Below are 71,394 nucleotides of genomic sequence, written 5' to 3'. Positions count from 1 at the left end.
CTTCCTCCTACTCTGCCTCTCAGTCTCCTTTTCTCTCCTAATTGTAATACTTTTTAAGGCAAGCCCAAACTAGGAGGGGATTCCTGAAGCAAGGCTGCATTGAAACTGATGGGGGGGCACACACACACACACACACACACACACACACACACACACACACTGATCCTAACACCTACAGACAGCCTGCTCTGTGGTAAGCATCTCTAGCAGTGTTTGTATAAGGTCGCATCGCAGCAGTGTTTGCCAAGGCTGTCCGCGATGTTCCTTAGCAATGTTTAGGATCCTGGCTGGCTGTGTGTATGGGCTTCTCCCTGTCTCCCTGATACTTTCATACTGTCTCCCTCCCTCTCTCTATGGATAGGAGCTTAGTTGTGAGATTAGCAAGAAATACAGACACCACCACTTGTGCCAATATTTTACCCCTTGCATAAATACACAAGCCCTCTGCAACATTTGTCTCATTGTGTACCCACTCCAGACAGCTTAGATGTTCCTACTGTATACGCACACTGGGAGATATATCATTGTGATGTTTAAAACCACAGAACCTGTTTTGAGACGACTCCTCGGTTAAGTCACCCTGGTGTTGATGACACCTAAAAAGTACAAGACCGAAGAGTTGTTTACCTTCCACACCCAAAGCTAAGTCATCCTCACTGCTGGGGTTTCTCCTGAGACGCTCTGTTGGGCATTTACAAACAATTACAGACATATTTAGAGAAAACTGTGTCTAGAAAAAGATAATAGATATTAAGCAAAGAGTTATGAAAGTCCAATAAGAGATGCTCCTGAAAGATACAGTGACGCCTTACCTCAGGAGTGAGTGATTGAGGACTCGAACAATAGCAGGCTTGTTTACTGTGACATAATAGTCGATGATCAAGATCAATAAAGACATTTAATGAAGGTTTAAGTGCCAGTCTCAGAGGGGTAAAGCACAAGTTGTCGTTACCCTAGTTTTCACAGGTCTAATTTGCATGTTGTTTGAATTTATCTGCCTTGCATGGCCACTGGGGAGGTGGTTTGAGGGGTTGTTACACAATCTCCTCACAGAGAAACAACATCCCAGTCAGCAGACAATTGTGGGACAGATCTGGTCTTGTAGTGGCACATATGGCTCAGTGCTGGAAATGGCAAGTAGTATATGAGCTAGACCTGGTCCGAATGTGGGGAGGTCAGCCCAGGATGAGAGTTGGTAATTTGCTATGGGCCAAGGGCCTCATTTATAACCGTCCCGTAAATTTCACACTAAATATGCAATGGGCTCATGGGCCAGCTCTGGGATGTGATGCCTGGCCCTGATACCTTTCCGTTGTTACTGGGACACTTTTGGTCAAAATGTGGGGGACCAGTACTAGGTGACAGTTGGAACTTTGCTCATGGGCCAGCTCTGGTATAAGGAATGTGGCCCTGATACATTCCTGTAGTAACTGGGCCATCTTTGGCCAGAGTGTGGTTGACCAGTACTGGGTAATAGTTAGCATTTTGCTCATGGGCCAGCTCTGAGATGTGATATCTGGCCCTGATACCTTCTTGTCGTTACTGGGCCACAGTTGGTCTATATGTGGGGGACCAGTATTGGGTGACAGTTGCTTATGGACCAGCTCTGGTACTGTACGTGGTGTATGGCTCTAATAAGTTCCCATTGTTATTGTTATTGAGTATTGACAGTTTGCTAGTTGGCAAACTCTAGCTTGAGGTATGTATGCCAAATATGTTAGTGTAGTTGCTTGGTCACTTTGGGGATTCTAGACAGATTTGGTGGAGACATTCTTTCAGTTATGTGCTTGCGTGTGGGAACATAACTTTTTACCACTATCTTACAATTTACATGTGGCTGATACAATGACAGTGTTGTTTAATCTTCTATTGTGAACAGTGATCATTCACAACAGAGAAACATATGTGAGGAGAAAACAGAGATGTATTCTTTGAGGTTTTGGGTTAGGCCTGTGTGTCCTTGGCATACATAGCTTAAGACTTACAGTGAAACTTCCATTAGTTCACAACAGTCTGTTTATTTTGGATGTTTCTTTGAACTATTATATTGGTTATTTTTGTATTTATACTCTATTCTCATTCTTCCTATTTGCCTCAATGTAATATTGTGTGCTAACGGTTCTGCTCAGCATGACATACTCGTGACCAGGTTACGTGACATACTCGTGACCCAGCATATTGTGATTCTTAATACGAGTGTCGAATGAGCGAATCATTATTACTACATTATTACATTATATTATATCTTTTGATATAACATAATGTTAACTTGTGTCAGTAGGTCATGGACAACTATTATGTAGAGTCTGCATTATCATGTCCATAACCGTCTGCAGTTTATTAGGGAATAAAGTTTTCAGTTCTTTATCCCTATCCTGTCTAGTCTTCTTTCTGAAGTCTTCAGGATTTGCTAAGAAATGCCCCCAAAAATTAAGCTTGGCATACTTTGTGCACATTAAAGCCTGGGCCACACACAGTTCACACAGCCAACTTCAGTCAGTTGGCCCAGTTACCACTTGGAATTATGGCCCAGAAATGGTTACCACATCTCAGCCTTAAAGACCATCTAAGTCTTAAGCAACCAACCAAACAGGGCCACATCCACATACCGGCCAAGGTCTGGCCTTTTCATGGCAAAGATCAGGTTCAAGTATTACGGCCAAAGTTAGTCCACTTCTGGGTGGGGCAACAAAGCCGTACCTGGGCCACATCCACATGCCGGCCAATGTCTGGCATTTTCATGGCAAAAATAAGGCTCAGGAATGGCACTTCTGGCTCAGGAAACAAAGTTGGACCTGGGCAACATCCGAATGCCGGTAGAAAACAGACGTGGGCCAGATCTGGGCCGTCATTTCTCCGCTGAATGGGATGCATGCAACTTATACACTTTTTTTCAACTGTTAGGAACATGGCTCCTCGCGTCCTTTCCTCCGTCCTCCACTTGCTTCGTCCTCAAAAAGCATTGGAGGATAGTAAGGGGAGGAACCTAGATCTTCTCCTCCAATGCATTTTCATTAGGACACAACACTTCTCGTGTTATTTTGTATTTTAACCCGGCCATGCTATTAGAAAAAGTCAAATTCAAACTTTATTCCATTCCAGTAATATTTCAAAAGCTCCTGACTCCTGCCATATGGCTACTGTTGAATGTACTCTACATGGACTGTATTGAATCATCACCTAAAAAAATATACCATAGACAATACATTACTGCCAGCATTGATAAAATGATTAACAAATAATGCAAAGACAAAACATTATGAGAGGAGTTTGCTTGGTTTTATACTAAATCAAAGTAAATGACAATTTGTCGTACCTGCAGGTTCTCTGGTTGTCTCTGGTTTTGCATCCAACCTGAGAGGACAAGGTAAGTTTGGGGAGGAAAGATCAGAACTCACACCACAACATACACAAAGATTCCCATGGGTGTAGGAAAAACACAGCAACACAGTCTACAGTAAGTACAGAGTGATCTCTGAAGTAGCATAATATATGAAATGATCAAATTAAAAACATCGAATGATTTTTAAGCTCCCTACTATATGTTGGTGGATGTGTGATAATATGATATTGTCATCAGCATGGCTGACCTGGTACAATAAGGACAATTCCTGATACTCACTCATTAATAGTTGTAAGCCACTCTGTGACACTGTCCTGCATTCCTGTTCAGAAGACAAGGACCTACAGTACATCTCAAGACTCATGTAACACATTATACAAGACAAAGGCAACGATATACTATGGCTGCTAAGATTCTTTACATAAATTGAGTCTACGGATTGTAATGACATACGTAGATGCATATAGGCAACTCGTAGCAAGTTTGCTAGAATACTTGTTTCATGTCACACATATCCCTGGAAATAAGCACCCAGGTTCATGTTTCACAAGAACAATAGCAGTTAAGTCGGTGAGGATCCCAAAACGGACCTGTATCCAACACAACCCAGTAAACAGCTTTATATTTCCCTAGATACAGGTGAATAGGTGCACTCTACACAGGAGTAGAATGAACTGTAGAAGAGGCCTTACCAGCTCTGGCACTGCCCTGAGACTGTGCTGCTGACGTAGGTATATCCATATTACTCCACATGACTTTGGATGCCAACAAGGTGGCCCTCTTCTCTGTTGCACCCTCAGAATCCATCCTGGGCACTGAAGATCTGGGCCACACTGTCATATACCACAGAGTTCAACCTGAAAATCCACCACAACAGCAGACTGAGTAAACACCCCAGAGTAAAGCCATTGGAGCCATCTAGGCTGCACATAAACATGTCAGGGGTGGGATGCAAATTTTGTCTCTCTTTGACAGCTCACATCTAACCCCTGACATGGAAATATTGCTTCCTGCCTTGTTAAAGGCTTTCATATTTTCCTGTCCCAGTGTTTATCAGTTATGAGCAGCTCTTGCCAAAGGGATGTGTTTTATCAGAAACACTGTCTATGTATATCAACCTCCCTCCCCAAAAGAGAGTAAAAAGAAGTCAGTCAGAGGGGCGGTTTAAATTATCTGCATAGCCACTAAACCTGAGTGATAGTTCAGAATAGCCTGCATGTATAGAAAACTGTACACATGTACATGTACTGTATTGTATGTCAATTAAAATAATGTCCAACGTTTGTACAGTTTAATGTTATAATAGCATTTAGGAGAGATATTGCATCTGATCTGCCACTGTATTCTGGGCTAAGCCTTTGAAGACTACATGGACTAATCCGTAACATTAAACAGAGACTAGTGTAGAGCCAGGACACAAACCAGGAGGACACACTGTACTGGGCTCAAGTGTCAGTCAGTTCCATTAGAAAAATGTATAACTCAATGTAGATTATGATGCTGCAATGAACTATCTTAATGCTTAGTTACTTCGGGTAGTTAGATGAACCGAACGTTCAAAACATCACTGCCATTCATAGTCTTCCTGCCTGGGACAGCTAGGATACCTGACAGCCTGATGATGACAGAACTGGTGGCTTTAAACGAGAATACATCTAAAAACCTTAACGTTGAATGGGACAAAAAAAGAACCCACCTCTGAATGATGCGACACTGGCTACTCTGGTCCACGTCTGCTACACTGCTCTCCAATTCAACACCAGAACGTTTCAGGCTTTGTCCTTGCTACTTGCGTGTCCGCTCCTTCCCTTACTGTATGCTATAAAGTACGGTGCTAATACAATTTAGTTTGTCAAATATACTAGGCACACGCAAATAGGCTATGGATTAGCTCGCTCTTATTCCAGGAAAAGTTTTCCGGGTACATTATAGTGCAAGACCTGATGACCCGTGAAAAGAGGAGATTAATGCGCCAAACGCAGAACAATGATGCAGTTTTTGTATGATGTGAGCGGTGTGTGTGCTTGTGTGTTTCAGAGGAATTTCGCAATCTAAAAGTTTATCCGTGTCACTTTAAAATGGTTAGTTGTGTAATTTGCCTGACAAAGTTGTGAAAGGATGTGCACTGTGAATGACCCATTGCAAAGAGCAAAACCACTGTGAAAAGACACATGCATTACAAATAGAAAAGACAGCAATCTTGCTAAAGCAACGATCATTTCGTTTTCCAGTGTCCAGCATGTTTCCAATATCCGCTAATAGAAAAACTGAATTGAGGGGGATGCACTATTATCTTTATACCAGTAGGTGTCAGTGAAAGACTTATGTCACTGAAACATTCAACATTCAATCAGTCATACCATGGGCACACCCTAAAATTAATAGGCCTATGCTGAAGACTAAGATGTCACTGTGTCAATTCATATAATACCCTGTATGGAGGATACAGCACATTAGTAAAGGTTTGTGTCCAATATGTTTTCTAAAGTAGTAAGGATTAAATATGGTATTTTGTCACACTGATGTATGTACTGTAGATGTAGATAAGAAAAGCATAGCCTAATCAGTTTTGATTAAATGGAATATTCATTTAATGGTATCTCTACTAGGCCTACTACATCCTCCACACAACATTAATATCTGGGCAGCCATCTATTGCTAATCTAATCACACAACATCTGCTCAGCTTCTCACCAGCTTATTTAGATATAGTTACTCAACCTAGAGCAGCAGCATAATATGGGAGGGTGTAGGCCTATAGAAATTAAGGTTGTACATGTGCGTATGCAAGAGGGTCTTGTTGACTTTTGTTATAGTAAAGCACTGAAAACCAATTATAGGACTTAAATGCTAAGCAGAGATGACTTCATACAAAGTTATTGTTAGTATTTTGTCTCTTTAGGCCCATATCCATTAGCATTATTATGCCAAATGTTTTCAAAGATGGTGATGAAGGGCCATATGTGGCTAATTGTTAGCCTGGTTGCTGTTACTCATGGTGTTCCAACACTGGTGTGGCACACAGTGTCCGCCTGGGCCTGGCGTGCATAGAAAAGGCCGGGCACAGCCTGTCTGTGGGTGGCATGCACAGACCCCCAAGAGGCTGGAGGGTGGGCAGACTAGGGATGGGGGGCCAGACCATGACTAATACAGACCCCAACCAGGCTGACCAGATGGATCTATCAGATTAGCTGTGAACAGAGGAGAGAAGGCCAGCATTCCAATGAAGGCAACAATAACAAACCCATGTCATGTTACATAACTGGCTTACTCATCTACTTACTTAACATCTACTATCACACGATGGACATGTTTGAACACCTAGCATTCTGAATACAGATAAATACTCTAGAATAATAACAATTAATAAATACTCTTATCAGTGTATTTGATCGTGTTTCTTTCAGTGTAATCATGTTTAGGATGGTAAACCATCAATCATTGTGCTTGATCAGATCCTCAGTTTAGCCACAGCTGTCTATTCAATCAATCTCCACATTGCAGTTCATAGAGTCAAGCCCCAGTCCTTGTCCCAGAGCCCCCTTGGTGCTATTAGTTTAGGTAGAGAGACAGAGGAGTGGACATGTTGCCAGACCCTTCTTTCCCTGTGAAAGCATACAGCACACTGGAGGGAGGGGAGAGAGGCGAATATGAAATTACAGCGTAAGTGGGGACAGCTGCCTGTTGAAACCAAGGACATTTAACCATGCTCCTGAGAGCCTAGTGGCCAGCATGGCTTTCCAGCCCCACTTTAACCAAGTCTCCCAACACTGGTACCAGCAGAGGTGAAATTAGTTACATCAAGCAAGTCATTAGCACAACCAGATGGCATAAACCATAGAGCTCTAAATGAAAAGTGTATTGACTGTGTGAACTAGATTCAAGATTCAAGAGATTCAAGATTTCTTTATTTGTCACGTGCATACAAGTATACAGTGAAATGCAAAAGTGACAGTGCCACAGAGTAGTGCAACAACACAATAAGTTTTAAAATACAATAAAATAAACTAGTGCGAAGGGGTGTGTAGACAGACTTATAATAATATCAGTTTCCGCACAAAGGTTTGGCAGAGACTTTTGGCTATATTTTGTTAATAGCAAAGCATGTCTAATATTGATAATCTGACTCCAATGTAATTATCAGCATGTGCAAAGAATTGTTGAATTTGTGCTGAATTAGTGCAAGAAAGGTCAAATAGAATTAATCAATTCAGCTTTAATAATACTGTATACTTTTGCAACTATTGCAAGGCGAATGCTTCATAGAGAAATGTTACATTCTAATAGAGGGAGAGGAGAGAGAGATAGAGAGATCATATGGTCATTCAAAACAATGCTACTCACAACATGATGAGAACCTCACAACAGGACACAGGAAAGAGAGAGAGCTTTTCCTTGACCTCTGCTTTTTGTATCACCCTAAAAACCACTGTATTTAAATTAGGAGCTGTTGATGAGGAGACCCAACCATCATTGATCTTATTACATCTAAACTGATGACATCACAGCTCTGATACCTCAAGACATTCCACAGAGCTCACGGGGGATGGTAAACTGAAGAAGATTGGGGCAGAATTGAAATTCTCCCACTTCAATAGACTTCTTAAGTAAGTATCATTCCTGCTATATGTTTGCATCTAACAGTGAGGAAGCAAACACTTTGGTTTGGAAAGTGATCTCCAGGCCCATTAGAAAACGTCAATGCATTTTCTCCACAAATGTTACAATTTATTCATTTGTTTACACCTTCCAGCAGGAACTCGTGAAAATGATTTTCATCATCAGAGAAACTAGGCAGAAGTCCAACTTTCAATCCACAGAATAATGACCTTCAACGTGATGTCCTTTCCAATAAACCAGCCTCACATTATGCAGATGTCACGTGGTTCACCATTGAGGACGCTCTGATTGGCAACACAGGCCTTGTCTGCCTTCTCCTTTGAATATTTTCTTCATTTGTCACTTACTTAACCTGTGCCAATGGATACACCATAGGGATAGACTACAATGTAAAATCTCCTGGCCTCATGAATAGTCAAACAGCTTATCTGAGAGGACCACATTCCAGGTTTCACAGCCACCATTGATGCCCACTGCCAGATTGTGATGAGGCAAGATTCCCTCATCTTGACTGGGCATTGACTGCAGGGGGCTCTTCTGGCTGAACAGCTGCCTGGAGCGGGTAGGCAGACAGGGGAAGGTGTTAGTCAGCTTGCCTGCCAAATTCACCTTCACATGCATAGTCTAGTCCCTGTCAGTCAACTACCCCCAGCAACTACCCCCAGAGGTAAGATGTAGGGTGTCCCAGTGATGACCACAGACAAGAGTCCTGCAGGAGCTCAGGTGAACCAACAACCAAAGGGCTAGATAGATCTATTACCCTGTTCTACTATTCTGGCACAGCAAAGATATTAACAACACTCAATTCCACATTCCTGGCACTTACTCTCCTTCTGTTACTCCCCTGCCTCAATCCCAAATTGTCATCCTTGGCTGAATTCTGAGCCGAAATTAAAAACAATTTGACACATCAACACTGCTGGAACTGATCAATATCAGTTGCTTTTGCTGTTACAACAAAGAATGGGCATGACTTTTGGCCAACATGTCCTGGGTGAAGAATGCATCCCAGTCCGAAGATCATAATGTCAAATTGGGTGTAATAATGAAAATAATTTACCTCGATAGATACAAGTTTTAGCAAAACAAATGCATTATCAACAAAGTATTTCATTAAAATGTTGAATTATACATGATCTCATTTGGCATTTTCGGCACAAATACAGTAAATGCACTGAACATTTTTGCAACGGTTCCCATTGTGCAAGAGCCTCCTACAAAGCTAACTAATTAGCATTTTACAAAAAATCATATGAATTATTCACAGCTCCATGTTTCCATTACCACTAACAGGGTAGGTGTCTTGCACCTGGGTACCGTTGTGTGTCAACTTGTTTATTTCTTCAACTAGTTTTAAACTTGAGACAGTAAGTAATGTTAGAGCTAGCCAGCACTCATCATACTCCTCAGCTACCTAACGTCCTAATGACCAACATCAGTGTCCATGACATATGATATCAAAACCCGTGCTCCAACCCACGGCTGCACCGCCGTCTGCCTACCGTTCACTCCCCACTCATGACATAACCCATCATCACTTGACCTAAGGAAATCCCTATGCAGCGGGATGGAGACGCACTCCCCCCTAACCCTCTTACTAGGGCCGACGTGCCTAGAGCAGTGGAGTTGGCCCCCTTCACCAGCAATGACTGGGCTGCCCCTGTATCACGCAGAAGGGTGACCGAGGACTCCTCCTCCCCTCATGAGGCTGCCACCGCCCCACAGGATATGAAACCCTGAGGTACCCCCTGCAGTACCCCCTAGTATGCCCTCTTCCCCTCTGCGGCTGGGCCCGCTGACACCGCCAGGGCCATAGGTTTGTGAGGGCTGGTGCTGGTGTGAGAGATGTGTGGCACGGACTACAGTTGATTGCGGACTATAAACAGAAATCTGACAGCATGTGTAACGATGCTTCGCTACCTGACGAACTTAAAACCTTCTATGCTCAGTTTGACGGCAACAACACTGTGCCCCCCATTAAGGCTCCTGCTGCCCGCGGCATGCACCGACCAGCTCTCAGATGTCTTCACTGACATATTCAACTTATCCCTGTCCCAGTCTGTAATCTCCACCTGTTTCAAGGCGACCACATCATCCCAGTTCTCAAGAAGTCCAAGGTAACCTGCCTCAATGACTACCGCCCCGTTGCACTCATGTCAGTCATCATGAAGTGCTTAGAGAAGCTGGTTAAGTCCAACTCCTCATTAACTGCCACACTGGACCCACATCAGTTTGCATACCGACCCAATAGATCCACAGACAACACCATTGCTTTCACCCTGCATACTGCCCTATCCCACCTGTAAGAAGGACACCTATGTGAGAATGCTGTTCATTGACTACAGCTCAGCATTCAGAATCAGAATCAGAATCAGAATTCTTTTATTTGGCCAAGTATATTTGCACATACAGGAAATTGACTTGGTGAGGTTGGTGCATGGGACATAAAAACAATATATAAGCAAAATATTAACAACACATTTACAAAATAGCAGAATATTAACAAAACAGCAAAAACAAATTTACAAATGTACATTAAAAAATTGCAGTAAAAAATGTACATTCAACACCATAGTCCCCTCCAAGCTTGTCACTAAGCTCAGGGACCTGAGTCTCAACCCCTCCCTATGTAACTGAATCCTGGACTTTCTGATGGGTAAACCACAGGTGGTGAAGGTAGGCAGCATCACCTCCTCCACTTTGACTCTTAACACAGGAGCCCCCCAGGGCTGTGTGCTCAGTCCCCTGCTGTACTCCCTGTTCACCCACGACTGTGTGGCCACGCACAGCAACTCCATCATCAAGTTTGCTGACACCACCGTCGCTGGCCTGATCTCTAAAAACAACGAGTCAGCCTACAGGGATGAGGACAGGGATGAGGTAAGAGTCCTGGTGGACTGGTGCCAGGATAACAACCTCTCTCTGAACATCAGCAAAGCTAATGAGCTGGACATGGACTTCAGGAGAAGCAGGGGTGGCCATGCCCCCATCTACATCAGAGAGGCTGAAGTGGAGAGAGTCAATAGCTTCAAGTTCCTTGGTGTCCATATCACTAAGGACCTATCATGGTCACACCACACTCATTCTGTGATCAAGACGGCACGTCAGCGCCTGTTTTTCCTCAAGCAGCTGAGGAAATTTGGCATGGACCCCCAGATCCTCACAAAGTGTGGAGAGAGTATCTTCCACAGAGAGTATCCTGACCGGCGGTAACCCTAACCCTAACCCCCCCCCCCCCCCCCCCCCCCCCACTCTCCCTCAACTACGCTATTGCCATTGCTATTATTATTGTTTCCTCCTTTTGTTATTATTATCACATTGCACTGCAGATTGTTATCAATATTGTTTGATTGTTGCGTTATTGAGGAGTTGCTTACCCTAAAGTATTTAATTACATTGTATCCTGTATATTGTGTAAATGACCATTCAACTTTGATTTGATTCGATTTGCCCGGCTGGCCCCTGCCCTCTCTGCAGCAGCCCATGTCCTCTCTATATCGGCCCATGTCCTCCCTGTATGGGTCCCTACCCCTCAACGCCCATGTCCTCCCTGTATGGGTCCCTACCCCTCAACGCAAAAGCACACACAGCCCAACCAGAAAACACACCCAAACGCCCGGATGAAAATCCGAAGAGACAAGCTGCCTTATGTTACAAACAGCACTAGCCAGCCACCTGTTAATGCTGATGTACACCCTAATGCACTGTCTAAACTACACTCTATATCCATCTAGCCCTGTTATTCCTAACAGCAAATTTATATTTTCAGAAAAACAAACTCCTCAAGTGAGCTAGAACTGTGTTCTCTCAAATAAATGTAATAAAAACAAAATGTGTTCTGCATGACCTGTTTAATCTTCAAAGTAGCCTAAAGTAACCAAGTTTCCAAAGGACCTCACCTATCATCAACTCTACTTGGCCTTTCTACAATTCTACAATGTGTGTTTGCCATGCCTGTTAGAACACAGAAGTCCCACCAAAGGCACATTTGATGTTGTTATAGTGTGAATGCAGCCCAATGTCTGAACATCAGCTGTTCAGCAGGCTCGCCTTATATGTATCTCCAAATCTTTAAAAGTTGATAATGTGACAATTAAATCACTGGGAGATTATACTGTAATAACCATGCGCTGTAGAAATGTAGTATGTTAATATCTAGTGTTTTTTGTGTTTTATTAGCTATTTTTTTCATTTCACAAAAGTTGACAGCTATAGAATCAGTGGCTTTCTTAAAGCGAGCACATGGGGTATTTTGGAGTGTGTGTACTAAATGTTTTATGTGAAATGGGACATGCTTACTCTCTCTCCTTTCTCCTGCACAATGATTTATTGCCCCAAAAGACCAGAGAACTAATTAACAGAGTAATTAATTAATATACATTTGCATATTTGCATTTGCAATTAGTGCAGTCAAGTGATTAGTCTGAAATGGGAAGTTTGACTCATCAGATGTTGGTGTGTGTATTGGACCAGAAAGAACGTCGCCAGCTGAGGCATCCAGGAGGGGGGTAGGCACCAATGAAGGTGTTTGTGTGTGTGTGTGTATGTGTGTGTGTGTGTGTGTGTGTGTGTGTGTGTGTGTGTGTGTGTGTGTGTGTGTGTGTGTGTGTGTGTGTGTGTGTGTGTACATGGTTTCATAAACATGAGCGTGGACCAATCAAGCATGAATCAAATCATTTGTCATGAAGAATTACACCTACACTAAGGCTATTTTTTTCAAAGTTGTATATATTGAATTAAAAAAATCAACTGCCTAACTATGAGATATTACCAAATGTGAAGGAATATAGAAAATTAATTTAGTGCCATGTTACTACTGCTCAATTATTGCTCAACTCAGTCTCCAAGTTATTACATTCTGGGGGATCGTTTCTGTAGACCAAAGAATGCCAAAAATCTGTGTGGTTGTATTATCTAGCTATACTGGCAGGTAATTACGGATGGCGGAATGTCGCATAAGGAGGTAACTTGTAACCCGAATGTTCCTAGTTCGAATCACGCTGGGTACACTATTTTTGGGGGGTGCTAATTGTTGTTGCTTATGCTAATAATTGCTAATGCCTTCCCCAGACAACGTACCCAAACCTTAACCAAGTTAATGCCTAACCTTAACTAGTCGTAGTTAATCACTAACCTTAACTACTCGAAGTTAATGCCTAATACTGCCTTACCGCCACACAAGTAATTCACGTAACTCCACACAAGTAACTCGCGTATCTTACAACAAAACAGGTGGTCAAATGCTGGTATAGCAAGATAATAAGATCCCCCAGACCGTATTTCCTTGATCTGCAGAAACGATCCCCCAGAACGTAATAAATTGGAGACTACTTTGTTATTGTTATTGCTTCCTATTTGTCCATCATTACTCCCTGTTGTTACTATCATCATCTTGACCAGTCTCTCCGATGGTAGAACACCCAAGCATTTATGTAATCGAATGGCCTGACCATGTTCTCTCATAGGACAGTAGCTGCGGTGGCAAAACATGGCAACAGAGTGCATGATGGTAAAGATGCTTTAAAAACATCTCATTCCAGTTAGCTTACCAGGACCAAATGCACCAATCATTAATGTGATTATTCCCCAAATCACAAGAAAAGGCAGTACCTGTGATAGAAGTATGCATATCAAAATATGCTTAAAGAGCATACATTCAATAAATGTAAACATTCCTGTTACTGAGATGCACGTCTTAGCCTATTGATACAATTAGTATTACTAATGCGGTGCCATGATTTATTTTAGGGGGAATCAACAGTCTAATCCTTTATTTTTGATTGACAAGCTCCCAAAAGTGGAAAATGGAAGTGGCCTTGGTAATCTCTAAACCAGTGCAGGCTCAGCCAATTGGCAAATGTCCTTGACAAGATGACCTAATAGAGAAGAGCCATCAATCATGCCACACTAGCTGTCACTCATTTGTTCTTTGTACAGTTATGGTGATAATGTTTACAATGCATTATTACACAGAATTGATTTTATCCAGTCTGATCGTGTGATGGATTAGAAATTGATTTGAACAGACTTATCACAAACATTTTCCACTTGAATATTTCAACTTATTCTGAATATAATATATGAGGTGTGACTGCTGGATGTAAATGTTCTTCGATGTTGAGGCATACAACATATAATGAAGAATAGTGTTAAACAAGTGATAAGATTGGACGGATTATCATATTGAATAAATGTATACTTAAACATGTATATATTTGTTGTACTGTATGTGTTGATTGCCCTTCGTGGGTGAGGTTGCTCATGGTCTCAGAAGCTGCAGGGATGCTTCGAGATGGTTCCCAGTAGCAAGCTTTGCCAGATGATCGGGGAGGAATGCAATGTCCCCCGAGACCAGACCACGTGACCGATACTGCCAGGTGACGTCAGTACCAGATGGCATGGGTACCAGCTCTGGCAGTTGGCATCGGTGTCATTCCTCAAAGAGAGAGGAGAGCGGCAGAAAAGACGGGGAAGTAGGAGAATCGACTGGCGCCCCCATCACGATAACTAAAAAGGGTACTGGTGCAGATGAGAAGCAGGAAAGATGTGCAGTGCAATTTGACACAACATACAGGTGAGGAGTAAATTGCATGGAGAGTTTGAACTAATGCATGCATTACTTTTTCGTTCCGAGATTATCCTTTAATCAGAGATCAGTTCATCACCGGGGAATTCAAAGTGAGCGTCAATTAAATTAGAGTGACACTAAATTGAGGAGGGTGTGTGCGATGATCTTGTTAGGCTATTATTTGTTTCTTCTCCGTTATCATCAGTAAGAATACAGATTGTACAGTCATTTGTCTTTATTGAAAAATGTTTAGAGAATATCAAATAAAACATTATACAGGCTTAAATTGTTGAATGTCAATTATGTTTTCACTACATTGTTAAACGTGGGGAGCCAGGGTGATCATTATAAATCCTAACTAACAAATGATATCTTTATCCCCAGGATAAAGTAGGACGATGTTGACCTTACCATTTGAGGAACCATCGAGGATGTCAGAGACCCGGTTTCGGGCAAACTTTCCTCTAGACTGCGTGAGTGACATCAAGGTCAGTAAACACGAGCCTTTCCTAAAAACGGATATCATCTCCCAAACTGAGATCAATACCATGGAGGAGGAAGATTCGGAGAGGGATAACGACGAGAGAGAGGAAGGCCAAGACGAGAACGGTATGCCGAGGAGTAGGGGACCGCGGAAGAAGAAAATGACCAAGTCACGAATCGACAGAGTCAAACTGCGGCGCATGGAGGCCAACGCGCGCGAACGGAGTAGAATGCACGGACTGAACAACGCGCTGGACAGCCTACGCAAGGTCGTGCCCTGCTACTCCAAAACGCAAAAACTCTCCAAGATAGAGACTCTTCGCCTGGCGAAAAACTACATCTGGGCCCTCTCGGAGATTCTCAGCACTGGCAAGAGACCAGACCTATTGACCTTCGTTCAAACACTGTGCAAGGGAATTTCTCAGCCAACAACTAATTTAGTGGCGGGGTGTCTGCAGCTGAATGCCAGAAACGCAATCACAGACCACAACGGAGAGGCGTCTTTCACTGGCAGGTCTTCATTTGACGCTATGTATCCACCCTACCACAGCTCCGAAGTTGTAACTGCTCCAGGGCACGGAAACAGCACCGTGGACAGCGCCAAAGCTTTCAGACCATACAGTTACTGCAGTGCCTACGAGTCTTTTTATGAGAGCACGTCGCCAGAATGTCCAAGCCCAGCATTCGAAGGTGCGCTTAGTCCTCCAATCAACTTCAACGGGATATTCTCCCTTAAGCACGAAGACCCAGCTGACTATGGGAAAAGCTGTCATTACGGCATGCGGTACTGCGCGGTGCCAGGCCGCAGTTCTCTCGGCCAGAATTCGATGTCAAGGGAGTCCTCTGACATCCACTTACCTTATGACATCCATCTCCGCAGCCAGTTTTACCCAATGCAGGATGAATTAAACACGCCCTTTCATAATTGATGAGAGAAAGTCAAATGTGACCAGCTCTTTGCGGACTAATTACTATTAAATACAATCCTTTACCCACACATTTATTATTTACAACGTTGCGCATTTTAGATGGCCTTTTGGTTGTTTAATTGTATGGTAATTATCCTGAGAGTAAACACGTTTTGTCGTGGAATCCTTTTTTAGAGAAAACACACATGCCAACGGAAACAAACAATGGTTTGTGAAATATTTTTTAATTGTTAAGGATGCCCAGTTGATATAGCATAGCCTAGGTTACAAACACACACACACACACACACACGCACGCACGCACGCACGCACGCAAGCGTGCGAACACACAGCCCTGCCCGTTCACAATATCCTGCCCGTTCACGATATCCTGCAAGAGCTATATCTTTTTCGAAATTAATTTCCAGTATATGATATTTATCATTCTAACTTTGAATTGAATTAGGCTAATTTAAAGGACAATGAGATATGGTGTTCGGCCTAGTGATGCAAAGTCGTAAATCAGACAGCAATAAAGGCAAAGGGAACTATGCAATAAAGAACTCCAGCCAGAGACAACTCTATTATTCTATACTAAACGGTGTAGGCCAGTGGGGGATCTGTCAACCTTTAAAAATTAGTCGGCTACTTAAAAGAGGCTGCAGACAATTCCGACGTTTTTATTGCCACCAGTATTACAGATGCAGAAATACAATTTGTCCCAAGCCAAGATAAACGTTTTAGATTGTTTTCATCTAGGCTATTTATCTGCCGATTTATTTATCTGATTATTTTCTATTTGTGACAATATCAATACTTATTCACATGTGTGTTTTCTACAGTGTCAAACTTTGTGTAAATAATTGAGTGAAATATTAATGGAAGAATGTACAGTTACAGTATCTTATTCATAACATATAAACCTGTCACTAGATAAATATGAACATGATTGAATAAATCTGAATATAGGCCTACATTGGACTTTCATTATTCAGGTTATTCTTGGTATTTTATTGGAATGCGAACCCATTCCACAATACCAGTGGAACTTTTGGGTTCATGAAGGTTGTGGCGCTGTGAAGGTGTGGGGAACTGGGTTTCTTGATTATGATGACGGTGTGTTTGTTTATTTATCGTGCACAATACATTACAGGACCATTGTTTACATGTAAATAATAGGCTAATACGCATATGAAACTAGCAACTCATACTGTTCCTGAAGTCCCATCGTTACAATGCTGGCCATGTGTTTTTGCTGATGAGAAATGTGTATAGTTTATTAACATTTAGAAAAATATTCAATTATTCTGAGTACAGCAATTGTTACGCATCATGAAAATGTCTTGCCTTCATTTGAAATGTATATTTGGCACACATAAATTATGCAATGTCAATGATGTTTCGAATGGTTATTATTGTAATCTTCAATGAAAGGTTTTCGTGGGGTATAAAGGAGTGCACTGTTGTTTTTTTCCTGCTTTCAAATTTGTATACAGTCACAACATTGTTTTGTACAACAAAATGGATAATAAAATGGACTAAATTTAACTGTTTTGATTTCCGTTTGCTGATAAAAAACACTTACTTTTCTTCTTCTTCTTCTTCTTCTTCTTCTTCTTCATCATCTTATTATTATTATTATTATTATTATTATTATAATTATTAGTATTATTAGTATTATCATATGCCATCATCGACTTCACGTTGATAGAATTTATTTGTAAAATGTCGTGAAAAAATATGCTGTACTTTACAAAACCAAGTCTCCCTTGATAGTACATAATACCGTATTTCCTGGTCTGCAGAAACGATCCCCCAGAATATAATAATTTAGAGACTATCTTGACTTTAGAGCGCAAATTGATCACTAAACTCAGATAGAGAGACAGAGAGAGAGAGGGGGGGGGGGGGGGGGCGATGAATGTTGTCTTCGACGGCTTCGACGAATGTCCACTGTCATCCTGAAAAATTTGCGCCACATAATGCAAATGAAGGACAGACATTTGACAGGTTAGGGTTAATTGAGCACTTGCAAGGAAAAATTACTTTGACAGGGGTACATTGCTACTGCATCAGACTGGATGACCACATCTATTGATTTCACACCAATATCACACCTTGTGATTTCACACCTTGCCAAATACAAACGTCCTCGCTCGGTGTCTGGGAACGAGATTAACAAATACAAAACTTGAATTAAGAATCATGCATATCTAAAGCCGCTCAGTGTTCTTCTTTACAGAGCTCGAAGAGGATAAATAGAATGCTAGTAAGTACCTGCTTAATTATGATTAGGTACAGACACACCTGTTCTGGCCTAATGAAGTGAAAACACCTCCTACATTTTGACACCTAAAAAAAAATACATATGAATGAACATGTGCTTTTTGATGAACTTGTAATTGTTGATTTGGTGATGGGAATGGAAAGTGTCAGATATACCCCATGTGGTGATATTTCACATCTAAGAGCTGAGCAGAGCATATGTTACTTTTTCAGGAGACAAAACCATGGAGAGAAAGAGGCCCACAAATTAGCACTTCAAAATCCAGTTCATCAATCTGATTTCGGCACTATTTTTTCCACACTTGCATTGTCACTTAACAACTTCAAGATTGACGTGATGCTATATGGAAGGTGTTCGTGTTGAATTACAATCCTGTATGTCACTGTACCCGTTGGAATAGTACTTATTTCACCCTCATCTCTCTGTACCAGTTACATTTGCTTGTCAAATACATGTAATTTCATTGGAATCTAAGATAAGACACTGATGATGAGGACGAGGATGAGCTGTACTAAAAGCCCACAATAAACATATGCTGCAGAAGATCAATGACTGACATAGCAAAGGCTTACCACCAGTTAAAAGCCAATCCAAATCAGCCTAAAGGAGCGATTAGGATTGGGGGAAATTTCATGGCCTTAAAGCCAGATCCAGTTAGTGCCTTTTGTTAATGCACTTTACACCAACAGCTGTATGCATGACAAAGTGTTGAGCAGTTCAATTCTCAAGACGATTGTTGAACCTGGTGTGTGAGGATGTCAAAGTCTTTAGCATTGTAATCTGATGTGAGTAATGGCATCTGCCATGCATAAGTGGTACAGTATAGTATCCATGATTGTTTATGGTCGGTAACAATGCTAGCATCAGTAGTCCAAGGGGGGTTAACTGACACCTGAGTACCTAGGGAGACGTGATCACAAATTAATAGCCTGTGCTCCTGTGATGTTAATTTATCTGTGTGGGGCTGTACATAACTGTGGCTGTGGCCCACTCCTCACACCTCTGTCTCTACTTGGCTGTGAAAAGGCACCCCCCCTTTACAGATCTCTCTCTCTGTCTCTCTCTGTCTCTCTCTCTCTCTCTCTCTCTGTCACCGTTCCCAAAATTTGCCACAAGTCCCGGGTCGCAGATGGTGTGGGATGCAAAATTTTCCCCATTCAATTCCTAATAATCTTTTTTGGGGCTGGCAGTGGGGGGCTTGGCGGAGGGATTTCTCATTTTAATTAGACGGTTTAAGGAGCTAAGCCCCTTTGAAAAGCAGGCCCTCAGAGAGGTGGGTGCAGGTGATGCTCCAAACAGAAGTTGCACCATATCGGCAGCCAAAAACTTGTTTACATATTAGATTGGTGTCGGTTTGGCACCCGTTCTGGCCCGATTAAGAACTCCCCCTATTTCTGCACTTGGCACATTCTCACATTTTGTTTTGGCATAGGGGAAATTCAACATGGGGAGTCAGGGGGTTTTAGGCTGTGATACTAAGAGGTAACAAATGCTGCCTGAACCTGCTAGTCCATGTTGGGGTGATATAGGCTATACAGTACATGTGTGGTACAGACACACTGTATGATATTGTATGGTATCAAATGTTATGGAATGGTCTAATAGTATGCTATGGTTTGGTGTGTATGTGTCTGTCTGTGTGCTTATGATGTAGTTGGAGATAGATCATGCCTAATATTTTTTTATGTAGCAAACATTTATTTAGAGTTGAATTTAAGAGATAAAAACTATATGGTATGAACTGTATTCATCTACAGTGTCTCTCTTCATGTCCAAAGGGTATTCTGTTGAGATTCGAACAAGTGCAGTTCACCAAGTCTGCAGGAATAAGAGACGAGAACCATTGACCCCATTCATCTGAGAGACTATTAGTGTGACTGGAGACCCAGAGATTAAATATGTAAGAACTACTCTTATTTGGACAAATCACATGAAGTTTGTCTGCACTAGACATGGGCTAATCAAGGACACATTAACAGTCATTTGGAAAGGTTGTCAGACAATGAAGCGATTTATATTCTCAGCTAATGCTAAGCTCCAAAATGCTAATGACCTAAAGTCCCTGAAAAATGTCATTAGTTTCATTCGCGACTAATTTAGCACACACAGACACATTTAGTGTGATACTGTGGCCAGATTTATCTCTTTCACTTCAGTATGGCGGTCCAGTGATGACTATGTAATGATTCAAAAGGTTGTTGGCATAAGTCTGTAGTTCAGCATGCAGGTTTGGTGCCAGTGAGGAGAGTATTTATCCAGGACGGACCAATGATATCAAACACCATTGCCAAGTCAGAGACTAACTGCTATAAGGACAAATGTAAAAATCTAGTACTACTGTAGTTTGTGAAATATAAGTATTTTCATACTATTCAGAATTCTAGTTCCCAAAGCTGGTAGTAGTATACTACATATTAAGAAGACAGACATTTGTTAAATTGATTGCCAATGCCCTTGATGATCAGGCTAGATTTAATTGTCAGAGGAATATTAGTTGTTTGAGAAAAGTTTGCATACCTTAGCTACAAATAAACTTATTAACCTTTGTTCCATTTATCCTTGTCCTTAAATGACACTGATCCACAGATGTGTGTTTGTGTGTGAGTGTGTGTGTGTGTGCCTCTATTTATGTGTGTCATGTGTGTGTGTGTGTGTGTGTGTGTGTGTGTGTGTGTGTGTGTGTGTGTGTGTGTGTAGTGTAGATACAAGACCAACTGCTCACTTGGCAATAATTTAAAATCTAGAAAGTCCTGCTGACATGCAAAGCCGCTGAGGCACATCACATTTGAAGGAAGCAGTTTCTATTGAATAGGAAAAATAATAATAATAATTTTATGCAATGAACCACTGAATCACTGAATCACAGAAATGACAAAACAGTCACTGCAATATGTTTCATTGAGAATGTTAGACATGTCATACCAAAACTATAACTGTATTTGATTTAAACAGTCTTGAATCTTTTCTGATTTACATCATGTGTGAGGATTAGACTAACCCGACAGATCAAATACATCTGTGCTTTGTTAGTCGTCGAGGGAGTCGAGGGACAGAAAGTCCCCAGATTCTGGTCTCCCTCATCTCGCCCAGTGTTGGCTGAGCTGCAGGAGTTTTTGCCTGCACATATGTTGCACATTTCTGCATGTGTGCGTGTATGGGTGGTGGGTGAGGAAGAAGAGGGATGGTGCTGGGTTGTAAGATGTAGCGCTGAATTTTAATCAATTGTTTTCATAAGCATCTTATTCCAAGAGCAGCTCATGAAATTGAAAACCTTTTATTTGTTTGAGATTTGATCATCAACACAGTTGTATTTTGAAATGGCACGACTCCTTCTGACTGCATCTATTTTGAAAGATTTGAGAGATGTGTGATGACATATTAATAGTGTTTTATAGAACCTTTTATAGAACCTTTTTAAATGACCAAAATGAAGGAATCAATCCTCACAACACATCCTCATTCATCCTCCAAAGCAACACAAAATTTACAAAAAACCACAAGCCTTGCCAATAGAATGGCTACATCTCTGTTCCTGATACATAGGCAATGGACCATGGTACTCCCATCCTGGCTCTGTGCCACCTCCTCCATCACTGTATAGCCTCCTATGGGACCAGCTATCCCAGGATTCCACTGGTCTGCATGCATCACTGCCATGCCTACTCCACCATGGAAGAGTCTGGGAGGGGGAGGGGTAGTGGGGAGGCAGGGGTGTTACAGGGGGCCTGAGGGAACACAGAGGGGGGAGGGGTGCAGTCCACAGTTTTTAGGTGGTGATGATAGTGGTGGAGGTGGGGGGGGGGGGGGGGGGGGGGGGTGATGGGAAGAATAGGGTTGGCATTTGGTCGGGATCCAACAAAGTGTCATGCTAGTCCATGTATCACCAGCTGGAGGCAGAGGCAGAGGTAGAGGCAAAGGCAGAGGCAGAGGCAGAGGCAGAGGCAGAGGCAGAGGCAGAGGCAGAGGCAGAGGCAGAGGCAGAAATAGAGATAGAGATAGAGATAGAGATAGAGGCAGAGGCAGAGATAGAGATAGAGGCAGAGATAGAGATAGAGATAGAGGCAGAGGCAGAGGCAGAGATAGAGATAGAGATAGAGGCAGAGGCAGAGGCAGAGGCAGAGACAGAGGCAGAGATAGAGATAGAGGCAGAGGCAGAGGCAGAGGCAGAGATAGAGATAGAGATAGAGGCAGAGGCAGAGGCAGAGATAGAGGCAGAGGCAGAGGCAGAGATAGAGATAGAGATAGAGGCAGAGGCAGAGGCAGAGGCAGAGGCAGAGGCACAGCCCCGACAGCCTCTGCAGTCCCAGGGGGGGGGTGATGGGAAGAATAGGGTTGGCATTTGGTCGGGATCCAACAAAGTGTCATGCTAGTCCATGTATCACCAGCTGGAGGCAGAGGCAGAGGTAGAGGCAAAGGCAGAGGCAGAGGCAGAGGCAGAGGCAGAGGCAGAGGCAGAGGCAGAGGCAGAGGCAGAGGCAGAAATAGAGATAGAGATAGAGATAGAGATAGAGGCAGAGGCAGAGATAGAGATAGAGGCAGAGATAGAGATAGAGATAGAGGCAGAGGCAGAGGCAGAGATAGAGGCAGAGGCAGAGGCAGAGGCAGAGACAGAGGCAGAGATAGAGATAGAGGCAGAGGCAGAGGCAGAGGCAGAGATAGAGATAGAGATAGAGGCAGAGGCAGAGGCAGAGATAGAGGCAGAGGCAGAGGCAGAGATAGAGATAGAGATAGAGGCAGAGGCAGAGGCAGAGGCAGAGGCAGAGGCAGAGGCACAGCCCCGACAGCCTCTGCAGTCCCAGACACCACCTGGAGAACAGAGGAGCAAAGAGAGCACAGAGGGGAACACAAAGAGAGTAGATGAAACACGTCCACCGCTAAAAGGTCCTACAAATAATCTACCCACATAATCTAGAGATAGATAGATACATAGATAGACAGGTACTTTATTGATTCCAGAGGGGAAATTAAGGAGTTACAACAGCTCACATCACAAACAACAAAATAAAGTGACAATAGAATAATAAAATAAAATAGTGAAACATCTGAAACATTATATACAGTAAGGACAGTCCAGTATGATTTAACATCCCCCAGCCTGACTCAGATCACCCTGATCGAGCCAGCCGGAGGAGGAGTTGTACAGTCTTATTGCGGCAGACAAAAAAGGTCTCCTATAGCGCTCCTTAGTGCAACGTGGTTGTAGTAATCTGTTGCTAAAGGAGCTTTTCTGCTCTGCCACAGTGTCATATAGGGGATGGGAGGGATTGTCCATGATGGCCAGAAGTTTGGTCCACATCCTCCTATTGACCACCTCCTTCACAGAGTCCAGTGTCCTCCTCCACAGTGTCCTTTCCTAATAAGCTTGTTCAGCCTCTTGGTGTCACCTTCCTTGATACTGCCCCCCCAGCATACCACCGCGTACAGCACTGTGCTGGCCACCACTGACTGGTAGAACATGTTCAACAGACTCCTGCACACACCAAAGGACCTGAGCCTCCTCAGGAAATAAAGCTGGCTCTGGCCCCTCTTTTACAGGACATCTGTGTTTCCAGTCCAGTCCAGTCCAGTTTATTATTCATGTGCACCCCCAGGTACTTCTGCAGATGGCAAGTATTTGTGTTGTGCCTGAAGTCCGAGGTATAAAGGGTGATGAAGAAGAAGGGAGCCAGAACTGTCCCTGGGAGGCACCAGTGCCAGACACACATCCCTGCTTTGGTACCGGTAGCAGGCAAGATGTTTTCCACATTGATGGGACCTTTTCAGGTTCAGGTTAAAGAGGTACTGGAGTACTCCACACAGCTGGTCCGTGCAGACTTTGAGCACCCTCGGGCTCACACTATCATGCAGCCTTCCTGGTGCAGAGTTTCCCCAGCACTCTCTTCACCTGAGCTGTACTGATGAAGACACTGGAGAGGGGGGTGGTGGGGATGGTCGTTGGCTGTGGCAGTGGTGTCGTGGGGAAGAATGATGGGGGGCGCTGAAGAGTTGTGAAGTGAGGAAATGGTGGGGCTGAAGGAGGAGGGGAATGGAGGGGAGGTGTGAATGGAGTCAAAGGGGCTGTAGAGGGAGAGGGAAGGGAGAGGGTACTGGATGGGCAGGTGAGAGGTGTGAATGGGTCCAGACAGTGCAAGGGGAGGGGAGGGGGGCTGGTCCAGTAGCTGAGCAGGGCTGGAGGAGCTGGGGAGGAGAAGGAGAAGGAGGATGGAGTGGAGAGTCGTTCGTGGAGCTGGGGGGAGAGAGACAATGAGCCCTTGAGTCAAACCTGTTGAAGAACTGGTTCAACTCATTGGCCCTGTCCAGATCTCCAGCCACTTGCAGGTCGTTAGCCTGCTTGTAGCCGGTGATCTTCCTCACGCTGCTCCACACCTCTCTTGTGTTGTTGTCCTGCAGGCTGTCCTCCATCTTCTATCTATCTATCTATCTATCTATCTATCTATCTATCTATCTATCTATCTATCTATCTATCTATCTATATCTCAAAGACACAGTGTGATATTGTAAAAAAAACAACAACAACAAAAATCAAAGAAGATAGCTCCCAGGCGTTCAATCAATTCATTTCTTAACCAAAACAAACTAAAACATTTTTGATTCTGTAAAGTTGTGTCTTTAAAAAAATAAAATAAAAATAGGATCACTGATGAAAAAAAAAACCTGTGAGCGATAAACAGACAGGCAGGTGTTGACGATGCAAATGAAACAGGAGACAGATGGTTAGCGGCTCCATCACTCACTCTGTGGATAACAGATCGAGGTAATCAAATTCCTCTGTGGCTTTTGAGACTTTCTTCAGAACTTTCCTGCCGATGCCACCATCAAGCAGGCGCCTCACGGAGCAGCTCTAGGGGGATAAACAGCTAAACTTCTAATAATAGAAAACAGAGAAGTTCTAAAGGAGTGTGTGCACGGGTGGCGCCCAAGGACACCAGCATTCGTCCAATCAAGCAGCTCTCCGGCTGCCCCACCCCTCACTCATATGTGTGGGACCATATATACTGAAAAATAAATCTATGCACTCACTGTAATGTAAGTCGCTTTGGATAAAAGCGTCAGCTAAATGGCATGTATTATATTATTATTATTTATCTGTGTGTGTGTGTGTGTGTGTGTGTGTGTGTGTGTGTGACCAGACCTTTAATAGAGGCATTTTGAATTAATGACAAACATCAACCTCAACATCAACAAAAGCTCTCCAATGCACACACACACACACACATACACACACACACACACACACACACGCACACACACGCATACACACGCATACACACGCATACACACGCATACACACGCATACACACACACACACACACACACACACACACACACACACACACACACACGCACATATGAGTGAAGGGCAAAGTAGCCATAGAGCTGCTTGATTGCACAAATGCTGGTATCCTCGAGCTGCCATTTAAGCTTGCCCTGCAGAGACAGTGCAGGGATGCCAGCCTCCACCCACCACAGTCTGGAGGCCGTGGAGATCTGTGAGTCAGGGATGGTTGCCAGCGTTATACTCAGGGGAGAGTATAGGCAGTGTTAGGGGAGCAGAGCACAGCCACACCCAGGACCAGGCTCCACAGTGAACACTGGAGAAGAATAGACAGGGGGCCTGTGGATATGTCAAGATTTCACAGTTAATGCACACTATGCATGAAATATCTATAACATCTATGCATCAGGCGAAGGCGGGGATGATCCATTAAGAAAAGTGTGTGTGTATGTGTGGGCGCACCACTTTTTTATGTCTCATCTTCATCTACAAATGGCGGTAGATGGCAGAATGTTAATGAGGTGGTTATTACACCAGCGTTCATCAAGCTGAGCTGGAAAGACCTCAATAGCTTGATGAATATGCATGCAAATTTGTTAATTAAGTTAATTATTCTGCTGAAAATTCATTTGTCTTCCAAGGACTCTCCTGCAATGATTTTAACATGTTTCTATCATTAGTCATGCACCATGCTATTTAAAATCACTTTGGTCCACTTTTTAAAAGTTTTGACAGGGCCAGAAAGGGAGAGAGGGGATTGAGACCAAAGAGAGAGAGACATAGGAGAGTCTGTTTTTAGCTACTGAAATATTTTTGGCTTGTTCCAAGGGACTGATTGAGTGGGAATGATGATAGAACAGTAGATCAGTGCCAAAGTATCTTGTGTAAATCTTTTACCCCGTATCGATGAAAGGTGACTATGATATTGTTGAGGTATGTCCCAAAAACTAAAAAAAAGTAGCTATTTAGTCTGAATCTAAGTGTGTGTAATGCTTAATTTTCCAGAGATACACACAAGGCGATCAGCCACTTTTAATGTTGTATTATGTATTGATAATACTGCACCTCTCCAGACACTCTGAGGTTCTATTTCTAAATTGAGCAAACTCTAGTGAAGAAATTACTTTTATGAATATATGTTTTTAGGGCATTTCTGCTTTATTGGGATAGAGATAGTAGATATTGACAGGAAGGATGGTTGAGAGAGAGGAAGGATGACATGCAGGATATGTCGATGGCCGGAATCAAACCAGGGACCACCTTGCGATGATATGGTATGCGCCTTAGTGTGCTACGTCACTGACTGCCCCAAGAAATTACTTTTCATATGAACTTTTCGTTGTTTGAACATGCTTTGCATATGAGACTTAATTGGTGATTGGTAACGGCCAGTGTAACTCAGTGTAACACCCAGGGTCCAATCAATGTCTGGTTTTGAAGAGGAGCTTTGATGAACACTTTATTTGACTTTAGAAAAGGCATTCAGTGTTAAGATAAAGTTTTCATTCGAAGCTTTATTGGTATTTTTGTTAACTGTACGGCAGGAGAAGATGCGAGCGAGAGTGAACGACCCCCCGTGGAGCCATTCCACAACAGTGACAGGTGTTGGGAGAAATAGCGAGTGATTGAGTGTTGTGTTACTCCCTTGCTGTCATCCACCGTTGGAGAGGGACATCTGAGGACTACACCTCACAGCTGCCACAACAAGTGGACTCAGCCAACATTGATAAATAGCTGCTATATTGTTTTCCTTTCCTCATCTCTAGGTACCAGCTCCCTCCATTATTTGACAATGGCCTGGGGGGGAGGCCAGGGAGGCCAGGGAGGCCAGGGAGGCCAGGGAGACCTGCATACTTGTGGTGGTTGTGACATAAGCAATAAATGTAACCTCTACTATTGTCAGAGAGAGAGCGAGAGAGAGAAAGAGAGAGAGAGAAAGCGAGAGAGAGAGAGAGAGAGAGAGAGAGAGAGAGAGAGAGAGAGAAAGCGAGAGAGAGAGAGAGAGAGAGAGAGAGAGAGAGACATGCACACATAATACTTTCATATCTCTCATGACTAAAACTGAAGGCTCAGAGTAACATATTTCAACATAACCAGAACTCTGGCAGTAACCATGGCAGTTTGTACAGCCAATAAAAACACATAGTCCCCTGTCTCCACTTTTAATTGAGGCTGTTTGTAGTAGAGCCTGAGTGTCTCTGTTGACTAGTAGCCCACACTATCAGACCTATTTGCTGACGCTTGGCAAGGACCTCAAGTGGTCACACATTTATTTAACCTTTATTTATCCAGGGGAAACACACTGAGACCAAGGCCTCTTTTGCAGGTGCACCCTATCAACAATATAAAAACAATTTCAAAACAACACATTCAATATACAACACAGTAAAATACTATACATATCCAATACATCATTTAAAACCACAATATTATGCTATATCAAGAGAAACAATCACATGGTTCACCAAAGAGGTCCTCAATCAATATTCTTAATTGCCCGAGCGACCCCAGAACAACCAATTGTAATGTGTTTTGTAGATTGTTCCAGGAGTGAGGTGCACCAAAACTTAAAGAGGATTTACCCAATTTGGTGGAGACCCAAGGAGCCTCAAGAGTTAACCAACTCTGAGAACGAGTAATTTATGTTCTTATATTTCAATAATGGGGTTAGGTAAAACATAATATAAATAAAACATATACACACAGTCCTGTGATGTGGTTTATCACCTGGTATATCAGAGGGTTTGAATACTGGCTACTTTGAAAATATTAATTTATCAAGCCAATTACTATCCCCAGATACATTATGGTTTATGGGGAAGAATGTGTATGTTGTTTAATGGAATTTCCATTGAAAGCCTTTGGAGAAAGAGTCTCACCAGATCAGTATGGGTAAGACCTCACACTGATTCTCTCGATTGCTGATGCTTATCAATTAAACATCGCCATCTGGTGGGATTGAGGGAAACAACAAGTAGGTGAATTCAAACGGACAGGAATTGCTTGACACACATTGCCAAGTGCAAACTACCCAAACAGAATCTGCAAGTATTCCGTAACATCATGAGATGTAGTGCCAGATGTGCTCATACACACAGTCATGCTTTAAGGTAACCTTCAAATCATTTTGGCTATTGAGTTGAATATGGAATATATTGAATATATGATATATAATGCTATAACACAGAATGTGATGTGTAAATTGTGTAATTACATGATATTTTTATAATTTGGTTTCATTATTTATTTATTTTAATTTCTTCCCCCCTACCTCTTATTTCTTGAGTTTGATTCTGTAGGAATCGGGTAATTGGGAATCATATTTACTGTCTGTATTTGCTCTGACCTAGAAAATATAAAAAAGCTATACAATGTGATCAAATGTGTGTGTGTGTGTGTGTGTGTATGTATGTGTGTGTATGTATGTGTGTGTGTGTGTGTGTGTGTGTGTGTGTGTGTGTGTGTGTGTGTGTGTGTGTGTGTGTGTGTGTGTGCGTGCGTGCGTTCGTGAGTGCTCAAGCCTTAGCTTAAATGCACCACACCATACCACATGAACAACGGCGAAAGGGTTATGCTTTCTAACTAACAGCAAACAGTGGAACAGACCATGGTAATGTCAATGAACACAGAAAGCCAGAGTATCTGTCAGGCTGATAGCATTTTGTTGGTTACCTGCATCCTGACAAGCTGTCCTGATCACAGGGTTACACATGCACACGCCAGATGTGTGGAGCGTCAATTATAGCCGCACCTGAAGCTGGTAATTGCATACGTTATTAAGTCAAATATTAATGTCTAGTGACGGTAGTCTTCTTAAGGGAACCATATTTGGGCACCAGGCAGGTCAGTGAAATATACATTAAAGAATAATTGCTTGATCGGACAGATGGTTAAGGCTTAAGACTTTGAAAATAACCCCAAAAGGCTATTTGAAATATATTTACAGATGTGTGCAATAACTCATGAATAAATATTGGTTGAAAGGGGAAGAGTGAGATTAAAGAGCATGTTTTCTCAATTTCTCCTATCATCTGTTGATAAGAATAATGTTCTGAGGATGCAAATGAATGGACCAGTCCAGGCTTTTGGCCAAGGTTAAGAAGTACTGCAAGCATAGCCTTTATCTTCAAGTTAAATAACCTTTATTACTCTCCCTAGTAGTCTAACCCTGTGGACACCATTGGCATCTGCAAGTCTGGCTGGGAATTCATGTTATTATTATGGATGATGTTGTTGTTTGGGACCTGGATTTCGCAGCGGTTGCCAGATATGGCAGATTTCCAACAGACTTTAAGAAAAAAAAGAGCACACTTTTGATTGCTGTTATTGATAACTGCATATAAAAAGGCACTATAATGTGCCTTTCATGCAACAGAATGGACTGAAAATGGACTTATGGGGAAATGTTCAGAAAGAAGAAATGGGGTATTAAAAGGGAGGGTTAAAACCAATCAAATAAAAAACAACAACAGCTGGCTTGCCTCTGGCAAATATCTAACAAAATAACAAATTAAATTGACTGCCAACTGCAGTGCCCAATAATTGTAATGTTATACATTTTGGTTGACAATTATACCACATACAAGCATGATCATTGCTTGCCTTTTTGTCTTAGGCTACTTTGAAATCACACAATGATACCCTTTTTTTAAATTAATTAAATTGTTATGAAATTGAATGGGAACCAGTATTAAATCATCTAGAAATCTTGCATTTTCACATAAACATTGCTGTCATTAAAAAGTGGGAAAGAGAAAGTGCATGGTGAGGAGTGTGGGACATCCATCATTAACTTTGCCCATTTCTCTCTCTCTCTCTGTCTTCTAGCAGCAGGGATTAATTGAGTGGCACAGAGAGGACGGCGGGTAGCCTGGGGCACCACTCCCTCCACCGTCTGTTCCTGGAGACTCACACAGACAAAAAACTGCTGACGAGATCAACTCTGAGACGTCAGGAGTCTCACTCTGACTTGATTGGCAACACAAGTCAAGTACACACACAGACAGACAGACAGACAGACAGACAGACAGACAGACAGACAGACAGACAGACAGACAGACAGACACCAAGACTTCTTCTGGACTGCTATCCAGTCTGACTACAGCTATCATCCATCATGACAATGGAAATCCAACATGGCTGAAGAGATTTGTCTTGGCATCGATTTGGAGATGGGGAGTGCTTACAGAGGAAGTAACCTTATGTAAGTCTACCCCTGATTATGTCAGTGAGAACATTGGAACATTGGGTGACAAAGTAAAAAATTGTTTGTTGTAGGATGGAGAGGTGCTTCCACTATAGGTGGCTTGTGTGGCAAAATACTACAGCAAGCCTATTCATCTTGTAATATCAATATTGTACTGCAATGTTCTCCACATTTTTCAGGAGGCTCTACTTCATTTGGATATGCCTAAATTGTTACATTAACTATAGGCCTATTGCCACAAACTATAGTATATGTGAGAAATGTATTTAATAATCTTAAAAATCATACTCATGTCTGCCTCATGAAGCTCAAATGGGATTTGAGCAGAGATTATTGCCAGGTTATTTAGGCTAGCATGAATCTCTTTCTTCTTATGGTCAGGCTGGCATCCATTCCCTGGCACCTGCCCCAGCACTCCCACACTCTCTCTGTGGCCTGTTTAAGAGGATTATCTGCAGGTTTTGACCCTGAAGGACAATCAGGAGACTCGAGGTTGAGTCCAGACTCCAGAGGTAACTGGATTATAGGCTTGCAGGCAAAACTGGTGGTCACAGCAACAAAGCCAAAGATTAATGAACAAAAATGATCTGAGCATTGATACAGACACACACTGTGCTGTCACTGTGCATTACACATTTCCATTGTATATGTCTGAAAATACAGTGCCCTGCGTAAGTAATGGGACAGTGAAGCAATTTTTTCTTTTTTTGGCTCTACACTGCCAAAGTTTGGATTTTAAATCAAACATTTACTATGAGGTTAAAGTCGAGAGCTTTTATTTGTGTATATATTGGTTTCACCATTCAGAAACACCAAACACTTTTTATACATAGCCCCCTATTTTAGGGTACCAAAAGTAATGGGACAATTGGCTTGACAGTTGTTTCTGGTAAGTCAGGTATGTTCTGTCACATCATTTGTACAGGCATAATAGAGCTGTCAGTGTCTAGTATTGATTCTAGGCTTTTCATTTGCCTTTGGAGTTCGCTATTGGTGTCTGTCCACATGAGGACCAAAGGGGTTTCAATGAAAGTCAAGGAAGTCATTATTAGGCTGAAAAATCTGAAAATTATCAGGAATATAGCCAAAGCCTCAGGCTTACCAAAATCAACAGTTTGGAACATCATTAAAAAGGAAAGAAAAGCACTGGTGAGCTCAGCAATCGCAAACGGGCTGGTAGGCCAAGAAAGACATCCACAGTGGATAACCGAAGAACGCTCACCATAACTAAGAAAAACCCCAAAACAACTGTCCCACAGATCAGGAAGACTTTCCAGGAGGTAGATGTCAGACACTACAGCCCTGATCTTGTCAGCTCGAGTGCAAGCTAATTAATTGGATGGTGTTTTATCATACAGTAAGACAATGACCCAAAACGTAGCTGCCATAGCAACAAGGGAGTTTTTCAGAGCCAAAAAGTGGAAGGTTCTTCAGATTTAAATCCAATTGAACATGCATTTCATTTACTGATGATAAGACTTTAAGAAAAAAAGACCTCAAAACACACACTGGAAAGTAAGGAAGAGAGGGTATTTCAGCAGGACATGGGCCAGATTCGACCGCATGCCGACATGAGCATATGTGTGCACTGTAGGCCATGGTCCTAGACCACAAGGCCACCTCATAGTTATTGTTTGACTTCAAATCCAAACTTTTGGAGTGTAGAGCCGAAAGAAGAAAAAATGCTTGACTGTCCCATTACTTATGCAGGCCGCTGTAAATCACACAACTCACACAAAAATTGTGTCCTGATTTTATTACTGAGAAATGTTAAATAACTTGACACAGGGCATTAAAAACATTCAGGACCATAGATTGTAAATACATCAATATATTTTCATACAAGGAACGACTTACATGTAGTAGGACATGGTTTTCCACATTGAATGTTCATACAATTTCCCTTCATATTGCTTTGTGGTATGTAGTTACAAAGGTCAACATTCTGTCAGTAACTTGTCCGCAGTAACATCCCATTTGTGGTGAAATTTGGTTAATCCCAATGACATGCTAACCCACAAGAATGCTTGAATCTGGTTTGAAGGGGGTGGTATAATGAAAATTCAAAAAAATGTTTTGCTCAATTTCATCCAAGAGTCATTCGCAGAAATGTAACTGACTTAACCATGTGATGAAATTGATTCAACTGAGATTAGGCACTACACTAGATTAACATTAGCATGGTGTCAAAACTCTCTGGAATTTAATATGGAATGTCAGTCAACAGTGGGGTCATGGGGACACCAGTTATGATATCTTGCCTAATATACAGTTCTTATAGTAATAATATCCAATAGTCTACAAAACAGTTCCAATCCCCACATCATGCAAATACAAAGATCGGTCCTTATTGAGAACAATAATTGAACAAATATTTTAAATGACCTCATTAACATGACAAATTGAAGTCCATGGCATATTGTAGCCGTTTCTCAATTGTTAGAACATTGATTCCCAGCGTTCTCTCCTCTGTCTTCCAGTCACTTCTACTCAAAAAGCATTGGAGGAAACAGGAGGAACCTAGATCTTGTTCTCCAATGCATTTTGAGGAAGTATAGGAGGATGGAGGAGAGGTTCCTAACAATTGAGAAAGGGCCATTGTCACTCAACATACATGCAATGAACTGTTCAGTAACTGGCATGTGGCTGAAGGGCTGGAGGGGGACAGGGATGGACCAAGTATCTTGGGCTCTAAAAGGACTAATGAATCCAACCAGTCCATCCAAGAGAAACATCAGGCCCATGCCGTCACACCCTTTCACTTTGCTTACCCTGTGGGATTATATGTGGTGGATTTACAGAAACTAAGTGCAGTGGCTCTCTGTTCTGCAATTTGCATGTTCCAGAACACTGACAACACATAATTTAGCACTGAAAAAAACAATGGTCAAGTGTATGCAAAGATCTCTGGCTGTGCAGGGTGTATTGTATAAAAAAAATGCAACCAGTGGTTCAGGTATATTGCATAGATAACAAATGCATAATAAGAAATGGCTTAGTGGTATTCTGCTTCTCAGTAAAACTGCTCGAGAGCATCACTTCACCTTAGTCTGCCCTTTGAGTTGGGGCCTCTGTACCCCTTTCCAATGTTACAAGCTACCACGTTCTACGAAGATGGCTTTACAAAGTCATGATGGGAACCACTGCTCAGGCTACAGGCCATCACTGACCTATGGACAAAGCCAATTCATCAAGAATTACTGCACTAAGGATACTACCAAAGTGCATGTACTAAGAGTGTTTGTGTGCTTAAGATGTTATCATTTACAACAATTTGGGCCAAAAAGAGGGGCCTACATGTTTTCTGTCCAGTTTCAAGTCAGATCTGAGAGGGAGAATAGGAAAGGGTGAATAAGAGCCGAGATTGGAGCTTTTCGTCTTGAAAAGGGGGACATTTTTATTGCCTCTCAGAGTGTTACATCAGACATGTTGCTAAACTTTATTGATCAATGCATAACGAGGAGGAAAAGACTAAAGGCAGAGGAGGTCCTGGTCTTGGGGCCACAGCATTACTTTAAAATCCGTGAACCTTCAACTGCTCCTCCCTGACAATGCCGATCTGGAGGGAAATACAAAGACACGTATCACACACACACACACGAGCATTTACCAGACGTATTCAATGTGCTACATAATGACCATAACACTTTCTTTAAGATATATTTCACTGAGTGAAATCCCAAGTAAAAATTACTTGTCTGTGACGAACCCCAATACAGATAGTAATGCAGCTAGGTTATAATAGTGGTCAAGTTTATTATATTCTGTGCAGTGTTAACATAGAGGACCTTACCTCAAGGAGGAACTGGCAGATGTGTTTCCTCTGGTCTCCCTGCAGCTGGATGACCTCGCCGTATTCAGGGTGCTCAATCACAGTACCATTGCAGGCAAATTTCTATTAACATAAAAACATGCATCGATTAGCCACGAAAAAAATTGCATTCACATGACCAGAGACAGACAGTTGATAAACTGGTAAGCAACAGTGTATTGCGCTTCTTGTTTAGCTACATTTTCATAAACAACAGACACTTACTACTTTAGTAAAAGTCAATTCAACATCTTAGGACAACTGATAACATCAAAGTGAGATAACAGGAGCAGCCTGTTGTTATGTAGCCTCCCCTGTACATGACATCACCATCTGTCTAATGGTATGCTCGTTTGGTTCTTGGGAACTTGTAACTCCCAGTTGGCGAAGTCATAACTCCCGACATTAATGCACGAAAATGCTTTTGAAGTGGGATCTCTTCAACTAATGAGATTTTGTTTGCAATTCATAATGAACATTAACAACAAATATACATACGTGTGATTGTTAACAATGAAATATGTTGAAATTGTACGGAAAGATGAATACTGTTAACATTTTAACCATTTACTGTGAATCAGCATTTGTTTTCTGACAAGAAAGGTAAGGTTATAGTGGATACATACTCTAAACTTGGGTATCATACTGGTTTGAGTTTCCCACTTGGAACTTCGACTTGGAGGGTCGTTCTAGTGGTCATTTCCCACTTGGGAACTCGTATTTCTGGAGTATCCTACAGCTGCCAAACGCAGCATAAGACAAGCCTCATGTCAATCTTATCATCTGGGAGGGGCAGGGGGTGGACCCTTGTGAATTCCACAGTGATATGCTACTGTCAAATGGAGTCTTAGGGAATGCAGCTGAGATCTTGACCTGGCAAATCGGGTTTCCACTCTTCACATGCTAGCCAAAAACCACAAGTGACGAGAGGGGTTCAGCATTGTGCCCTTTAGGCAATGACAGTGGTTTTAAATCATCACTGACGTGATGGACGTGAACCAAAACAACACCACTCACCTTTTTGAAGGCTTTCACAAGCTTCTTCTTGTCGTAATCTGTTGCAATTCCTTGCACAGTAGTCAGGGTCTTGCGTCCGTTTCGTTGCTGTATCCTTATGTGGATTTTATCTTCAGTCCCGGCCGGGAGTAAATCGTCACCCTTGGTTGCATCAGCAAAGGGATCTGAGTGAGAAGGAGAGAGAGGGGGGGGCGGAAGGGAGGGACAAAACAGAGCAGCCCAGATTACAATTCCGTGCGTTTGTTCGTTGCTAGCTACATTACAACAGATGCAAACTGGCATGTGACAGGCCACCAAATATGATTTAGAGTTGAAAGCACCATCTGTGTCAACAACTCTGATAACAATTTAAGTAGCTAGCCATGTTTACCAACAGAATGTCTAGAATAGCTAGTGCTAGCTAGCAACCGTTCATTTGCTGGCTAGCTAGACAGCATTTAGCTACTTACCAAAAGATTGGAGATTCTGGATAGAGGACATGCGATATTAGGACGATAACTTTGTGGTGATGAAATATCTCGGCGCTTTAATGCCGTGTCTCTTGGTCTGACTTGAGTCTTAGTAGCTAAGCAAAGTAAAGTAAAAAGACAAAGGCAAACAGGGCGCACGTCTCGCTTGTAAAATGGCTTCGGATAGAACGCTCTTTCTTTGCTCAGTTGCTGGGTATTGTTCAACTTCCTCATTGGTGTTAGCCATCACATAACGTCGCTTTACTGCCATCCATCCCCCTGGAGTAAAAGTGCGCCAAGTAAACACTGAACATTTGCTATAACTAGGATTGTAACAATAAAGTGACCGTGAGATTTGCTTAATTGTGTTTTCCTTTATTTAACCAGATATGGCACATTGAGATGTACAACTCGTTGTGAGCCCTGGCCAAAGCATCAAGCATACACACACAAATGGACCAATTTGCTTTGTAAAACCAGTTAATTTTCCAGCATTTAAGAATAATAAGATACAATTTTAATAAAATCACAAATCATTTAACTTATGAGAAGACAAAACAAAACGTATTAGGCTCTTACATGTTTTATCTGAAAAATTAGTAATTGATGTGTGAAGTGGATGATTAAGACGTTGATGAATCAATGCCACCCAGTGGAAAGAAGAGTCAATATGAATTTGCAACATCAAAGGAATCAATTGGCATAAGAGCAGCATTTCATATCTTTAAAACATGTTCATGAATTATAGGTGTCATAAAATACAATATAAGATATTTCAAACAAACAATCTAGAAACATGTTACACCTGATCATGTAACACAGTAGTGATTCAGTAGGCAATTTACATTTCTCCGGAGATCTTCATGACAAACCGATTTGAATAAGTAGTGCCACCAAAAATGCCATGTTTCCAAGGAAAAACAGGACCAGTAACAGCAATTCAACGGTTGCCTGTCAAGAAATGAGCATCAAACAGTGTATATTTTGTCTAGTTCAGGGCCATTCTCCCTCCTGTAAATTCACATTAAATTATGCAAACAATACAGAAGAGGTCATGAAAATGTGTGCTTACCGAGTTAGAATCATTCTCTTCATCTATATAAAATGAATAAACAGCATTATATAAAGCACATCTTTACATTTGTGACAGAAAATAATGTCCTTTAATAGATTCACATGAATAGGTTATTCTACACAGAGTATATGCTGTAACAATAACCTGAGTTTTACTGAATAAAGAGAGATGATCTCACCTTTTTGCTTCCACCTTTTATGAAAATCGAGCAGTATGTATAATGCTGCCTCCCATCCAACAAACCCACCCATGACTTTCAACAGTGCTTTATTTTGAGTGCTGTCAATCAGTGAAAGCCCAGTAAATATAGCTGCCACTGAAAGAAACATTTAAAAAAATAATTACTGACATAGTCAAAGAACAAAACCTTCAGTAAAATAACATACAGTACATAAGCATGAGATGGTTGTATGGGACTTCAATTCCATTGACCAACTGCAGCCAACATTTAGTGTGGACACAAACAAATCAGGGAACTAATTATATTCAATCAAACATGTTAGCCAAGCTATTCAGGCCCCTAAGTGTTGTTTGAGACGTTATACCTCTGAGAAGAAAAAAAGCTAATTTACACATTCATAGATAATTCAATACAAAGTTACATTCATAAATCACAGTTCCTTACCAGCTAAGCCTTTTATCACAACTGCATTCAAAGCATGTGACCAATTGAAAAGAAATCTCCTGTGATGAACAATGACACAACACATTAATTCACTTAAACATGACACAAATTATACTAATAGACATGAGCATACACACATGTACTCAGATGCATATGTATACAGTATATGGATGGTCACTTACCACTGGTGATGGGGCCCACACCGGAATAGGGCAGTGGTTGGTTGGATTAAGGCCAGAATCATCACTATGCAGCCCAACACAGGGTGAGCTCCCTACAAACACACTGGGGTCATAAACTGTACTATATATATCAACATGTATTTAAAGGATTTGACTCTGACTCAGTGTCCCATTTCTCATGCAGTTGTAGTTTGTTTTAACAAGATAACTATTTACCACAGCGTTTGCCTGTTAAAAATGCATTAAGAATAGCCATACTTAAGTCTCGGACATACCCCACTCCAGCCTTTAACATGGGAGAAGGACAAAATGAAGGCAATGATGGTGGCAGCAACAGTGAGAGCCATAAGAGAGACATGAGCCTGAGGAACAGAAAGAAACAACTGAATTTGGCAGGGGGCACAAACTGATTCTAGGTCTTGTTTGTTTTTTTATCTGCAATGGAACATTGGGGACAGCATATGGAAAAATTCACCAGAAACCAAATGTCCTTGCCAAAGCAACCTTTCCCCTTGGCGACACCCTTCAGATACCTGGCGATGATCATACCCAGACTACCTGTAGTCATCCAGGCGATCAACATCAAGGCACCTGCAGCACAATTACATTACCATCTGTAGTTATAATCAGTCTCTTATAACAAACATTTGAAAGGTTGTGCAAACTCTTCTCCCTGCAAAAACAGCGATCTTACTATACCATGTGCTTTAATAATAAGGGGCCGGTTTGCATTTGTCACAAGCTGAGGTCTTGAAATGTCCACCCTGCTGTCGCTGATGAAGGGTCCACTTGTATGGAACTGGATTTGTCCTGTCATTAGCAACCAATAGAACATTACTTTCAAGTATGCATTGTTTTAAAGAACAAAATAAATCACCAAATTGGTCCTCTCCCTTAGGTGTTTGCCTACCATTACTTGTGGGTCCGTAAGCAAACAAGAGATAGTAGGTCCAAGAAAACATGGCGCTCCGCTGAGTCGAGATGGGGTTCTGTGATGTGAAGGAACAGCTGATGACCCCATCACGCATTGAAGCTTTAACAACAGAAACATTTCCCTAAGAGAAATTAATACAAAGAGATGTTAAAGTTTCAGAAATGATTAACTTTCAGTGCTATTATGGAAAATACATTGATGGAACTATTTTCAGGTTATAGACTTTCATATGACTGATACAACTTGTGTAAACACTGTGATTACATTTTCTCCTGCCACACACCGCAATTTAATTATATAGTTATATAGACAGACAGTATCTTTCACCAAAGACGTCATTCAGATGTCAACAAGCAAGATTATGAGAAGGTATAGTATGTACCAGAGGAAGTATTTCTGGAACACGTCTTCCTGTTGAAAAAGCGTGTTGCAATTGGATGAACCCATTACGGTCCCGACCACAAATGTAAATGTCATCATTTCCCTTAGGAGAGGAAGAAACACAATGAACACCATCACACATTCAGCTGAACATTCAAATGAAATAGTCCGATCACTTTTACAACAAAGAAAACATTCAATCCTTTCGTATAATTCTCAAGAGGTTTGAAAAGTGAAGGATGAAAAGCAACATTTACCATCCTCTGGTCATCAGAGAAGCCAATAGAGATGTAGCCTTGTGAAGGGCCTGTCAACTCAAACTGGACAGCTGTATCACTGGGAGAGGTCATGGCAGACATAAAGTAGCAGTTTGAGCTGACTGCAGGGTCACAGTTGAGGGGTCTGCTAAAACACACCTTATTTCTGCCACATCCAGCACTAGAGATGTTTAACTGTTAAAAAAAGGAACGTAGACAGTCTTTGGCAGAGCGCAAGAAGATTTCCAAACATTTTACAATTCATGCAACAGTTAGGATTTTTTTCACATCAATCGTTTCTTTGTCTGACTGACTTGTACATACAGTACCAAGTCACCCTAAATATGAAATGAATAGATTGCACTTTATGGTCAGTCAGAGTTGACTAAACAAGATCACCATACTTACTGAAGATGCAGTAGATGAGCTGGAGGTAGAAGTGGTGATGGAGGGTATGGACGTGCTGTTAGCTGGGGATCCAACGCTGGTGTATGTGAGTAAAGCGCTTTTCACTTGAACCCAGAAGGTGTTAAAGTCTTGTACAAAAGATGCCCTGTAAAAGCAACAGAAAACATTGGAATAATGTGACATATAATTTAGTACTGAACAGTGAATTTCAAGGAGGTTGATTGCAAATCTGTAAGTCACCTGAATTCAACGTTTTTTAGGTCTCCCGATGTTGGGGCCCTCCATGTCCCCTGGAGAGAGGCTTTAGATGATCTTGATGTGTGGGAGACTGCGGAATTCTGGGAACATGGAAAATGCAACCCAAATTAATATGTTCAAAGGGATCGTTTCTGCAGACCAAATAATACGTTCTGTTGTGTTATCTAGCTATACTGGTAGGTAAATACAAAAGCAGAACACCGCAACAGGTGGTTGGCGGGGTTGTGGAGGCATTAACCGCCGACTTGCAACCCGAACATCGCTGGTTCAAATCGCGGTGCAAATTTTGGTGCTAATTCTTGGTAATTGTTGTTGCTAACCCTAACCTTAAACACTCTAAGTTAATGCCTAACCGTAACCATTCAAAGTTAATGCCTAATACTGCCTAACCGCCACGCAAGCTCTCAGTAACGTATCTTTGCTTACACAGCGTATCTTTAATTTTTTAATTTCTTACAGCACCACAGGTGGTCAAACGCTGGTATAGCCAGATAATACGTACACAGACCGTATTTCCTTGGTCTGCAGAAACGATCCCCCAGAATGTATTCCGTTGGGGACTATGTTGGGAAAATGAGAAGTCAGGTTGTATTCATACGCAAGTGAGACTTCTTAAGCTAACTAAAACCATAAGGTTCTATACTGTACTGTGTTTGTTGTGCAATATTTAGATATCTATTTTTTTTTCTATTTAGATATCTATTTTCCCAGACTTGTTTCAAATATAGGCTTCTTTTAAATAAATCAATAATAACTATAGCATAGTGGTGGAAATACATTAATCAGATCCACAAAACCATTGGTGTTTAATTGAAATATGTATCCCCTCATTCCTTTTCAAGCTAAAAGTAAGCAACTAAATGACAGCTGAGAACAGACTTACATGTACACTATTGCAGGTGAGAAGTCTGGCCCTGCCGTCTGTAACAGTGAATGATCCCACAGGACTGTTTCCTCCAACCTCTCGAGCTTGTAGCATGAAACCAACGAATGGGGTCGAATTTGCTAAGAGCTGCACTGTAAACAAAGTTTGCATTTGCATAGTCAAGACCACAGAAAATACAGGCAGGTATTCATTACTTCCAACAAGATACAGTACATGTAATATGGACAGTGAAAGACAGATACAAGTCTGAATAAATAGACCTAATTTGGGAAGGATATAGTTCAGGGATGAGATATGCAGTATCTCATGAGATATCTGAGTGTCCTTACCTGTTTCTGCATCACTTATCCCACTTTTGAAAGTATCCACGTACTCGCCATCATACAAATTAACTTTATACCCGTCATTACCTGAAGCCATGGTGGAAAACTCAAAACATGGCACACAATTGCAATGCAGAGTGCCATGTTTGGAGTTTTCCACCGTGGCCCCTGGTATAATGATGAGGAAAGCCTAAAGTTAATTTGTATGGATATTTTGGATATTTCATGGGACCGATGAAAATCTCAGATGATGGAGAGTATGTGGATACTTTCAAAACTGTGATGAGTGGCACTCGTGGTTGAATTTAGTCCCATGCTCTGGTGTCAGGATAAATTTGAATCGTGGTGCTCAGATTCTCAGGTCTATTTCCGGGTCATTTTCCGGTTTTTGAAATTGCGCAATAATCTGAATTATGAGTGCGTGTGTATTTAATAGATTTTTTTCAGGTGCAATTCGCTAATATGCGTTTGTATTTATGGATCGTAAATTAGGTGTAATTTAGCTAATATGAGTTTGTATTGACCTAGCTTTATGTAGAGAGTCACTACAGTATTTATCCAAATGTATCCAATTTATCCAAACATTAGGAGAAATCACTGGGATGCTGGCTTTGGGCATCTCGGGCTCATGCTGCTGCCCCCTGTACCCCCCTGATGTCCCTCTGGTGGGCCGGCTCGTGACAGAGTAGACGTGGTGTAAGCGGCCGCTGGCCTTGCCCTTCAGATGTATTTTAGATGTCCCTTAGATGTGTCGGGGGCCTCAGGCCACCTGCTTTATGCTGATTCTCTCCTACTATTTAATGCATCAGTTTTTCAGTTTGCAACAGCCTCTAATCTTGTGTTGTCCTCTTTGTGTTTCTGTCCAGGGGGCTCTGAGCCAGATGAACTAGACCCTATATCCTGGTTATTGCCACCCCACCCGGGTCCCACCAGAAAGCTTACCTTCACTATGGTCCCCTGAACACTTGCACCACACCACATTAGTTTACTGTTCCGTACCTGACAAGCCAGAGGAGGATGGGTCCCCCTGGAGGCTTCTTCCTCCCAGGGAGTTTTTCCTCGTCACAGTGCCCTATATTTTTCTTCCCTCTGGGGAATTTTTTTCTTTAGCTTACTTTTGGGGGTCTATGGTTTGGTGTTAGATCATACAGTATAGTTTGTATTGTATTTATTGTTTAAATTGTTTAGTATTGTTTTTGTTGTGAAGCACTTTGTGAACTTTGTATATGTAAAAAATGCTATACAAATACATTTGATTGATTAATGGTTGAATTAAGTCGCAAACTCCAGTGATACGAGTTTCGGTATGACGCCGATTCATTTCGTGGTGCGGCTAAAGGGATTGAGCGCTTGCACTTGGTGGAATTCATCACAGATGTCACATTACGGTCGGATCACATTTGTATAACTTTCTGAATTATTTGGGCTTACATAGACATGTGAGATGTTTGTCTAATCTACTATGAAGTGAAATATTTGCTCTATAAGATGTATTTCTAGTTCAAATCTAGGAAATTCTGTTCCCCAGTCATAAAAAGTCCGCACTTAAAAAGATTAAACCAAGCTCAAACAATATACATTGTTGATATACAAATATCCCATATGTTCTTTGAGAAAACAGTGTCTGTGTGTGTGTTTTTACACCCAAACACTTGCAAGTAACATAGTATGCTTAACCAGCCAAGCAAACCAACAATGACTCAGGTTCACAGCAACTATTCATGCGTGAGATGATTTAAAAAACAAAAAACAAACAAACAAACAGGTAACTGTCCATTACGACGACACTCTCATAAAATGATATGGAGTGCCACATCGGAGCTAGTATCTATGCAAGCATGGAAAACATTGTCCAGCTATTAGGCTAACTGTAATGACTCACCTGTAATTTCATCGCCTCCCGTGTAGTTAGTCCGGTCAATTCTAATACTGTATGGAGCAGAGTTTGTCTGAGCGCTTGCTCCACGATGACTGGGTCTCATATCCTCGCAAGCTACAGAAACCTGCCCTGAGCCAAAGCATCGCACGACCGGAATAATATAAGCGAGTAGAAAAATATACCAACCCATCTAGATTAAGATGTTAACACGGAAGATTAGTATTACTCTGTAAAAACAGAAACCAGATACACTCCAAAAACGTACCGCAAGTTTCACATCCACTGGAGGTTCCTCGAGGAAGAGGCTGATTTTATGTAAATCTTGGCTGATCCGAACTCAAAACTTCTGGGATTTGTGCTGCACATTGTGGGTGGAGACTTTGTGTGGATCATTGCATACATTGATCTCTGACGAGAGAGACGCTGCTTTTTTGTGTAACTCTTAAGGATGCTAGTAGTCCAAAAAGGTGTTTTGGTGAGTCATGGCAGAAAAATAGCTCCAGAGCGCACTTTGTGATTTATTGGTGGCTCAATTGATAGATTGCTGCATGGCCTAGAGTATATGCAATTTTCTCTAGGGCATATCATGGCGAGATATACACTCACCTGACACTTTATTAGGAACACTATACTAATACTGGGTAGGGCCTCCCTTTGCTCTCAAAACAGCCTCAGTTCTTCGTGGCATTGATTCCACAAGATGAAAAGGAAACATTCCTTTGATATTCTGGTCCATGATGACATGATTGCATCAGGCAATTCCTGCAGATTTTTCAGGTGCACTTTCAAGCTGTGAATCTCCCGTTCTACCACATCCCAAAGGTGTTTCAGATTCGGTGACTGGGAAGGCCACTGAGGAACACTGAACTCATTGTCATGTTCATGAAACCAGTATAAGACGACTTTTGCTTTGTGATATGGTGCATTATCCTGCTGGAAGTAGCCATTAGAAGATGGGTAAATTGTGGCCAGGAAGGGATGCACATGGCCAGCAACAAATAGTCAATCAAATAGTCTGTGGCATTCAAGCAATGATTTATTGGTATTAACAGGCCCAAAGTGTGCCAAGAAAACATTCCCCACACCACCTCCACCATGAGAAGGTGTACAGGTGTTCCTAATAAAGTGTTTGGTGAGTGTAGATTGACTATTGAGGACATCAGTGATGAAACTGCACCCATGGTTCAAGTTCTACATGTGATGTTCATACATCACCAAACAGTGCTCATATACAGTACAGTAGGCCTACTAAGAATAGTATAATAATAATAAATAAATAAATAATACATAAGTATAAGAATAATATTTTCATATTTATTGAATATTGTAGATATATTCTATATAGGATATATTGCCATAGCTACTATAGATTTTAACCTAGCAAGCTACAGATCATTGACACACTAGTTACACAACAGCATGTTTCTAAAAGCTTTTTTTGCTGATACAAGTTCAGAAAATGTACTGTAATCACAATCCCATATTTATTGATGGCACTATTGCTTAAAGTAGCCTAAGCCTAGAGACAACTGTGGGAATTGTTAATATAATTAAGAATAAAACATTTCCTTTAAAATAAATATCATTTTAATTGAACTGTCCCTAGTCCCGTAGACAATACACACATTGTGCCTAACACCCACACCCACCTTTGTAATTTGCTTCAACTGTAAATTAAGATTACCGATTTGTCTATATCCATTTCACAAAAGTCATTAGGCATGCCCCTGGACCTCCCTAGAAAAACGTGTCTCCCCTCCTGTCCAGCTGACTCACTCTGACGCCCTTGCACGGACACCGTCCAAAGGTTGGCTGCACCATTACTCCCTTTTTGTGTATGAAGTCCCACTGCATAATCTCCCGTCTTACTTCACGTAGTTATTGAAGTATAAGAACATAAAAGTTACCGAACTCGTTCTTAGGGTTGGTTAACTCTCCACCGAATACAGAAAATCCACTTCCTCACTGCTGGAATCTACAGAGTACAGTTGGGTGTTACAGTTGGGTGTTCTGGTGCTGCTTGGGCAATTTACAATTTTGATTGATGACCTCTTTGTTGAAAAATGACTTTGCAACAAAACCATTAATGGACCTTTGCAACAACAACAACAACAACAACTAGACGTGATGACTTCAAAGGATTTATTTCTACTGATATGACCAATACAAGTTTGGACTGGAACAAAAATAAAATGTTTCCTCTTTTTTATGGTGAGAAGCATGTGAAGCACAGGGGTATACACAACACAATAGTTTCACAACTGTCGCAGCATGACATTCGCCTGACACACTTTGACTTCTCACTACGGTCACCGAGTAAATGATACATGGACAAAAATACAATAGGATGTATTTAGTCGTGGAAGACAGGTCAACTTTGTTTTTCTAATAGGGAATGAGAGTGCTCAATTGAGAGTGACCATGCAGATGCACATTTTCTTCCACTGTTGGGTGAAGAGTTGAAGGTATGGGGCATAAAAGTAACAGTTGAAATGGGTTCAGTGAATATACTGGTATGACGTAAACACCATAGTTGAAACTGCCCAATGCCCGTATTTTGTTTTTCTCCTCACCGATATAACAACACAAGTCTCTTCCGGCTTACTTCTGTTAACCCAGTCAAACACTATCTAACAGGAGGTATTGTATAATCACTTGTGTGAGATTGATCCTTGTAACACAACACATTTGTATTGCCATTGTACACCTGCACAATAGAACGCCGCTCAAAACATCCCTCAATGACAGATCACAAGTTCATTCTGAAAATACAAACATATTGAAGGAAGGAAGACAAAGATAATTAGGAGAAAGACTGGAAGACTGGTACAGTGTGTGCTGAGAGGACTAGTGTTTCACAGATCATGCAGGACCTCCAAAATGGTGGCGATGGACCAGGCCTGGGTTTCACAGCTAAAGGGGCAGTACTGGCCGTTCTCGTTAGTTAGCTCTGGTAGGCCCTTCCATGAGGACCTGAGGGGCAGTGAAGAGAAGATATCAATATGTGACATCAATTACAATAATCTCAACAACGAAAATCTAATCTACTTATGACTCTACAGGCGACTTCTGGACTTTTTAGAATGATACAGGCAATATGTGCAGTCATTTGACCTCTCTTCTGACTTTACCGTACCTTTCCAGGTGAACATAATGCCGAGATAGGACGTTCTTCACCAGGTATACAGTCTTGTCATACGTCTCTTGTCCCATTTTCTTGGCAAAGTAAAGTTTGGCGCGAAGGAAATATCCCACTGGCCAAAGCCACTCCTGAGAGAGGGAAACATGACATAATGTGAATTCAAAATGGTCACCAGAAGGTTGCTCTCCGCTGAGAAATTGTTAAAAGGGGCAATCTGGGATCGGTACAGTGCCTTCACTGTATTCACCCCCCTGGACTTTTTCCACATTTTGTTCTGTTACAACTGACTTTAAAATAGATTTAATGGACATTTCACACTGATCTACACAAAATACTGTACATAATGTCAGTGATTTTATTTTTTAATGTATACAAATGAATACAAAATGAAAAGCTGAAATGTCTTCACCCCCTTTGCTATTGTTTTTGCTGCGCTCAAATGCAAAACGTTCAGGTAAGTTGAATTGAATCCATCTGAGTGCAAGGATAATAGTTGATGTGATATCGGAATGAAAATCTTTGTTTTTGTAGTTTTTGTTTTTGTAGTCACTACAAACTGAGCAAATGGAGAGGGAAAAAAAAAACTGCTCAGGAATGCAATCCTGAGGCCTGGGGACACTTAAAAAAAAAATCTACAAAGTTGAATGGCTGAGAAGGAAACAACATTACTACTACTAACACTAGTATTCATATACAACCACCAGGTTGCCCCTTAAATGGAGGCAGTAAAGGCACTTACAGGTCCTTGATGGTAGTTAAAGCCCTTAGAGATGTTGAAAATCTCATTATCCAGAGCGTTGTCATAGACACCACAATACACCATGTCACTGGGTAGGAAGAACAGAAAGAGAAAATATTAACTGTGAGATAAGGATGATAAAAATGGGTTAAAGAATTTCAGCTCATATTGATGAAGCACATCACTCACTCTGGATCCAAAGTCTTCATTCCTAGAGGGCCAAGCAGCTTCTTCTCTGCCAACTCCAGTGCCTCCCAGGCTCTCTCCACAGTGAACAGCTCTGGAGCCTAACACACAGACAGACAAGGGACAGATAGAAACCATTCTACCAGTCCTTTCACTGTAAATTGGTTAGTGTACCACAATAGTTAATACAAAGGACAGTGTTCAGTGGAGTGCTTACCACCACCATGGCAATGGTGAAGTTGGGCCTGAGCTGGTAGTCACACCAGGGGCTGGAGGCCCCGTAGCTGTCCTTGTAGATGCCTCTCTTGTGGACCAGGTCAGGGTGCTTCTCGTTGGGGTCATGGGGGTTATGAGACACATAGAACATATTCTCAAAGTTCTCCTGGATCTTTCTGTCCCACTCCGAGTAGGGCACAGAGAGATCCCCACCTGTTAAGGCATATAAGACAGAATACAACATCTAAAACGATCTTAGGTTCTAGGCAAAGTTGTGCAGTTCATCATTATTGGGAATGATATGTTAAATTCTTATATTGGTCTGGTCTGTGTGAACTGGGAGAGACAGATAACCCATGTCAGGGAGATTTAAGTCTTCAGTAGAACGTACCCTCTCTACGAATGGTGACAGTGGCGTAAGGGAACAGTCCCTTCTTATGCAGATGCACCAACCATCGCACTGTGGACTTACAGAGCCCCACTATCTCCACTGCAGAGCCATCCCTGAAACACACACAGACACTTTCCCTCAGGAACAAATACGCCAAAGCTAGAAAACAATATGTACAGAGAAGGTTGATATGGAAAAAACTATCAACATTAGTGAAGCACCATTGGGGGAAAAAAAGGTACCTGGGTGTAGCTGGAATTCCTTTATTCTGAGCCGTTTCACTCTCTCCCATCTTGTCCATCCATGTCCCACAGTTGTAACGGTTTCCTCCATAAACAAACCCAGTGTCGCTATTCACTTTGGCCTCAATATTGAACCCTGCAAGTGAAAGAAATAGCTCATCATCAGCCATAACTGAAGTCTAGACAACACTCTAAATAAAAGTGTAGGTTTTTGTAAAATTCTGTAGGATGGCATTCCTCCGTTTGTGGAATTTACCTTCATCGGTCATGTTGCGGTCTATCTGCGGTCCAGCATTGATTTCTCTGAACTCCACCCCCTGCATGTGACGCTGCATGGCCTCCTGGATGATGTCATACAGGGGCTGGTTCTGAAGAGGTGACACCACAGATACAGAGTAGGGAAACAAATAGGGATAGATGACAGAAAAGGGTCATGACGGGCCCCAACTTTACCAGTAATACACTGTCATTGTTGAATGGGCTCCATGCGGAAATTTGCGGAACAATATAATTCAAACCGGTCGATGAAAAACTACTTATCAGAATTTGGGACTTCAACTGTGATACCAGATTTCAGTGAGTCTTTCTAGAGTCAACTATCAATCTGTTTGCCACCCATGCCCTTACCCAGGCTCCTGCTGGCTGTGGATCAGACGCATTAGTGGGGTACATCCTGGACACAGGGCACATGAGGATGTTGGCACCGTCGGGAACCATGGTGTAGTAGTCCTGGATGCACTGGAGCCACCACCACACAGCGTCACGGCAGTTGTAGCGAGCACCTGTGCCTTGGCCCAGCAGGTTGGGGATCAGACCATACCTCAAAGTGCCTGCAAAGGCCAGGATGATGTTCCTGTGGAAACCAGTCACATTATATGTGTATATAATTCAAAAGACACAGCTATGGCTCTAGGACACAAAAATGTAAGAGGTACGGTAAGGAACTGTAATAACCATTGACAACATTGTTATGAGAGGGATTTTGACCTCAAAATCATTGCCCAGATCCCTGTACGAATGTGTGGGCATGTGAAAGCAGCTTCCAAATGCGTTCTGTAGATCAAAATCTAGGTATCGCTAGTTTGAGGACTTTACCCTGAGTGATGTATTTGAGGGAAATCACATGGTTTTTTAAAATGACAAGAAGCTTCACGGAGGAGTGAGGTTATCGTTTCCGAATTAGCTACTGCTTGGTTTGTTTACATCCATAAGCATCGCGCTAGCGCATCCATCCATCACTTGTGTTTACTATGATGCATCTTAGCTTAGATGCGCCTCTGTGGCTGGCTGGGAGGCACAAAGCACTATGGACGTTGTAGGACATAATTCGGACATATTACTTTCTGCTCCGATAAAAGGCTTTTTTCCCCTCGCTTATTTGCTCAAAATGTTTTATATTTCCTGACTACTTAGACAACAAATAACTTGCTGTTGAGTTGTGGTGACAAATCGGTGAAAGCTTCCTTTAAAGACTCATAGCCATTCAACAGATATGCCACATGATAGAAAAGACATACTAAAGGACATTTAGCAGAGTAACCGGTGAGTAACCAGAATAGACACCATCTACATATCCGGCCATGTGGATCCCCCAGACAGCATCCAGAGCTGTGGAGTAAAGACTGTCACACTGACCTAGCTTCCAGGTGTCTTCCTGTTACCAGCATCAGGCCTCGCAGGGCAATGAATGTGTCCCGCCCCCAGCAACGGAAAATTCCAGACGAGAAATGAGGGAGACCTTCAGAGAAACAGACATAAGAGGCAAAGAAAATATACTTGTGTATGCATTAAAAGAGAGAAAGCAAAAATAAAGAGAGAGAGCGAGAGAGAGAAAGAGGGAGGATTGTTGATCTTTGCCTGTCTCTAATAACAGTTTGCCTGTAGAGTATAAACATTGATTGGCCAAATGGAGCACAGGTTGTCAGCCTAACCTGCAGCCAGGGAGACACAGCTCTGCTCTTCCTGGTTGGTGACATCACTGAGGCGGTAGGGCACATTCTCCAGGTTGGGGGAGAGGGGGGGCAGGGCAGGGTGGCGACCCACCCCACACATCTGGACTGAGCCCAGCGCCAGTTGCTTCACCAGGGTGGATCCACTCTGAACAAATCTGAGAGAGCCATAGGACAATCACATAGAGGGACACAGAGGCAGAGGAGCACGGCTGTCAATGGTTGTAGATTTTGAGGATAGAAAAAGTTACCAAATAATATACAATGCAACACAAAGGTATTATATGTGTAGTGGCAATGATCGTCACTACTGATCTCAGACAAATTAATATTTGAACATGTTCAAACAGTATAATCATCAAAATAGCAACCTTGACATTTGTTTGAAGACAACATCCAAAGCGGTAGTGTAAGCCCCAACAATGATTGCATCAAAGTAGCATGGCACCAGGTAGCGAGGGATGTGCTTCAGATAGGTGAACATGGCCTGCAGCCACTTCCCCACCTGTGGTAAAACACCAGCTATGATGAGGTTGACCTACAACACTAGAACAATACGTCAACAGACACTGTCAGTAGACATTACATTTATATTGTGTAGTCTTACCTCTCCCAGGGCTCCTCCTTTGGCCACCAGACGGTTGCTGACATAGTCGATCATCCAGTCCCCTTGTCTCAAGTTGTCACAGAATGGATGGCCCAGGTCATTTTTGGGCCGAATGTCCGCCAACACTGATATCAGACCTGAGAGATAAACAGTAAAAGGAGTCATGCAAAGTCATCAAACGTCACTGACTTCCAGCATTACAATGTGTTTAGGATAATGGATTAGGATATATGCATATATAGTCCCTTCATTTTTCTGTTGTGCTTTTTATTCGTCTTAGTTTTGTACCTTGTAGTCCTCCATACTTGAGGGACATCCAGGAGGGGATGTTGTAGCAGCCTCCTCCATCCTCCTTCTCCTCTTCGTCACAGCGGAACAGAAGCATGTTCATGTCAGCCAGCGTCAGCTTAGACATGATACTGGGGATAGATGCATGGGCAGGGAGGTGAATACTGTTGTACATAGCCATGTCTGATCATTTCAATTGGAAAAGCACTTGCAAGTAGACAGACCCAAAAATGAGTCATTGTACCTGTAGCTATGTTATGAATGAATATAATGTACTTCTTGATACACAACAGTGTTTGGAATGTACAACTGCATGGAAAGTTCAGTCATGTAAAAGTGACTTATCTGCCGAGCCACAGTGAGACACAGAGTCTGGCTCATGAGACTACTATTACTGTATGTTGAGAATACAGCACGTACGATTCCAGTGGAGTAATAAGTATGGCCGGGGCGCTGTTGTCCGGCAGGCTGCCAGCTCTGTAATGAGGACTGAACTGGATCAGATGTCTCCTCAGAACCCCCACAAGCTCCTGGGACTTGGGGTCCAGACTCACCCTGGGAAACAAAAATGCAAATCATGACACAGTGTGATCAAAATGGCTAATTGGATGGGGTACAATGATAGCAACAATGCTGTTGAATAAATTCCTCTGTAGGCAATTTAGGCATGCTGAATATACATGCAAAACTGTTAGATGGATGCAGAAAGGCAGCCAAATGACTATATTATACATCATCAAATCTGGAGTGGTTGAGCTAGGATGCTCTAAAAGTTTCAGTGACTGTCCAGTGGTTGGCATTTGGAGTGTCTTAACCCCCTTACCTGAACACTATCACACTACCAGGGGTGAGGTGTTCAAACATGATCTCTTGGACAAATTCACTGCGACCGTTTGATGAGACATCAGCCTGCTTCACAACCTTGCTGTCCTTTAACTGTAAGAGATGTTATAAAAGAATTGCTTACACAAACAGATGAATTAATGTCACAGTAAGCCACATATCAGGTGTTACATGCAGGATTTGTATTTCCAAATTAAAATACACACACATTATTGACACCTCCCTAGATAGCATTGTATTTCTTTCTCAAAAACAAAACCTGTTTTTGTCAGGAATGTATTCCCCATGTTATAGCCCACTGTGCAAGAATATCACAACCACTCAACAGGAGCTGAACTAACAACAATGGATGACCATAGTAACTGGCAATCATACCAATGTAACTTGAGCCAGGCCTGGCCTGCTCGGTGAAAAGGGAAGGAGTGTCAGAGAAAGGGAAGAGGGAGACAAAGACATGGGGAAGTGAGGGAGAAAGAAAGAGCTCAGTATCGAGAAGTCTATAACTAGTGTTCTTAAATGGGGTCATCATGTAATAATCCTATATGGTCAGTGCTGTGCCGGTGTTACCTGGATGTGTTCTCTGATCTCCACAGTGTATTCAGGCAGGCCATTGATGCTGCTCTCATCTTTCCTGTATGACCCAGCGCTCCTCTCTACAGTCCTGGCCTCAAGGACTACCTCCTCTATCTTACCTGCAGCACACAAGGGTAAATATTCACTTAATATCCTGTGTGTGTGTGTGTGTGTGTGCGTTTGTGTGTGTGTAGTACCTGGAATAAACATAGGTGGCACATCGTCTCTGTATTTGCAGGTCTTGGGGTTCCTGAAGGCGGTGCGAGACACAGCCACCACAGACTGGTGTGTACTGGGGCAGTGTCTGGTCACGGCCACTATGTCCTCATCCACCTGGTCCACATATACCTAGGAACCACACACATAAGTGTTTTTCTGAAGAGTAACTGAAGAATTCAGGTTGATTGCTTTGCAGAGGAATTCAGTTCAGTTTCTAAAACACTCAGCCATATCTATAGCCATGACTCTATGTTTCTGCATGTTTCTCTGAATGGATAACAGAGGTCTAGCTGACCTGAGAGAAGCCCTTGCCAGCCAGCTCTCGGTGCAGCTTGTTGAGGGCCAGCTTCCCTGCGTTGATTCCTGTCTGACAGTTCACCTCTCCTGGGGAGGAAGGCTTGGCCTCTGGGTTCCACTTAGGATAGAATCGCTCCTCCTTCACCACAGATATCTGAACAGGAATGTAGAGGTTAACCACAGTCCGTCCACACACACACACACACACACACACGTCATCTCTGCTCAGTCAGCCATGATGCGTTTTGTTTCTCACCTGGTGTGGAACAAGTTCGTCATAGCCTCTAGTGCTGCCTGTGGCACAGCAGGCCATGGAGACGATGGCAGAGCTGGGGAGGGCGTCGTACACTGAGCGAATCTACAACAACACGAGAGAGTGTAATAAACACTATCAACACACACATAGTTACATGGTTGTAAACATACAGACACTGCTGTGTATATAAGCTGATACAATAGTTGATGAAAAAAACAACAATGGAATTGAATGTTAAATCAAACCTAATTTATTTGAAAGCATGTTAGTGGTACAATCAACTTTTTGCTGACAACCTCAGTTCCACACACTACAGGTACCTGAATTGGGCATTCGTTATCATGGGTGACATCCAGGAACATGGCATGGGCGATGGAGGGGACTAGAGGTCTGAGGCTGGGCTGGACAAAAGATCCCACAGGCTCTCCTCCAAACCTGTAGACCAGCCTGCCCTCCTCATGACTGTCCCCTGCACTCATCGCCTCTGAAGAACACAGAGACACACTGCACTTCAACAGGCTGCCATTGCAGTCTTTCAATACAGTGTGGAACAACTAGACAGCCAACATGGTCATTGTAGTCTTCTATAGCAACAGCACAATCTCAAACTACAATGACAAGACAGAGTGAATCTGCCATTACAAAATCATGACTGATCTGAAATATCAACAAAAACATTTTTTTTGTCCAAGGAACGATTGATATTGCAGATTCATTAAGTGTTATCACTTAAAAGAAGGCAGCAAAAAAACATGAACAAAACCAATACTTCCATGCCAAACTAAAACATTTTCCCTCTTCTATTTACTTATACTATTGGATGATGTACCTATTTACATCTCCTCTCTTACCTCTGATGAGGGAGGTAATGCCCAGCCTAGTGACAAAGACATTGTCCAGATCCTCGGTGCCCGTGAAGAGCTCAGCCACCACATACAGATCAGGCCTCAGATCACGGGCCTGCTTCAGCATGTACTACAGTAGCAGACAGGCCAGGGCACACAGCACAACACAGCACAGCACAGCGAGGTAACACAGGGGAACAAGGGATAAATCAGAGGGGGAGAGAGAGAGAGAGAGAGAGAGAGAGAGAGAGAGAGAGAGAGAGAGATCGGGTATGGAGGGGTACAGGCTGGGCCGAAAGAGGGTCAAGAGGACAACACATACAGAGGGGAAGACATGCAAAGTGTTGATAATCATGCAACAACCATGTGAGTGGAGGAAACGGGAGAAAACAGTGTAGGGAAACACAATAGGGTTCAATTAAGGGTTTAACAAATATATAAAAAGGTAGTGACAGGTAGTACCATAGGTTTATTGTAAATCAGGGTGAGGGGTTTGAAAAAAGCCAATTAGATTCAGCATAAATATAAATAAGTGAGTTTCAAAGTGAATGTGTTTATTTGATATAAAAGTATTAAAAAAGGGTAAGGGAAAGAAGGAGTATTCGTAGAACAAAACAAGATAAAGAAGGGAAGGAACACAAAGACACAGATTTAGTGACATGCTAAGAACAATGCTTTCTCACAACCCATAACAGTCCCAGTCCCCAGACCTGGGATAGGGCAGTACCTCTGACCAGACTGGTTATCCCCAGACGGTTTACAAACACATTGTCAATCAGCTCGCTGCCCGTGAACAGCTCTGCTATCACATAGAGATTAGGTCTGATCACCCTGGCAGCCGCCAGCATCGCCTACAGGGCACAACACACAACTGTCATATGGGGCTTTGACTCTTTGAGGTAAAAGCTAGGCGCCTGCTGGCTTATTTGTTAGACTAGCGAGTTCCAGCAGGAATTTGGATTCTACACAAAATTGCAACATCACTGTGCATCTGCATAGAACAGCATACTGTACCTCTGCGACATGGAGAGGTGTGGAATGGCAGTTGTCCAGACGAACACCAGCAAAGTGCTTGGCTGTGATCTCAGTGTATTTCTTCATGTGGGCCCACAGGTACGGGCAGTCCTCTGGCTTCTCACCGTAACGCAGCTTCACACTGTCTCCCCAGCAGATCAGCTCTCTCCTCAGGTACACCTTGGAGCCTAAAGGCAAAAGGTGAAGGGCAAGACCATACAGCTAAACTTCATGTAGGAAAAGAGGAGTGATGTTGCAAAAAAAAAAAAAAAAAAAGGAAAAAAAAAAAAAAGGGAAGTCTTTGACATCACCTTCTGGCATAGGCTGGATATGTTCTATCAGCTATACCTCACAAAGGGTGGGAATGTGGAGCTAGTGTGGCCTGTCTAAGAAGAGCTGACCTGGCTCAGCAAAGTTCTTCAGGGGGTCGTCTCCCATCACCCAGCCGTTGTGAGCCAGGAAGTGACACGCTTTGTCTGGCTGGTTCATCAACTGCATTTCCTGGTTGAAGTTCATGTTGTCAAATGGGAAAGTGAAGTATCTGCATGGTTAAAAGAGAGGTCTTATTAGCTTAGTTAGCGCTCAATAAATGTGACTTAAACATGTCAAAATGCATAACACATTTTGTGTGGTACCTTGTCACCAGTGGATCCTTCGTAGTGATAGGTCCCAACTTAGGCCCGTGGTCTGCAAGGCGTTCATAAACTACATTTCCCACGATGCAGTTGGTTGCCTGAGAGAAATACAAAGTGAGGGTTCCACTTAGGATAGAATCGCTCCTCCTTCACCACAGATATCTGAACAGGAATGTAGAGGTTAACCACAGTCCACACACACACACACACACACACACACACACACACACACACACACACACACACACACACACACACACACACAGCTGAAGGGTACAGACCTGTTCTGCATTGTAGTGCATCTCCTTATAGCACTCCACATTAATCTCCTCCAGTCTCTTCTTAAACCAGTTACAACACTCCTGAATGGCAGCTGGGCTATTACTGAGACAAACACATGAAACAAGACGGGTGACACTTTTACTACTACTTTGCTGTGAAGATTCCATCTCTCAATTCCCCCCTTCAATCCTCTTAACCATGTTGGTTTAGGTTATATGTATTTAACTGGGCCCAATTGTATCAATTTACCATACATACTATAGGTTTCACATGGGTAAATTTCAATGCAAAGCACCGTTGCAAAGTTTCTACCAAACACTTAGATGTATTAACCAGAAATGGTCTTATACAGGGCACACAGTATAACAACATAGTGGTGTGCATCATCAGAAGTAAGTCAATGGCTGTAGAGCCCTGCAGGACCCACCTGTGGGGCACAAAGATCTCCAGGGCGGAGGTCATGTCCACAGTGTTACCAAAGCGCCTGCACTGAGGATCCTGGATGATCCTCAGCTGTATTTTACCCTCAGGGTCTGCAATCACTGCACCACTGCCTGGACAAAAGTGGCCAAAAATGAAATGGTTAACAAAATATGAAGAGATCACATTGCAATCGCTGTCAGTGTAAGATGATTATCTAAACTACCCGTGTGTCACACAATCACATTCATATTAAACAGAATGAATCCCATAAGACCTACTGACAGGATGGGTTTGAAACTTACATTTATTAACTGAAATAAGACAGAGTAAGTTGGTGCCTTCACCTGTCTCTAGCAGTTTCATGAACTGCTCCACGGCCTTCTCCACATTGACCTGTAAAAACTCCCACAGCTTGAGCCTGGGATAGACCTCCTCCCAGAGGATCCCGCGGAGCGCCTGGAAGAACATGGATACAAAGTAGATCCAGATATATCAATGTATTATTTTCTACCATAGATACCCTCACATCTCCCTCTTTCTGACAGTGAAGGGTAAACCTAACTCACATTGAGTTGCTGTTCATTCTCAATGAGTGCTGGGACGCCACGGTCGCTGTACTCCCCATCAGCGATGTCACAGGTGAGGTGCCACAGGGCTCGGTCCAGTACCCAGGCCGGTTTCAGGTGGGGAGAGTTCACCAGGTTGTAGCCACACTCAGGATGGATCCTGATCCACTTACTGTTAGCAGCTGGGGTGGGATAAAGAAGCAAGGTTCATTAAAAACATCTAATAAAACAGTGCAACAGTGGCTCATTAACCCTTGTATGGAAATCAATTCAAACTCAATGACAGATACAGTATGTTTAGACTGTTTCATGTGAACAATTGAATGATCATTGTTCTGTATGTCTATACTCAGTTGTAACTCTTATACACGCATGCATTACCAAGAGCATCAGCTTGAAGCTATACATCCTCAGTATTCTCCACTGGCTAGAACAGTAGGCAGAAAAATTGCGCGAATGGTACACTGAGGACACATAACATACATATCCATGTGGCCATTTATAGACTGAGACAGGGCAGGGGATCCTCTCTAAGCTCCACAGTAGATAGTATTTCATATTAGTGTGACAGTGTGACAGTGTGACCTTCGGAACACTGGTTACCAGCCACAGGGAATGCCTTCATAATGACAAAATGTGAATTGGGCTGGCAAAGGCTGTTGTGTATAGTCTTCACTCCCCTCAGATAAGCTGAGTTCTTAGAAGACACAGCTTGGTAAAGGTGACAAAAATACCATGAATAAACAACCATTCTCTCAAGCGTAAAATGTCACATTACCCCTAAAATCAGGAGAAACAGAGACATCTTACTGAAGTGTCATTCAAGTGGCATATCCTCCATGAAAAGTGCTAACGGTATCTCCCGTCTCATTGGCTGTTTGTATTGTATTTCATGCCAGTATGGAATTGAAGATTCTATCTTTAGCACAGCCTGCAGATATATGGTGCAGACTGTAAAACATCTTGAAAAGTGTTCATAGCCTACTATATCTTACCAGAATGCATATTTCAAAACTTTAGACTTGTCATTGTAGACATAGAAAATACATGTCTTTGTATACCAGAATGGAAATTAATAATCACTCAAGATATTTAAGGATTTAGACCCTCAAAGGGTATCCTATATCCTCATTCAATAAGACATCTATCAGTAATTGATAGTTATGAAAATGTGAAACCCAATAGTGAATAATGAATACCCTCATTGTAATAACAAAAATGTAAAAACGGAAAAAGTTGTTATACACTCACTGAACACTTTATTAGGAACACCTGTATACCTTCTCATGGTGGAGGTGGGGTAATGGTGTGGGGAATGTTTTCTTGGCACACTTTGGGCCTGTTAATGCCAATCATCGCTTGAATGCCACAGCCTATTTGAGTATTGTTGCTGACCATGTGCATTCCTTCATGGCCACAATTTACCCATCTTCTAATGGCTACTTCCAGCATGATAATGCATCATGTCACAAAGCAAAAGTTGTCTCAAATTGGTTTCATGAACATGACAATGAGTTCAGTGTTCTTTAGTGGCCTTCCCAGTCATTGGATCTGAATCCAATAGAACACCTTTGGGATGTGGTAGAACGGGAGATTCACAGCTTGAAAGTGCACCTGAAAAATCTGCAGGAATTGCGTGATGCAATCATGTCATCATGGACCAGAATCTCAAAGCAATGTTTCCAACATCTTGTGGAATCAATGCCATGAAGAATTTAGGCTGTTTTGAGAGCAAAGGGAGGCCCTACCCAGTATTAGTATAGTGTTCCTGGATGGACAGTCTGAAAGGTTAAAGGTTGAATCACTCAGCAACAGTCAGTTTTGACTCATGACACATTGAATTATAATGATGTTACAGACAACTGTTTTATTTCATTTAATTAATTCAACATCAAAAGCAAAATGTCAGGAGTAAAGACATTTTGCTGCAGACATGGTAGAGCCATCCCCCAACCCCTTTCATAAGCACCAATAACTAATGTTATTAGGTGTAGACAGTTGAGACACAACTTTAATCACCCTCATCTTTGGCCTTTGAAGTGATGAATTATCCCCCTTTGCGATGAACCAGCCAAACTGACCTTCTGACATGAACAGAGGCTAAAAGCTGCCTTGGAAACTGAGACCATGATGTAAGAGCCACAGCTGCCACTGCAATGTTTGTCTCATGTAAAGGGCAACAGTTGAATGGGAAATTTAGTCACAGTTGTGCAGCTAGCATTAGGCCTCACCACTAACCTGTATGGTTGTAAACCACATCAGTGATGCAGACCATGTTCCAGTCTTTCTTCAGCTTCTCCACCAGGTTCCCTACGTCCATCCAGGTGTAGTTCTTCCCCGGGGGAGAGAACTCTGGATTCAGCTCCAGTTGGTCGGCCAAAGAGTAGCAGGAGCGAGAGAGGCCCAGCTTCTGCAGGGGAGTGAAGTGGATCATGTTGTACCCTAGGGAGAAATGGTTCAATAACCAAACAGATAAGTCTCAACCCAATTTCTTTGTATAGTACAATTTTACATGGATCAATACAGACAAAAATAAGAAACACCGTGGTCTTCACTTTGAATCACATGATTATTAATGAGTAAAGAGTTTGCCTTTGTTTGTGTTTAGAAGAGGAATCATATAGCACTTCAGACCAAATTGGATATCAGTATTGGATGGACAAATACGACATAAGCATCTCCCAGATTATGCTGGCCACAGCATAGTCTTCTCACGCTATGCCTCACCGGTCTCCTTGGCAACTCTGAGTACGTCTTTCCATTGGTCCAGAGGTCCCAGGCACTTGGCCAGGTATGTCTGGATGGCAATGCAGTCCAGAGGGAGGACATGATTATCAGCACCCACACGCAGCACAGGGTCCACCACTATGTAGCCACCACCCGTTTTCTCTTCATTCCTAAGTGAGCCAAGAAGATTTCAGCGGATACATTGTGTTTCTGTTTATTTAAGGTCACGTAACGTCCACAATTATCAATATCATAGCTTCACATATGGTGTGATAGCATGTGCATTTGGCTCTAAACTCAGAATTTCACTGTGATACATTTATTTGATCTGTAATTGTCCTGAAGACACAGCAGCGGCAGGGGAGGAACAGTGCTTACCCAGTGCCGAAGTAATACTGGTATGAGCCTGCCACCTGCATGTCAAGTTTGCAGTATTTGTCTGAGTCATCCTCTCTCTCTGAGGGTTTGGTCCAGTCAAGAGGCCGGAACTTCAGGCGGTCAAACTTCTCTCCCTCGGAAGGGTAGTTAGTATGAACACGGACATTCTTTCCCTGCAGGGTAGGGCCCAGACGGAACTGGAGCTCAAATCCTGATGGGAGAATATTCCACAATATTGAGTGTTAACATTCAGAATGTGTAAGGAATGCTTGTGTGGTCTACCGTAAAATTTGAAAGGTTAGTAGCTCAATGGCAATGACTGCATTTGTTGTAAATGACAGCAAACAATATGTCCAAATGTAAAAGTGTCCACTTTGAATATACATGTCAAACACTCTTGCCACTCATGATAGTCATGCAGAAGTTTAAAGTTGAGCCACAGAGCAAACACAAGCCCCCCCTGGCTTGCTATTAATAGCTGTAATCCTTTCACCAGAATATTATAGGTTACTTCACATAAATGTCAAATGTAAAGCAATGTTCATCTTATATCACATACAATCAATTTATGATCTATAATGTAATCTGCACTGCAGGAGTGGCGTACATATTAGAGCATGAAGACAAAGCATTCTTGCAGTTGCTGCAAATCACTGCCTGACTGACCGACTGCAAATGCAAAAGCCCATAGCCTCATGAATATAACTATCAGTCCTACACCAGGATTGCACATTGTATTCCTTTCTTGCCGCTATGATGTGGCAGCATACAGACGGGTTCAAATTGGTAATATTTAAATGCCATACCTTGCTCTAGCCGGAAAAGGGTTCTCTCCAGACACTCCATGTCATTCAGAACTAGCACTCTGGTCTGTCTGCCGTGGACCATTTTCTATTTCCTTTTTAGGATGCCCTTTATGTAGGAAACGAAGCCTCTGGAATCAACACTCACTTCAGTAGGGGGATAAACATAGGTGTCATGAGAACACCATGTGAACGACAGTCGTGCACTGCAAGCATTTATAGAAGCCTACGTGCATGTATGTACATACGTTCTGTGTTTACATAAGGAGCCATTGTGTAATTGAGTTACATAATGAGATCTTTGGCATGAGGAAAATCACGATGACGCTTATTTATATGTCATAGATAATTAATTTTTGAAAAGTTAGGAAAATTGATTGTTATTTTATCATTGATTGATGATAAAATAACAACATAAACGTCTACACAGGTTACTAAATGCCCCATCGAGGCCCGATTCGTGCGTTTTACTGTCACCGATTACAAAGCGAATGCACTGAATGACAATGTACACAATGACCCATGGAAAGTGAATTCCGTTGCTGCAACAACATTTGTTACATTGAAACATGTTAGACAGACATCACCTTGTGTTTCCGTGTAGGCTGATGGCGCAGGATCAGCTGCATGAAGTGGCAGGGGGTGTGGCATGTGAGTGACAGTCCGAACCAGCCCCTCGATCTACCCTTTATGTGCCGTGTTGAAGTCAATAACTGTTCACTGGAAAAAAATAAAAATAAATGAAATACATTGAGAAGATGAAAAGGTGGCTACAGTAAAATATATGAAGTTGCAAAATGTACTTAGTGTTGATAGAAAATGTGTGTCGTTATTCTTTCAGCCAATCATTTCCTTTTAGAGGAAGGCCTGCCCCCTTATTCAAAGTGACTATTCAGAGACACCTTGGTTGCTGAAGTTTCAAGGAAACTGAGAGAAGGTAAGACGGCCACATAGTTTACATTCTAGACTTCTAACCCTAACCCTTCTTCCATTCCTACTAAAAAAAAAAGTTATTATTGCTTCTAACACTGACATTCGAAGGGCAGTCGTAAATGATAATGGTTTCGTTTTATCTGATGGAGTAGTTGACAGGTGTGCACAACATAGTAGAAATGCGCAACCACTTGTGACAATGCTGCCTTGGGACACACCTGCACCTGGGGCATATTTCTTGACATTATATTCAATGTACACACATAAAGCTTGGATGCAGTATGTTGTTTTTCCAGCCCACAATCTGTAAATTGAAGAGGGGGCGAATACAGTACTCAAGGTCAATCATTTATCAGTGACACGAAGGTGTTCTTACTTTAACAACTCAATGTCTTCGTTTCCCAATGATGATTCATAGTTACATATAACTGCGTTGCAAATGTAGGGTTCATATGGCTATGTTGAGTTCTGAAGGCTAGAGAAACACCACTTCTTCAAACAGCCAGTGGCATGAGTACTCCCCACTGTTTGTTATCTCTGGACACCAGCTTCATTTCTTGCATCTGCAGCAGACTGATTATACCAAGTGTGGCGTAGCCATACCTCAAAACCACCTTGTTCCCACGAACTAGGGGTACTATTAGATTATACCCAACTCCAACAAAAGGTCAACCATCAGTTTCCTCTTCCCATTTTCTTAATAGTGCACACTTTATTACTGTACCAAGTGTGACCTGATGAGTAAGAATCATTCTCTCTGTGGCCAACAAGATGTGTTAGTCACGTAGGCCTACAGTATGTCTACACTGCAGATTGATCAAGATCTCATACAACCCTCTTCAACTCTCATTTCAATATTTTTGTTTAACTTTCCAGATGCCTGGGATTCATCTCTTGATAGTTATAGTGGCTGTGTGTCTAAAGACAGCTGCTGGTTTCAGCAATGGTAAAGTTTCTCAAGCCTGTGGAGACATGGTGCCTCAGCATGGCCATCACTCCAGTTCTAAACCACCTCCATACAACATCACAGTGGACAAACTCACATTCAGCCCTGGGGACCATATCACAGGTACAGTGGATTTGATCTGATAGTCTAACATTTGATTTGAATTTCTCCAAGTAGGCCTACTGAATGTAAACTTTTCTGTTTTGTTGTGTACTTTCTTTCTTTCTTCCAGTGACATTATTGGTTGCCATGTCCGGGTCTGCATACTTCAAAGGTTTCCTTATCGAAGCCCGGGATGCACAACAACCCAATGGCCCTGCTGTTGGATCATTTATCCTGGTCAACCCCTCAGTCTCACAGCTCCTACAGTGTGGCCACACACAGGTACGTAGAGATGATGTTACTGAGCATTGATGGTGCTACTTGTTTCTGCCTAACCCATCAGCAGTGCTAGACAGACATTGGTTGTGGGGAGATGCTTATTGTGTGATACTCAACCTTGTTAAATTAATTAAGGCATCTGCGGTAAGCCACACCGGCGAGTCCAAAAAGACTGAGGTCCAGGTTGTGTGGGAGTCTCCTAAAAACTCTCCAGCAAGTGTCCAATTTGTGTGAGTAACCGCATCTTCTCTTCTGAAGTGCTTCTATACATGTACATAACTGTTTTATTTGATTACTTACCTTATGTGTCTTTACTGTATTTTGTTTCAGGGCCACAGTAGTGCAGAAGTTTAAAGTATACTGGGTAATGATACCAGGTCCTGTGGTGTCTCAGTCGGGGGCTACTGCTGTTCCAACACAGCCCACCACCACTGCTGAACCCACAACTCCCTCTGTACTGCCCAGCCCGGTGAGTCACCACCATGGGTTTCTCTAAGTATAGGCAGAGGCATTATACACAATATTTGTTTGTAATGTAACATAGTAAGTGTGAGGAGTTTTTTTACTCCATTCTTTCTTGCCCCTCCTCCTTCTCCTCCTCCTCCTCCTCCTCCTCCTCAGCTGAGCTCCGAGGGGTGCGGTAGCAGGAAGTCCTGTCTGCGGGACCCTGTAGGCTGTGACCCAGAGACGGACCCCGCCTGCTTCTTCCTCTCCTTCACTACTGAAGGACCGACTGTGCTGTTTGAGCTCAGTGGGCCTGCTGATGGATACGTGTCCTTCGCCCTGTCGCTGGACAAATGGATGGTTGGTATCATAACGTGAACAGGTAGTTTCACATACACGGATTTAAACTGATTGGAGTTTGCGTATTTATTTCTAGGGGAATGATGATGCATACCTGTGTGTGAGAAATGGTGACAGTGTAGGCATCAATGCTGCATATGTGCCTGGACGAAGTCCCCCTCAACTAGCATCGGAGGTATGTGCACACACACACACACACACACACACACAGACACACACACACACACAGACACACAAATACACACGTATTGTTTTCCATAGTAGGATTTAATGAAAATCAATGACCTTTGTATTTTTTCCAGAATGCTCTGTCAGACATGGCTTGGAGGCTTTCTGACGGGGTCATCCAGTGTAGTTTCCGTAGAGACATAGTCATCACCCAATCAAATGAAAGCAGATTCAGCCTTGATCAGAGGTACTACCTCTTCCTAGCCCACGGAAGAGCCCAAGATGGTAAGTCCATGCCATCTCTGTCTTAAGATGAACCTGTGGCTGGTTACAGCAGTTCAGAGTATGACTCATGTCTCTCGAGTCTGTGTTTGTACCAGACCCTGGGTTGTTGTTTGAAGAGTGACACAATATTTATGACCTTATACCTCCATTGTTGACTCAGGTGCAGAGAATACTCTGCACCTGTTTTGAACAAGGTCACTGCTGCTTTGTAGTTTATACACTGCTTTTGCGGTGTCGGCCGTGATTATCTATTCATGTCACATATGAGGGTTTGTGTGAATCATCCACCAAGAATAAAACACTGATGTATTGTCCTATGGTCTCTTTACCACATTGCCTACGTGGCAATACTAGAGCATTGGTAACATATAAAAACATATAACTATATACAAATAAAATACATTATCTTCTTCATCTATAGGTTTAATCCATAGGCACGACCGTCAGCCTCTGATTTCCACCTACCAGAAAGTCATCACAGGACCACCCGAGGATATAGTTGGCTCACGATCTCCCTTGTTAATCAAGTTTCATGGTGAGCATGTTTAGGGGCCATTGGCAATCACAATGCTAGAAGAAGGAATATATATACAGTACCAGTCAAAAGTTTGGACACAAACTTGCCAAGAGTGTGCAAAGCTGTCATCAAAGCAAAAGGTGGCTACTTTGAAGAATCTAAAATATAAAACATATTCTGGTTTGTTTACCACATAATTCCATATGTGTTCCTTCATAGTTTTGATGACTTCAATATTAATCTACAATGTAGAAAATAATAAAAAAATAAAGAAAAACCATTGAATGAGAAGGTGTGTCCAAACTTTTGACTGGTACTGTATATATATATTTTAAAATATATATATATGTTAACAGGAGAGAAACTTGTAGTGGGGGTGAAGAGGTCTTTAGGAGGGACCGTTAAGATGTAACCTGAAAAGATGGGTCTTCAATCTACGGCGGAAGACTGGTAGTGAATGGCATGTGTGTCTATTACATGAATGTAAGAAAGACAGGCGTGTTATTACAACACCAGATATACTATCTGTTTCACCAGTATGTTGTATTATCAAGCCGATCGTCACCTTTACGGCTGCACTAGTACAGACTACTGAGCTCACGTCCCTCTGTGTCTCCAGGTGTGTTTATGCTCATAGCCTGGATGTCAACAGTGAGCACGGGGGTTATCATTGCACGCCACTTCAAACCTGCCTGGCCAGAAACAACATTGTTTGGACACAAGGTCTGGTTTCAGGTAAGGTGCATATATGCGTGTGAAGTGATTGAAATGTTTCAATAGTGCCAGTGCTTGTTAATTGAGAGAGATTAGTTGGTGTTGTTGAGTGTTGTCCATAATCGGAATATCTTTCCTATTGCCTCCAGTTGTCATGTTGAATTTCATGATGATGATAATGACGATGATGCTGTCCTGTGTTTCGACAGGTGCATCGAGCCTTGATGATTCTGACAGTGCTACTTACCTGTGTGGGGTTCACATTACCTTTTATCTATAGAGGAGGCTGGAGCAAGGTAAGATTCATGCTCCCTGTGTGTGTACAACTCCCCCTCCATCTCTGCCTCCCTGGGTTGGGCGATTACATCGGGAATCACTGATGGTCCGAATCTATCGCTGACGGAAATTGCTTTGCAGATTTTTGGGCCTTTTAAAACAGGAGAGAATGCCCTTTTTATTCTATTTTAGCAGGCTGACATTTGGAATATAACCTGCATTGATTTTTTAGGAGACCCACAAATGCTTAACAAGTAGGACACCTTGTGGCCAGAAGGCAAAATTGTTTTGGAGATTGCAGAGCTATGCGTGAATGGGCCTATAATAACAATTAATGAGCAAAAACTACATTTTAAGTGAGAAGTTATGACGATAACTTGAAGATATATTGCGTCAAAAGCCACAATAGACAGCAAATTCTAAATGACCACCACCAGCCATAACAATAATTGTCTCAGGCATTTCCCATAATTTGGACCAATCTGTGCTGTGGTTGTGACATTTCTTTATTAAATTGTATTTTTGAAAGGACGATAAATCAGTGTTTGAGAAAATAGTTAATGACAGCGAAGCTGAATGCGGGGAAAATGCGGGGAAAAGATGACGCACAAAACCATTCTACATGCATGTGTGGGAGGGTTATTGGGATGAAACATCCAATGAAATAGCTCCTTCCAGTTCAATCCATTGAACAATCGGATTGAACAAGTTCTCCAGACCATGTGAGAAGAACATGATTTGGAGGTATGGCTACGCAAGACTAACTGTACCCCTATCTAAAAACAAAATGAGTAGACGCTAATACGAGGCGATTTTACTAATCAAATCCGCGATGTGGGTCGTTGTTTAGCCGTCTGCTACCTTTAGAGCTAAGTCACCGCATCTCCTGTGCCTACCAATCTGTGACTAGACTTCTACAACATCCAAACATCCTTCCCCCTTTGTTTTTAGCTGGCCAGGTTGATTGTATACCCTTCAAACACAAGCTAAATGAGATCTAACAAGGACGTAAACTGCCAAGTGGGCGTGGCTGAGTGTTGCCACTGTCAGTGGGAAAGTCATCATCACCGTGAAGCGGTGTGTCATGTTATCTTGTTCCTCTCATGCTGCCTCCCCCACCAGGCTGTCAGGGTGACTCAGTCATCTTTCTCACATGTCATCTTACCCTGCTGGATGGAGAAGGACAACTGGCACACCACACTGTGGGGTAGCTTTCCATAGCCAGCCATTTTCTAGCACTGATTTACAATGCCATGTTGCTTCTACTGTATTACTTGTGTTTAATTGTTTGCAAGAGCAAAAGTATTTGTCGGGATGACATTCATCTAGGTTTGAAGTTATATGAGTAAATGTTCAGGAATGCTTTTAGTTTATCAAGTATTTGACGGAACAAAAACATACTGCCCTAGCAACTACATACTGCCCAAAACGAGTTTTTCAGGGCCAAAAAGTGGAAAGGTCTTGACTGGCCAAGTCAATCTTCAGATTTAAATCTAATTTGAACATGCATTTCATTTCCTGATGATATGACAACAACAAAACTAACCCTAACTCAAAACAACTGATGATGGCTGCAGTACAGGCCTGGCAGAGCATCACCAGAGCATATACCTAGCGTCTGGTGGGATCAATGGGTCGCAGACTTCAGGCAATAATTGCATGCAAAGGATTGTCAACCAAATATTAAACATGAGTGCTTAATTTGGACATTTGCTAAATCTGTCCCATTACTTTTGGGTACCCTAAAATAGGGGGACTATGCATAAAAAGTGTTGAATGGTGAAACCAATATGTACACAAATACCATCAAATAAAATCTGAGAATCTCTACTTTAACCTCATAGTAATTGTTTGATTAATCCAAACTCTTAGTGTAGAGCCAAAAGAAGACAAAATGCTTTACTGTCCCATTACTTACGCAGGAAAGTGATATTCTGATTATTCATGTGCTACATCCCTCAGTGACCATTAGGGGTCCCTCTTCTCTTGAAACACAGAATGGGCTTGTCCCAGAACTGTGTGCTTTAGTTTAGCCAGCTCATCAGACTGTTATTCTAACTGTTACTCATGCCTTACAATACATGTACTGAATGATCTGAAATCAGGTTTCCACTGACTGTCATGACTGGTCTTCAGTGTATGATGACTGATGTATAGATGATTCACTTACTTTAGACAAATGTACTTTGGATAAAAGCGTCTGCCAAATGTCAAAAATGTAAATGTAAATGTAGTGTAGTGTATGCACACCTGTTGTGAACTGAGACCATTGCTCTGCTCCTTTCCCATCAGAACGCAGGTTCCCACCCTTACCTGGGCTGTACCGTGATGGCTCTGTCTGTCATTCAACCTATCATGGCCCTCCTCAGACCGGCTGCAGACTCCTCACGGTAATGTTCAATTCAGTCAATCAAACATGCCATAGTGTGTGACAAGCGTGCACATTTAGACTCAAAATTATGAGTTTGAAACACTAGCTGATGCTCTGTGGACCATGTATAGTTATGAGATTTTACTCAGTGTCATCTCTCTTTCTTGCTTCAGAAGGTACATTTTCAACTGGATGCATCTGGGAACAGGCACCATTGCACAGATTCTTGCAGGTAAGAGTCTCAGTCCAGTAACAGAACCTTGCATGATGATTAAGATCAATTGTTTATGATGATATGGACAGACCATGATGAGAATAATGATTATGATTACAATAATAATAATGCATTTATATTCTATAGTGCTTTTCTCAGTATTCAAAGACACGACATTCCATGACAACAACAATTTCAATGTTGATTCCAATGACAACCACAATGAGGATTAATGATGGTATTGTAACAACATCCTCTACTCAGTAATTTTAAATGTGGTCTGGTCTCTCTCCTGTTGTAGTTGTAGCCATCTTCCTGGGGATCAAACAGCAGGCGTTGCTCCTGCCTGGTCCCTGGTCTACAGCTGTCCTGGCTGGATGTGTGGTTTGGGGAGTACTGGCAGATCTGCTACTGGAGTTCCACAGTGAAGGACTCAGTAAAAGAGGTAAGATTCTGCTCCGGTCTCTCCTTTCCTCTTTTTCCTCTCTTTGTTGTCATGTGTGAGTACACAAACCCCAAACAGCTGTAACTTTGGAAAATGTAACAATGTATGTACACTGGGCAGTTGTGACTGGCAATGGCACCTGGTCCTAGCATATATTTGTGCTTATGATGAATGATGTATAGATGATTCACTTACTTTAGTCAAATGTACTTGCTTTGGATAAAAGCGACTGCTAAATGTCAAAAATGTAAATGTAAAAGTACACTGTAATTGCAATGTAGCTACTGTATCTATGTAACCTTATACAAGTGAAGTGTTTTAGGATAGTCATTTGTTGTATTTTTGTATTCTAATTTTTTACCACAACATCCACATTTACACTTTTACATATACATTTACACATGTTGGATTACACCTTTTGATCTCAATTGTTTCTGTTTTTTTTTAATGATGCGTGTTGTGTTGCTTTGGCCGGGGGAAGTCAAATGAGTTGTCCGATTCCATTAAGGAGTAAAAATGTGTGAATGCCAAGCAGGTTTTAAATGTCAACACAAGCCTCTAGTCTTATCATGGCATACTTAATACCAGCATTTAACATGAATCAGTTTGACCCTCTTCATCTCTGTGCCGTCCTCTGTTATGTCTATGCACATGTTCTGATGTCAGGTTCTTTGAGGGTCTTACGGTCGGTTTGGGTCACTGTAAAGCACTTTGTGACTGTTCTGTCAAAAGTGCTATGTAAATAAATGTTGATTGACTGATTACCATGAGACTATTAACTGAATGTATCCCTTTAAACTTGAATTGACTGGTCAATCTCTACTTCTCCATAGTGAACAATGGTGCTGAAGACAAAGAAGAAATTATGCTTGGTCACACGGAAAATGAGAGGCACATAAAGGTAAGCCTGACATTTAGTTTTTATATAAGTTTTATATTTTTTTATATTTATATTTTTATATTTTTTTCTGTCAGTTTATTGTTCTCTATGAGTTATTTTCTAACTGGATCTTTTCTTTTTTAGTTTCAGGTGTCTCGATTCAAAAATATTGTCTTGGGCGTGTTCCTCATTGGAAATGTAGGATTTTTGGTTGTACTCTTGAGTACTATAAGAGGCCTGTGACTTTTTCATTCCTTGTAATGTAATCTTAGACTTTTGATTGTGTTTTACTATTCAAGCCATTTTGCACTGTTTTTTCACACTTGCCATTGCCTATTTATAAATGTTTATGAAAATCTTAGAATGTAATATTAGATTATCATTCTCAACAACGCACAACAAAAATAATGAATAGGCTTTATATTTTAGAATAAATGACATGCTGTTTTTATGCTAACTTGAATAAATATATTGAATTAACCGGAAGCCAAAATAACAATGATTATGTGCCACAAATCAGAAAACTAGATTGAGCACAATCATTATTCATAGTGCTTCTTGTTATAACTCTGCTGTAGGCCATGATCTGCTCATTTCAGTCTCTTACATTCAAATGTGTGGTAGGCTACGGTAATGATAGTGGAAGGCCACTTCTGCCAATGTATGTGGTAATTTGTGGTGTGTTATTATACTCTGACTGGAGCGCTAGACCACATAATGGCCGACCTGGGCTGCAGACTCAGACTGACACTTTATTACGGGTGGAATCCTATCTCGAGACCCAAACCCTTGTATTTTTGTCAATAGGAAATTTGCGCAATGATGTGAATGTGACCGGTGTGAATGCTTTTGAATTGTTGGTGGAGTATCTTATATTGCTGCTGTTCTTATGAAATGCATTATAGTCATCTTACTTGGACTTTGTAATGGAAAAGAATAAACAAACTAGTAGGAGTTTAAGATTATTGTGTGTTTCCAACCGTATCCGTATTTTGCAGTCCTAGAAGGTCTTAGATTTGTAGAGGAAAGGGCCTCAGAGAAGGTACAGCAGGATGTGACTGAACAAACAGCTTCATTTCCCCCCCCCCCATCATGAAATAAAGATAGTTCAGCCAGATATTTTTCATACATATTTATTGTAGCACTAATCTCTTGAACGCTTGCATTAAGAATACAAAGAAAAACACCTGCAAAATAATTTCATAAAGAAGACATCTCAAATGCTTCTCTCATTTCAGGTGATTTCCTCACACAATTTCAAATGTCAGCAAGCAATACTGGTGATTTGTAAGCAACACCGTAACAATTAGGCATACAAACATAGTTAATGAAATGGAAAACAACGAAACAAGGCCATTACTTTTTCTCTTGTTTCATTAGCTGCTCTCAGTTCTCCTAGAGTTAAATTGTAAAAGGGAGATAATATATTTCAAAATTGCTCAATAACCTCAATAATGTCTCATTTGAAATGTCCTTAAACTCCATATACTATTTGTTGGGTAATACAATTAGATTAAAATGCACTTTTTAGGACAGCATACAGTACACCAATGTTTTTCCTTTTTCCCTCTTTTACTCTCGAGTTACAGCTCTATTTGCCTCGTAAATCAGAAAATTACCTTTTGCACTTTATGAGAAAGACCATGGCTATTAATGTAATGTT

The 71,394-nt window shown here is 42.0% G+C and overlaps 6 protein-coding genes across 8 annotated transcripts in view; 2 read left to right on the top strand and 4 right to left on the bottom strand.

The window, feature by feature from the left end:
- itprid1 (ITPR interacting domain containing 1) overlaps nt 1-740 on the bottom strand; it is a 10,272-nt gene extending 9,532 nt beyond the window's left edge. The window contains exon 1 of the mRNA XM_083683441.1: nt 628-740. Coding sequence (XP_083539567.1) covers nt 628-712 — 85 coding nt within the window. The 5' untranslated portion in view covers nt 713-740. The remainder of the gene's footprint in view (nt 1-627) is intronic.
- Nucleotides 741-14,929: 14,189 nt separating this feature from the next.
- Nucleotides 14,930-15,943, top strand: neurod6a (neuronal differentiation 6a; the record flags this gene model as incomplete). Its single annotated transcript, XM_083669215.1, has 1 exon — nt 14,930-15,943. The coding sequence occupies one exon, from the start codon at nt 14,930-14,932 to the stop codon at nt 15,941-15,943; it is 1,014 nt and encodes a 337-aa protein (XP_083525341.1).
- Nucleotides 15,944-34,062: 18,119 nt separating this feature from the next.
- eif1b (eukaryotic translation initiation factor 1B) lies at nt 34,063-36,176 on the bottom strand. The gene is made up of 4 exons (XM_083673763.1): nt 35,969-36,176; nt 35,520-35,683; nt 34,485-34,586; nt 34,063-34,250 (listed from the first exon to the last, which is right to left on the bottom strand). The coding sequence occupies exons 1-4, from the start codon at nt 35,997-35,999 to the stop codon at nt 34,206-34,208; spliced, it is 342 nt and encodes a 113-aa protein (XP_083529889.1). The 5' UTR covers nt 36,000-36,176; the 3' UTR covers nt 34,063-34,205.
- A 214-nt stretch (nt 36,177-36,390) lies between these two features.
- On the bottom strand, nt 36,391-43,383 carry LOC310801019 (putative ferric-chelate reductase 1). Its single transcript, XM_083664940.1, has 15 exons — nt 43,180-43,383; nt 40,972-41,105; nt 40,071-40,168; nt 39,831-39,975; nt 39,423-39,617; nt 39,167-39,268; nt 38,761-38,905; nt 38,550-38,660; nt 38,326-38,441; nt 38,126-38,212; nt 37,851-37,942; nt 37,669-37,727; nt 37,222-37,359; nt 37,041-37,063; nt 36,391-36,919 (listed from the first exon to the last, which is right to left on the bottom strand). The coding sequence occupies exons 1-15, from the start codon at nt 43,364-43,366 to the stop codon at nt 36,830-36,832; spliced, it is 1,722 nt and encodes a 573-aa protein (XP_083521066.1). The 5' UTR covers nt 43,367-43,383; the 3' UTR covers nt 36,391-36,829.
- A 1,921-nt stretch (nt 43,384-45,304) lies between these two features.
- Nucleotides 45,305-61,473, bottom strand: LOC310807428 (glycogen debranching enzyme-like). Of its 3 annotated transcripts, XM_083673922.1 has the most exons (34): nt 61,385-61,473; nt 60,801-60,944; nt 59,995-60,205; nt 59,617-59,786; nt 59,128-59,331; nt 56,890-57,071; nt 56,668-56,779; nt 56,328-56,454; nt 55,900-56,002; nt 55,619-55,716; nt 55,385-55,524; nt 54,984-55,171; nt 53,976-54,099; nt 53,445-53,608; nt 53,125-53,226; nt 52,867-53,022; nt 52,550-52,700; nt 52,347-52,471; nt 51,760-51,872; nt 51,357-51,491; nt 50,937-51,067; nt 50,649-50,785; nt 50,413-50,546; nt 50,024-50,199; nt 49,728-49,830; nt 48,720-48,945; nt 48,349-48,460; nt 48,093-48,228; nt 47,851-47,963; nt 47,461-47,672; nt 47,247-47,344; nt 47,058-47,145; nt 46,313-46,446; nt 45,305-46,149 (listed from the first exon to the last, which is right to left on the bottom strand). In XM_083673922.1, the coding sequence occupies exons 2-34, from the start codon at nt 60,880-60,882 to the stop codon at nt 46,032-46,034; spliced, it is 4,605 nt and encodes a 1,534-aa protein (XP_083530048.1). In that variant the 5' UTR covers nt 60,883-60,944; nt 61,385-61,473; the 3' UTR covers nt 45,305-46,031. The 3 variants fall into 3 exon arrangements, with proteins under 3 accessions (XP_083530048.1, XP_083530047.1, XP_083530049.1); XM_083673921.1 differs by lacking the exon at nt 61,385-61,473 and having other exon boundaries at nt 60,801-61,381; XM_083673923.1 differs by lacking the exons at nt 60,801-60,944; nt 61,385-61,473 and having other exon boundaries at nt 59,617-59,686; nt 59,995-60,002.
- Nucleotides 61,474-61,688: 215 nt separating this feature from the next.
- Nucleotides 61,689-70,685, top strand: frrs1b (ferric-chelate reductase 1b). Its single transcript, XM_083677155.1, has 16 exons — nt 61,689-61,734; nt 62,607-62,799; nt 62,909-63,060; nt 63,193-63,287; nt 63,388-63,526; nt 63,679-63,861; nt 63,938-64,036; nt 64,164-64,314; nt 64,736-64,849; nt 65,451-65,566; nt 65,755-65,841; nt 68,114-68,211; nt 68,366-68,424; nt 68,708-68,851; nt 69,685-69,752; nt 69,876-70,685. Exons 2-16 carry the CDS (start codon nt 62,607-62,609, stop codon nt 69,972-69,974), a joined length of 1,797 nt encoding a protein of 598 aa, XP_083533281.1. The 5' UTR covers nt 61,689-61,734; the 3' UTR covers nt 69,975-70,685.
- Nucleotides 70,686-71,394: the final 709 nt, after the last annotated feature.

This window comes from Argentina silus (assembly GCF_951799395.1).
Source record: "Argentina silus genome assembly, chromosome: 1".
NCBI lineage: Eukaryota > Metazoa > Chordata > Actinopteri > Argentiniformes > Argentinidae > Argentina > Argentina silus.
The sequence above is the reverse complement of the archived record's forward strand: the minus strand, read 5'-3'. Positions and strand labels throughout refer to the sequence as shown.

Coding starts and splice junctions, on each gene's coding strand:
- LOC310807428 (XM_083673922.1), bottom strand. CDS start 60,882: ATGGTCCACGGCAGACAGACCAGAGTGCTAGTTCTGAATGACATGGAG. Junction 49,831..50,023: donor CTGTGTCTCCCTGGCTGCAG/GTTAGGCTGACA, acceptor GTTTCTCTGAAG/GTCTCCCTCATTTCTCGTCT. Junction 47,146..47,246: donor ATGAAGACTTTGGATCCAGA/GTGAGTGATGTG, acceptor CTTCCTACCCAG/TGACATGGTGTATTGTGGTG.
- LOC310801019 (XM_083664940.1), bottom strand. CDS start 43,366: ATGGGTTGGTATATTTTTCTACTCGCTTATATTATTCCGGTCGTGCGA. Junction 38,442..38,549: donor CCTTATTATTAAAGCACATG/GTATAGTAAGAT, acceptor ATTGTGCTGCAG/GTGCCTTGATGTTGATCGCC. Junction 36,920..37,040: donor AAGAGAATGATTCTAACTCG/GTAAGCACACAT, acceptor ATTTCTTGACAG/GCAACCGTTGAATTGCTGTT.
- eif1b (XM_083673763.1), bottom strand. CDS start 35,999: ATGTCCTCTATCCAGAATCTCCAATCTTTTG. Junction 35,684..35,968: donor CCAGAATCTCCAATCTTTTG/GTAAGTAGCTAA, acceptor CTTCTCACTCAG/ATCCCTTTGCTGATGCAACC. Junction 34,587..35,519: donor TTGTGAAAGCCTTCAAAAAG/GTGAGTGGTGTT, acceptor TTATGTTAATAG/AAATTTGCCTGCAATGGTAC.
- frrs1b (XM_083677155.1), top strand. CDS start 62,607: ATGCCTGGGATTCATCTCTTGATAGTTATAGTGGCTGTGTGTCTAAAG. Junction 63,527..63,678: donor CCTCTGTACTGCCCAGCCCG/GTGAGTCACCAC, acceptor CCTCCTCCTCAG/CTGAGCTCCGAGGGGTGCGG. Junction 64,850..65,450: donor CTTGTTAATCAAGTTTCATG/GTGAGCATGTTT, acceptor CTGTGTCTCCAG/GTGTGTTTATGCTCATAGCC.